The sequence below is a fragment of the Oncorhynchus gorbuscha genome, linkage group LG26 (genome assembly GCF_021184085.1).
Source record: "Oncorhynchus gorbuscha isolate QuinsamMale2020 ecotype Even-year linkage group LG26, OgorEven_v1.0, whole genome shotgun sequence".
Taxonomy (NCBI): Eukaryota; Metazoa; Chordata; class Actinopteri; order Salmoniformes; family Salmonidae; genus Oncorhynchus; species Oncorhynchus gorbuscha.
Genome location: NC_060198.1, coordinates 31,045,387 through 31,113,560, shown reverse-complemented (window position 1 = coordinate 31,113,560; position 68,174 = coordinate 31,045,387). Strand labels below are relative to the sequence as shown.

Sequence of the window (68,174 nt, the reverse complement as noted above, 5' to 3'; positions counted from 1 at the left end):
TATTATCATGTCTTGGTGTCATGTTTGTCATTTATTATCATGTCTTGTCCCTCCCAGTGCTCCCCATGTCTTACCTGTTCCCGATCCTTTCCCCTGATTAGAGTCCCTATTTATTCCCCTCTGCTGGTCTTATTTGGTTCTTTCCCTACCCGGCGACCTCCTTCTATCCCTCTCTCTCGACTTCCCTCCCTCTCTCACTCTCTCGCTCTCTCTAAGGAGAGGGAACGGAGATCACCGAACTCGCCTGTGCCTCTAGCGGAGTTGCTGGACATTTTGTTAATTCATGTCCAGTAAGAGGCCAGAGCCCATCAGTAAGCGGAGGGCTACTGGTGAGCGCTCTCTCTATCGTTGCTCAGCTGCTCCCCTAATCCATTTAGTCTTCCCACAGCTGTTCCTATTCCCCTAATCTGTGATTGCGTTTCGCCCTGTCCTGTCGTGTTTTTTAGTCTTCCCACACCTGTTCCCGATCCTTTCCCCTGATTAGGAGTCCCTATTTATTCCTTTGTGAATTCCGTTCAAGTCCTCGGCAGTCGGTTCCTTGTATTGTATTCACTGGACAGTTCCAGAGCTGTGACCTGTTTGGCCTGTTTCGAGCCTCCAGAACCTAGGGTCCTGTCGTGCCTTTTTGCTGTGATTGTGATGCTTACGTCATTTCACCCTGTCCGAGAATGGGGCACAGCTATCTGTTGATTGCTCTGGGGCTGAGGGTTCCAGAACAGATGCATGGGTTTTGACCGTTCTGTTTCGCACTCTTGCTGCCTCACAGTGGCCTGCGCGTTTTCTGGAGGGACTTTACACAGTGTTGTTAAGGATGGGTCATCCGGGAGGTTCCATCAGATGTGGACTCTTGAGCCATCCTGGAACGATCTTGTCTCCAGTTCAATTTCCCCTTCGCAACCATCTCCCTCCTCTGGCTTTGAGACTGAGCCCATGCAGCTGGGAGGATTCGCATCTCGACTTAGCCGCCTTCCTCCTCACCGGTCGGAGTTTGGACATTTTGTTAATTCATTCCAGTAAGAGGCCAGAGCCCATCAGTAAGCGGAGGGCTACTGGTGAGCGCTACTACTCAGGTCCCTTCATCTAGATCTTGTACTACTAGGATCTATTTGCTGGACCTTGGTGCGGTACCATGCAGTGCCTGATTGACTCTGGGGCTGGGGTTGTTTTTTGGAAGAAGCATGGACGGTATTCCTTTCAGACCTGCGTAGACAGGCTGAATACGCCCATGTTTGCCTTAGATGGTAGTCATCTTCCCAGTATCATTTGAGACACTACCTTTAACTCTCACAGTATCTGGTAAGCCAGTGAGACTATTTCTTTTTTGATTTTCCGTTCACGTTTACACCTGTTGTTTTGGGTCATCCCTGAGGGGGTATGTCATAATCCTTCTATTAATTGGTCTATTAATTCTATCCTATCCTGGAACACCGGGTTCTTGTCATGTGAAGTGTTTAATGTCTGCCATCCCTGTTTTTCTGTCATTACTTAATGAGGAGGAATGCTGAACATTTTTGTTTTTGTCTATCTTGACATATCCTGATTTTTTCTCCGGAGGAATTCATGTTCAGCACGCGCACGTGTTCTTCAGCGCCTTTAGAGAATTGTCTCCGTAAAGGCTGAGAAGTGCTCTTTTCCTCCTCCGTTACTTTTCTCGGTTCGTTATTTGCTGAAGCATTCAGATGGATTCCTAAGGTCCAAGCTGTCAGTGATTGGCCCGTTCCAAGGTTCGAGTTGCAGCGCTTTTTAGGTTTCGCTAATTTCGGTCGAACGTAAGGCTCTCGAGCTCTACTTCTGTCAAGACGTGTTTTAAGTGGTCCGGGTTCCGCCCAGGAATAATTTTCTGTGTCTCTTGGTACCATAGTGCCTTCAGCAGCCATTGTTGAGGATCACCAACTGACAGGTGCTTTACATTGGACCTTCGTAACGCTTACCATCTCGTGCGCATCAGAGAACGAGTGGAAAACGGCGTTTAACAATGCGCCAGCTGGCGAGTTAATGATGTTCAGACCATTTTTGTTTTTGTCTATCTTGATCCGTTACTTTTCTCGGTTCCGTTATTTCCGCTGAAGGAACAGTAATTTCGGTCAAGTTGCTGCCCTCTCACAGCTCTTACTTCGTGGTCCGGTTTTCCAGGAGTTTTTGATCTTCTAAAAGAAGTTTATGGTCCGGGAGTGGGATCTATCCCAGCGCTTCCAGTCTGACGATAAGGTTCACTGGATGATGTGGGTAACCGTGAACTGCTCGCCATCTAGCCCTAGGCGAATGGCGACAGTGGTTGGCTTCTCCCTTTTGTCGTTTGGACAGACCATAAGAACCTTGAGTACATCCGTTCTGCCAAACGATGCCCGTCAAGCTCGTTCGTTGTTTTTTCGTTTCGAGTTTGTGATGGGTAGCAAGAACACCAAGCCTGATGCCTTATCCCGTCTGTTTAGTTCTTCTGTGGCTTCTACTGATCCCGAGGGGATTCTTCCTTATGGGCGTGTTGTCGGTTAACAGTCTGGGGAATTGAAGGACAGGTTAAGCAAGCACTCACGCACACTGCGCCGCCGCGCGCTTGTCCTAGTAACCTCCTTTTCGTTCCTGTTTCCACTCGTCTGGCTGTTCTTCAGTGGGCTCACTCTGCCAAGTTAGCTGGTCATCCCGGTGTTCGAGGCACTCTTGCGTCTATTCGCCAGCGCTTTTGGTGGCCGACTCAGGAGCGTGACACGCGCCGCTTCGTGGCTGCTTGTTCGGACTGCGCGCAGACTAAGTCGGGTAACTCTCCTCCTGCCGGTCGTTCAGACCGCTCCCCATTCCTTCTCGACCATGGTCTCACATCGCCTTAGACTTCATTACCGGTCTGCCTTTGTCTGCGGGGAGGACTGTGAGAGCCGCCAATAAACGCAGGATTAAGAGTCCAAGGTATTGTTGCGGTCAGAGAGTGTGGCTTTCCACTCGCAACCTTCCTCTTACGACAGCTTCTCGTAAGTTGACTCCGCGGTTCATTGGTCCGTTCCGTGTCTCCCAGGTCGTCAGTCCTGTCGCTGTGCGACTGCTTCTTCCGCGACATCTTCGTCGCGTCCATCCTGTCTTCCATGTCTCCTGTGTTAAGCCCTTTCTTCGCACCCCGTTCGTCTTCCCTCCCCCTCCCGTCCTTGTCGAGAGCGCACCTATTTACAAGGTACATAAGATCATGGACATGCGTTCTCGGGACGGGGTCACCAATACCTTGTGGATTGGGAGGGTTACGGTCCTGAGGAGAGGAGTTGGGTTCCGTCTCGGGACGTGCTGGACCGTTCACTCATCGATGATTTCCTCCGTTGCCGCCAGGATTCCTCCTCGAGTGCGCCAGGAGGCGCTCGGTGAGTGGGGGGTACTGTCATGTTTGTCATTTATTATCATGTCTTGTCCCTGTGCTCCCCATGCTATTCGTTTCCCTCTGCTGGTCTTATTTGGTTCTTTCCCTCCTTCTATCCCTCTCTCTCCCCCTCCCTCTCTCACTCTCTCGCTCTCTCTTCTCTCTATCGTTCCGTTCCTGCTCCCAGCTGTTCCTATTCCCCTAATCATCATTTAGTCTTCCCACACCTGTTCCCGATCCTTTCCCCTGATTAGAGTCCCTATTTATTCCTTTGTGTTCCGTTCCTGTCCCGTCGGTTCCTTGTATTGTATTCACCATGCTGTGATTGCGTTTCGCCCTGTCCTGTCGTGTTTTTGCTGTGATTGTGTATCGCCCTGTCCTGTCGTGTTTTTTTGCCTTCATCAGATGCTGCGTGTGAGCAGGTGTCTCTGTCGACTACGGCCTGCGCCTACCCGAAGCGACCTGCAGTCTGTGGCCGCTTCTCCAGTTATTTCCCCTCTACAAGTCTAGAGGATTTCTGTTATTCCCTGTTTGGACTTAATTAAACTCTGTTTCTGTTAAGTCGCTTTTGGGTCCTCTTTCACCTGCATGACAAAGGGCATGTCCGTGATAGGCGTATCTGGCTTACAGTGGTGTAAAGTACTTACGTACTACTTACGTAAAGTACTACGTAAGTCGTTTTTTTGTGGTATCTGTACTATTTATATTTTTGACAACTTTTACTTTTACTCCACTACATTCCTAAAGACAATATGCACTTTTTACTCCATACATTTTCCCCTGACACCCAAAACAACTCATTAAGTTTTGAATGCTTAGCAGGACAGAGTGGGAATTCACGCATATCAATATAACGCTGTGTCATACCTTCTGCGTCAGAGTTATGGTTCAATTCACACATCAATATAACGCTGTGTCATACCTTCTGCCTCAGAGTTATGGTCCAATTCCCGCATATCAATATAACGCTGTGTCATACCTTCTGCCTCAGAGTTATGGTTCAATTCCCGCATATCAATATAACGCTGTGTCATACCTTCTGCCTCAGAGTTATGGTTCAATTCACGCATATCAATATAACGCTGTGTCATACCTTCTGCCTCAGAGTTATGGTTCAATTCACGCATATCAATATAACGCTGTGTCATACATTCTGCCTCAGAGTTATGGTCCAATTCACGCATATCAATAGAACGCTTTGTCATACCTTCTGCCTCACACCTCCAGCCACTTTAATAATGTATCACTAGCCACTTTAAACAATGCCACTTCATATAATGTTTACATACCCTACATTACTCATCTCATATGTATATATTGTACTCTATACCATCTACTGCATCTTGCCTATGCCGTTATATACCATCACTCATTCATATATTTTTTTATGTACATTTTCTTATTCATTCCTTTACACTCTTGTGTATAAGGTAGTTGTTGTGAAATTGTTAGGTTAGATTACTCGTTGGATATTACTGCATTGTCGGAACTAGAAGTACAAGCATTTCGCTACACTCGCATTAACATCTGCTAACCATGTGTATGTGACAAATCAAATTGGATTTGATCTGGCGGACTCATTAAACACAAATACGGCGATTGTACATTTTGTCTGAGTGTTGGAATGTGCCCATGTCTGTCTGGGGGAAAAATAATAGAAAATTGTGCCGTCTGCTTTGCTTAATATGAGGATTGTGAAGTATAGCATTTACTTTTACTTAGTACTTTTACTCAAGTATGACAATGTTGTACTTTTTCCACCACTATACTATTTTTTTAAACTTTTACTCAAGTAGTATTTTACTGGGGGACTTTTACTTTAGTAATCTTTTATTTAAGGTATCTTTAATTTTACTCCAGTATCACAATTGAGTACTTTTTTCACCACTGCTGGATTATATAATTATGTCATAATGCTTCTTGACACTATCATAAAGTGTATTTTATTAGTCCATGTAAAGTGACACAGGATGTTCTATCGATTGTAGTATTGTAGTATGCGTGTGTGTGTGTGTGTGTGTGTGTGTGTGTGTGTGTGTGTGTGTGTGTGTGTGTGTGTGCATGCCATGCATGTTTGAGTGAGAGAAAGAGAGAGAGAGAGAGAGAGACTATAGTGCTTGGTTAGTATGCCACTAGAGGGCAGAGTTGTCTTATATGACTGTGCTATATCCAGGGGTTCATCAAGTTGCATGATAAAGACAAATACATTTACATTTACATTTAAGTCATTTAGCAGACGCTCTTATCCAGAGCGACTTCAAATAGAACTGAAGATGGAGATGAAGCCCATATCCACCCTGCTCAACACTTCTCACTTATCTGTGGCTGCATACAGTACATACTCTTCTGATCTACCTCGGACATATCCATAACCATGTTTACTATATCCCCTGTGTGTGTGTGTGTGTGTGTGTGTGTGTGTGTGTGTGTGTGTGTGTGTGTGTGTGTGTGTGTGTGTGTGTGTGTGTGTGTGTGTGTGTGTGTGTGTGTGTGTGTGTGTGTGTGTGTGTATGCCATGCATGTTTGAGTGAGAGAGAGAGAGAGAGAGACAGAGACAGAGACAGAGACTATAGTGCTTGGTTAGTATGCCACTAGAGGGCAGAGTTGTCTTATATGACTGTGCTATATCCAGGGGTTCATCAAGTTGCGTGAAAAAGACAAATAGAACTGAAGATGGAGATGAAGCCCATATCCACCCTGCTCAACACTTCTCACTTATCTGTGGCTGCATATAGTACATGCTCTTCTGATTTACCTCGGACATAGCCATAACCATGTGTGTGTGTGTGTGTGTGTGTGCGTGTGTGTGCGTGTGTGTGTGTGTGTGTGTGTGTGTGTGTGTGTGTGTGTGTGTGTGTGTGTGTGTGTGTGTGTGTGTGTGTGTGTGTGTGTGTGTGTGTGTGTGTGTGTGTGTGTGTGTGTGTGTGTGTGTGTGTGTGTGTGTGTGTGTGTGTGTGTGTGTGTGTGTGTGTGTGTGTGTGCGCACGTATTGGTGTGTGTGCAGTTGTTGTAGCAGGTCAAATCAATAACTACAGCAGGGGTGCTGCTAGGCAAGGGAGAGGAGGGATGAAAACACATTAAGCTTTCGCTCAGCTTCAGATCGGGCACAACAACTTCGTCACCACGTGCCCTCTTCATTTTATGTATGCTTGCTGTCTAAATTGAACTTGTCTCCAAATCAGCCAATCATTTGCTTCAATGCACACTTGTGTATCTCAGCATACGTGCAAAAATCATACTTCGCCCCTCCTATTACCCAGAACGCAATCTTTCTTTTTCACCTCTCGGTTTTCTGTGAATAATTTAAATTTACAAATGCAATTATGAGTCAGATCCGTTATTCATCTACCTAGCGCCACAGCGTGCATTGCCATACAATTATGCATGAGCCCTATCCAGTCTTAATTACTTTGACATGGCAGCAGCCGTCTCTCACTCCTTGGACTGACTGGTCAGTGTTGGGGAGTCGTGAGCTCCATGTAGTTCAATTTGTAATTTAGGTTTTCAAAGTAACTTCAGTTAAGTCAAATATATTTTTCTTAAGGTTGCTTTAGTGTAGCTTCACGTCTTACAGTGTGAAGTAATTGGTAGCTTGGTAAACTGTATTTTCGGAGTAGTTTCCTAACACTGGCTGTGGAGCATGTGTTTCCCCTTTCTTCAATTTTGCTGTAGAATGTCAGGGTGTATTACTCTGGTCATCTTTAAAAGTCAAGTTATTCTGCCCAAGCATGCTCAAGGGTCTAAGCAAACCTCATCCAAGGAGAAAAAATGCTGTGGATAAAATCAAAGGAAAAAGTCACACCATTTCTGCTTTCTATGACGTCAGTCACATCCAACTCTGATCCCGACTCAACAGACAACAGCTGCGCACACAGTCCCCTGTCAAACTCTTCTCACAGTCTATATTTCCCTGTGTGTGTGTGTGTGTCCAGCACCACACGTGTGCCGGACGGGTCCTGCTCTGCCTCACCCCAGGGGGTGGGTGACCTGGGGTGCTTTTGGTTCCGTTCGTCTGGCCGCCGCTTCTGTATATTAATGAACTTGTCAGTCATCCTTGCGTTATCACTCACCCATCTTCCTGTCTTCGTCCGTTCAGTCCCCTTCCTTGATAGTCACATCCTCAGGTCGTTCTCACAGGGATCTTTATTCTATTTCTAAATCTCATCCAAACATTGTATAGGCAGACATACCGAGCCCCGTTCTAGTATTTTTGAACATTCTGCTTGCTATATGTGGTTCACAAGTGTACACAGAGAGTATCTGCTTTATGTTCTCATGCACAAGCAATTTAACATGCTCTTTCACCAAAAAGAGATGAGGTACACTCTGAAAGGATATGACGTGTTTTGTGTGAAAAGGACAGATCTTTGTATCATGTACCACAACAAGTTTGACATTTTCACGAAAGACCCCCTACAAACAATTATTCAAACAATGCTCTGAGCTGATTTCCCAGGCTGCCTGGATTATCACAGCTGGAAAAACAGTTTGTGGTTTGGGCTCATGCTTTTCCCAGACTACGCCAAGCCGCCATCTCCCGCTGCACAGCTCCGTCCACAAATACAGCCCAGCCTTACCACAGCCACAGGCTGGCCATGGAGCCCTAACAACCACCCAGCCCAGCCTTACCACAGCCACAGGCTGGCCATGGAGACCTAACAACCACCCAGCCCAGCCTTACCACAGCCACAGGCTGGCCATGGAGGCCTTAAAACCACCCAGCCCAGCCTTACCACAGCCACAGGCTGGCCATGGAGACCTAACAACCACCCAGCCCAGCCTTACCACAGCCACAGGCTGGCCATGGAGGCCTTAAAACCACCCAGCCCAGCCTTACCACAGCCACAGGCTGGCCATGGAGGCCTAACAACCACCCAGCCCAGCCTTACCACAGCCACAGGCTGGCCATGGAGACCTAACAACCACCCAGCCCAGCCTTACCACAGCCACAGGCTGGCCATGGAGACCTAACAACCACCCAGCCCAGCCTTACCACAGCCACAGGCTGGCCATGGAGGCCTAACAACCACCCAGCCCAGCCTTACCACAGCCACAGACTGGCCATGGAGGCCTAACAACCACCCAGCCCAGCCTTACCACAGCCACAGGCTGGCCATGGAGGCCTTAAAACCACCCAGCCCAGCCTTACCACAGCCACAGGCTGGCCATGGAGGCCTAACATCCATCCAGCCCAGCCTTACCACAGCCACAGGCTGGCCATGGAGGCCTAACATCCATCCAGCCCAGCCTTACCACAGCCACAGGCTGGCCATGGAGGCCTAACAACCACCCAGCCCAGCCTTACCACAGCCACAGGCTGGCCATGGAGGCCTAACAACCACCCAGCCCAGCCTTACCACAGCCACAGACTGGCCATGGAGGCCTAACAACCACCCAGCCCAGCCTTACCACAGCCACAGGCTGGCCATGGAGGCCTAACAACCACCCAGCCCAGCCTTACCACAGCCACAGGCTGGCCATGGAGGCCTAACAACCACCCAACCCAGCAGCACACTTTCCCATTCACACACAATGTAACTTACTGAACTCTCACTGGCATTACCGTAACAGACCCACAGGGAGGTTGTCTCAGCAACACCCACAGAAACAATAATTAAACCACAGGATCCGACTACAGTACATGCTAGATGCAGGCGTGCCCTGTATCATCCTTGAAACCATTTCTCAATGGGAACCTATTTGCTCTCCGGAATGACACCGAAGTAGTTCTTTGTTTATGGCTTTGAGAATATTAATCCCAAAATGTTGTTTAGGATAGAGGGTGCAATTCACAGTAATGTGAGATAGTAATAAAAAGACAGATCACTTTTAGCCATGTCAGATTTAACCTGATGCATTAACTGTTTATTGCACTTACTCTGGCTGACAAGGATATACACAGAGGCTGTAAACTGGATTTATGTCAGATGATTTGGAGCCTCAATTAACAAGCTTCTAGCACTGTCCAATGGTCTTTTCCATTCCTCTTGTGTTGCTTAGTAGCCAGTATTTAGTTGCCTTGTAATAATTAGGAATCGTTTGTTAATTACTACTCCTTATCGCTCATTTGATAGTGTGTATTGTTGGTATTTATTACAAGGTAAGAAACACATTGATCATGATAGTCTGTCTCCTTCCAACTAGGAACCCAGCTTTTAATGCCCTGTTTCTTTTTTTAGCCAGGCACTCTAAAAGAAAATCAATGTGCTATTGTATTCTTCACCAACGCACATGGGTTAGGCCATAAATGTTACAAAGTGGTGGCACCCAAATGTGCCACTGCCATCCTGTTTGAGTGGCCCCCGCCTGTTGCATAATCCTGAAGCACATAGCCTCAAATTGCCTATGACTAGCAATGGCAGTTACACACTGTGCTTGTGTTTTGTTCGCGCTAAACTACGAATCAAAGTTATTTCTCTACAAAACCCTCACACTCCTCCACTAGTGAACACATATTCCAATGATGAGCTGAACGTTGGTGTCTCAAATCTCGAGGTTACTGATGTGTACATGTTGGTGGAAAGGAAATGCCACGGAAGTAACACCCAGACTATGCTACTGTTGATATCCTGATTGAAATGAGTGTGCTTGTTTTGGGTGGTTCGCGCGTGGGAATTCAGGCGAACATAAAAGGGCTTGTTGGCAGATTTGACAAGATATTTTATGATGCCTATTAAAAAAAAAATACCATGCCTCGTCTGTTGTGGTTTCAGTAAAGTAGACCTATTAGTCAAACGATATCTGACACATGCATTAATCCATCATTTCCCCAGATTCAAATTAGAGATAGTATGAATTACAGTTTGAGTAACCTAGGATCAATTCACAAACACAAACAATGAACCTAACTGCTGGGAACCGCAATTACTGGATCCCATTGTATTTGTTTGTGTTTCTATCGGTTCCTTTAACATTCATGGGAAAGGGATACTTTTCTCAGAATGCACGGTAATGCACAGTAATGATATAATGCACAGTAATGATATAATACACAGTAATGACTGAGGCAATGGTCTTAGTGTTCAATAAGGGTTAACAGGGTCATGGCATAAATGTACAGAGATTGGTGTATTTCCGCAGAATTGTTGTTTTTATAATGAATGAGAACAATAGTTGAGGGGAACAGTCCTTTTGCCGGCTTCCTGTAATTGAGGAGATTTTTCTAGCAAAACAGGAGCAGGTGTGACTCCTTACAGTAGCCTACTGTACATACTCTCAACTGTAACAAGAACTAAAAGATCTGGTCTTTATTCAGCCTTATTTCACAGACAGATTAGCAAGACAGAAAATGATGTTTAAAAGGATGTTTACCCTTACCCTCAGCCCTTACCCAAAATAGTATTTGGTAAATAAACAAGCATTTGGTAAATAAATCTGTCCCTGCTCACTGTAGTTTTAGAATGACTGAAACTGTTGGAGACTGAGAGTAAACACAAGAGATGATAGCAGCGCCTCCATCGTCTTCGCTGAGTAATGTGTTTACATATAATCCCATCTCCTCCTCTCCGAACAACACCTGCCTCCTTGTTTTTGCCTCAAGGCAAACAGGAGTTGACAACTAGGGTCATAATACTGTGGATAACATCTGTCTTTAGAATGTGTATCGGTCTTGACTAGATATATTTAGCGTTCTCCAAATACTGAGGGCACTGGCACACAACTGTCTGTGCATGCTTGAGGAAAATGAGCATTCACGTTTCCTTTGCGATCTACCTTGATTTGAATAATATTTTTTGTTTAAAACATTTCAAATGAATTCTTTAAAAATAGGAGAAAATCAAAGGTAAAGAAGCTTTTTTCGGACGTCTGGGCGCATGCAGCAAGTCACCACCTACAATTTGTTTTCATATGTAGAAAAAATGATTTGTTTAGATTTGTGGAAGGCATATCCTGTCTTTTACTTCCACTTTTTGTAATACACTTAAGGTTGTCGGTACTAAGTCAGCAAAGAGCTTCTCAACAGCTTCCTAAAAATAAAAACATTTATTTTTATTTATTTAAATAAAAGTGGTGTTAGTGGACAATTGCTTGCACAGGCAAACAAAGAAAAGGACATCTACTTACAACACAGTGGCATTGTCAGTACATTAAAAAACGAGCCGACAACAGGTGTGTCTAGCGGTCTTATGGGTTACCCAAACAGTTCTGAGCAGTATACAGTGTTACAATAACCACACTGGGGTCAAGGAGAAGCAAGTCACTGGTCCCTTTGATGTGTCTGTTTTAATTTGTTCCCTCACCGCCATTTCTCTGAGTAGATTGTTGCGGTTTCATGAGCGAAGAGAAGACATTGAAAGAACACCAAACCTGGTATTTTCATCAATTTGCCTTCTCCATTTTCCAAATGTGTATTTAATACCCAGATCTCATTATTAGATACACAGTGTAGATACATGTAGATACACAGTGCATTCTCCACCCGCACTTACATGGGACAAAATGGCAGCCTCATGGTCAGTTTCTAGCTTTCCTCCATGGTATCTCTACCACCTATAAGAAGCTGAATTCTGGAAGCCTTTGAGGGTGTCATAAAGACAATTCCCAGGATCCTGCTGGGTAAACACAGCAGCACATAGCTCTTCCTCCCCCCTGGTCTTCTGTTACATCCTAACCTTGTTGCTGATCCTGCAGCGTTACACCTCCGACACCTCACTCCTCACAGGTATGTGTAAATCTAGGGTGTGGTGGCAGAAGCGGTAGAGCACGGACCAGCTGGCCTTCTGCTTGATGAAGAGTCTTAGCTTGTCCCTGAAGGTCTCCCCCAGGAAGCTGTAGATGATGGGGTTGAGGCAGCTGTTGGAGAAGGCGGCCAGGTTGACGATGTGGCCCGTCAGCGGGTAGTCGTGCCACAGGTGGCCGCTGAAGGTGCTGCGCTGGGCCGGGTCGTCCGTGCCATGCAGCAGCTGGATGCTGATGAAGATGTTCTCAGGCAGCCAGCAGATAAAGAACACCAGCACCACCACCCCGATCATCCTCAGGGCCTTCTGTCTGCGAGGCCACAGGCCCCGGTGCTTCTGCGCCCGCATCAAGATACGCACGATCAGCGAGTAGCACAGGCCGATGACGGAGAAGGGCACCAGGAAGCCGATGGTCACCTCTAACCACTGGATCTCAAAGACGTTGGCGAAGCAGAAGTGCACCTCGCCGCGGTGCTGGGTCTGGACAATGGTGAAGGGGAGCAGCGTAGCCAGGATGGAGGCCATCCAGATGAGGCTGCAGCTGAGCTTGGCGTGCTGCATGGTCCTCAAAGGACTGCTGCTCATGGAGCTGGCCAGAGCTACGTAGCGGTCAAAGCTCATCCATGTCAGGAAAAAGATGCTGCTGTACATGTTGACCTGCAGGAATAAGGACATGAAGGTACACAGAACAGCATACTCATAGTACTTCTCATTGAGGTTGAAGACCTCGATGAGGGAGTCTGCCACCAGGATGAGGTCTGCGACCGCCAGGTTGACAAAGTAGAGGTCCGGGATGGTCATCTTCTCCCTGTGGTTGAGGTTGACCACCAGGATGAGTATATTCCCAATGAAGCCGATGGGAAAGAGGAGGATGGTGTAGAGGCAGGAGAGGAAGAGGCCGATGGTGTAGAACTGATAGGTGTCTGGGTTCTCAGACGCGTCCGTGACGTTGTAGTCGTATGAGGTGTTTAGTTGCTCCGTACCGTTGACATATACCTGAACCAGAGAGGTGGTCTGCACTTCCATACTGCCTGTGTCTTTGCTTCGAAGGTCCTGAATCATAGGTCATATAACCTACATACTTCAATCGTGTCAGTGCCCGATTCTCTGTCTCGAAAGGTTCTCTCATCTATGCTCCATTTGCATGCTGACAGAAGTCAGTTCTTATAAATATATACATCGTTTTAAGGGGTGTCTGACCCCATGTTGATATCAAGGTTTGCCTAGCAATAGATGACAGAGGGCACAGACACAGAGCAGCACCTCCATGTTTTGGTATCACCCCTTCTTATTGGCAGAGGCTGCTAGGGCCTTACATGATCCGTGGGGTCCCACCCGAGGACCAACATGTACTTAGGGACTTTGCTTCTTTCTCTTTTTCTGAGCCGTTTGTTTCTCACACGTTCTGATCCCAGTGCTGGCTTGTCTCATCCAGTCCATGTGCATGTTTATTCACCCAACCTCAGCCTGTGACGCTATTGCTGTGACACCTGAGCTGTGGAGAAGACAGAAAAAGAAAGTCATTACATGAAAGAAGGATTAGGTGCTCAGCAGCCTTTGGTCAATTGGCATATGTCTGATTGTCTGTCTAGTGACTGAGCACATATCAAACTCCAAAGGACCAGAGGTTTCATCTCGGGTAAAATGATTTACTGGTATCGAACTGTAGACGCAGCAATCAATCATATATGATGGTTGAACTCAATAGTTTGTCTCTACTAATTCCGAGATGAGACGAAGTTCGTTGGTGGTTACCAAAGGACATTAAAATGCACATTTTCAGGCTTAAACAGATTCATTGAAAACCTGCTGCTTTGAAATCTTCAGCCAATCCTAGCTCAGTCCATCAGCCTGCTCCAGACTTAATTTTTATTAATTGGTGGGATGGTGGGAAAATGGATTTCGAGCTAATTTACATTGAACAAAACCATTCTAAATCTGATGTTTTGGCTAGAGCGGAGCACATGCTTTGTATCACGTAAGAGACAGCCCTTGTTATATTCATGATAAGCAAATATCATTAATCAGTGAGATAATATGTTTATATTCCTAAACAGTGACGCAGTAAAGACATTTCATAAATCAATGTTCAGTCAATGTTTTATTCACTTAACCTTTTATTTAAGTCAGTTAAGAACAAATTATTATTTACAATGACGGCCTACCAAAAGGCAAAAGGCCTCCTGCGGGGACAGGGTCTGGGATTAAACATAAAAATAAATGTAATAAAAATATAGGACAAAACACACATCACGACAAGAGAGACAACACTACATGAAGAGAGACCTAAGACAACAACATAGCATGGTAGCAACACAACATGACAACAACATGGTAGCAACAAAACATGGCAGCAGCACAACTGGGTACAGTAGCAGCACAAAACAGGGTACAAACATTATTGGGCACAAACAACAGCACAAAAGGCAAGAAGGTAGAGACAACAATACATCACGCAAAGCAGCCACAACTGTCAGTAAGAGTGTCCATGATTGAGTCTTTGAATAAGAGACTGTAAAACTGTAAAACTGTTCAGTTTGAGTGTTTGGTGCAGTTCGTTCCAGTGGCTGCTATTTCTTTGCTTAATTTTATTATTGATAACAGATCATGTACAGTAATTTATTTCGAGTCACAAAGCTATTAGATCAATCTCAAATCAAAATCAAAACCAAATCAAATGTTATTAGTCACATGCGCCAAATACAACCTTACAGTGAAATGCTTATTTACGAGCCCCTAACCAACAATGCAGTTTAATTTATTTTTATTTTTAAAGAAACATTATCAAGTAAGAATAAGAAATAAAAGGAACAAGTAATTAAAGAGCAGCAGTAAAATAACAATAGCGAGACTATATATACAGGGGGGTACAGGTACAGAGTCAATGTACGGGGGAACCGGTTAGTCGAGGTAATTGAGATAATATGTACATGAAGGTAGAGTTCATAAAGTGACTATGCATAGATATTAACAACAGAGAGTAGCAGCGGTGTAAAAGAGGGGGAGGGGCAATGCAATAGTCTGGGTGGCCATTTAATTAAATGGTCAAGAGTCTTATGGCTTGGGGGTAGAAGCTGTTTAGAAGCGTCTTGAACCTAGACTCCGGTACCACTTGCCGTGCGGTAGCAGAGAGCACAGTTTATGACTAGGGTAGCTGGAGTTTTTGACAATATTTAGGGCATTCCTCTGACACCGCCTGTTATAGAGGTCCTGGATGGCAGGAAGCTTTGCCCCAGTGATGTACTGGGCCGTTCGCCCTACCCTCTGTAGTGCCTCTCAGTCGGAGGACGAGCAGTTGCCATACCAGGCAGTGATGCAATCAGTGATGCAGCTGTAGAACCTTTTGAGGATCTGAGGACCCATGCCAAATCTTTTCAGTCTCCTGAGGGGAAATAGGTTTTGTCGTGCCCTCTTCACAACTGTCTTGGTGTGCTTAGACCATGTTAGTTTGTTGGTGATGTGGACACCAAGGAACTTGAAGCTCTCAACTTCCTCCACTACAGCCCTGTCGTTTAGAAATGGGGCGTGCTCAGTCCTCTTTTTCCTGTAGTCCACAATCATCTCCTTTGTCTTGATCACATTGAGGTAGAGGTTGTTGTCCTGGCACCACATGACCAGGTCTCTGACCTCCTCCCTATAGGTTGTCTCGTCGTTGTCGGTGATCAGGCCTACCGCTGTTGTGTCATCGGCAAACTTAATGAGGGTATTGGAGTCGTGCCTGGCCGTGCAGTCATGAGTGAACAGGGAGTACAGGAGGGGACTGAGCACGCACCTCTGAGGGGCCCCTGTGTTGAGGATCAGCATTGTGGATCTAGCCTTTAGCTCAATGGATTGCAGAATGTTGCCTGTAATCCATGGCTTCTGGTTGTGGTATGTACGTACAGTCACTGTGGGGTTCAACATCATCAATGCACTTATTGATGAAACCAATGACTGATGTGGTGTACTCCTCAATGCTATCGGAGGAATCCCGGAACATACTCCAGTCTGTGCTAGCAAAACAGTCCTGTAGCTTGACATCTGCTTCATCACTTTTTTATTGATCGAGTCACTGGTGCTTCCTGCTTTAATTTTTGCTTGTAAGCAGGATTCAGAAGGATAGAGTTATGGTCAGATTTGCCAAATGGAGGGCGAGGGAGAGCATTGTATGTGTCTCTGTGTGTGGAGTAAAGATGGTCCAGAGTATTTTTTCCCTCTGTTGCACTTTTAACATGCTGATAAAAATTTGGTAAGACCTATTTAAGTTTCCCTGCATTAAAGTCCCCGGCCACTAGGAGAGCCGCCTCTGGGTGAGTGTTTTCCTGTTTGCTTATGGCAGAATACAGCTCATTGAGTGTGGTCTTAATGCCAGCCTCAGTCTGTGGTGGTATGTAGACAGCTACGAAAAATACAGATGAAAACTCTCTAGGTAGATAGTGTGGTCTACAATTTATCATGAGATACTCTACCTCCGGCAAGCAAAACCTTGAGACTTCCTTAGATATCGTGCACCAGCTGTTATTTACAAAAATACAATGTTAATCTAACCGTAGCTGTTTTGCACATTATCCCATTTTTAATTTCTCCACATTGGTCTTAGCTAAATAGTAGTCTAAGCTACACTGTAAAGGAAAACTAAGTTATATGGTAATTTTGGGATATTATCAACAGGAAAATACCATGAAACCTTTTACTGCAGCATATTGTAAATTATGGTGCATTGTGAGAAAATGATGTAGGAGGGGAAAGAATTGCTGTATTTCGAATGGTACTGTATTCCATCCCTGTACCGTATTTTTGGGAGGGCCAAAAACATTTGAACCACTACTCGGTGCATGTTATTGTTGTTTCTGGCTCATTAAAATATTTTGAGGCGTGCCTTCTAAGAGGCTATATTTGTTCCACCCATTAATATAGAGTGCTGTACCAATTTAACCGGTATGTGGTGTGTGCAATATGAAATACAGTAACTTACATGTGTCTTTGCTGCCTGTAATTTACTGTTAAATTCACAGTGTAAATAATATCATGACACTTCCCGTTGCCTGTTTTCCGTCAGTGCAGAGGGAACCTTGACCTTTAGCATGCGTTCACACTCAGACCCTCAGTCTTTTCATTTACACCCAGAGGAAAACCTCTGCAATATTAATGCTGCCTCCTCTCCCCTGAGTGCCGGCTTTCACAGCCATATCTCAGCCGTGGAGCATGTATGCACAGGAAGAGAAAAAATGAAACGGTATAAATGAGACATAGGGATCTCATCTCACAGGGAGAATGGCCTCTGAGCCATCTGAGAAACATCCAGGAAGCCTTACTAACCCAACCATGCCGTATATTACCATTATCCTTTGGCAAACAAACTTTGACTGTCTGCTTTGACTTCAAACAGAATGAAAGATTTGACACTTGGAGCAATACATCCTCTAACGTTTCCACAATGCAGCCTCAAACTGCTGTGATGGTTTTGGAACATATTGCCAAAGAAATGACACTGGCAGTCCTAGAAGGCAGATAAGTGTAGAAGGACACGGCAGCCCACTTAGATTACACATGGGTACTTTATTTTGATATGGACCAAGATCAGGAATCAACAGGACCCACATTAGGAAAGCTAAGATTAATATAATTCCCTTATAAAGGCAGTTGTATAATTCAAAAGATAAACATACTGGTACATTTTATTTGACCCTTTGTCATTTAGTACAGTCATACATGAAAACTCCTGTTACCAGGAATCCTTTTATAGCATGAGGCAGAATGATGTGAGCCATTCTATCTGTATTAATTGGTTTGATATGTAATTAGTTTATCCTCCATCTGCACTGTCTATAAGCAAGGCTGGTGACCCCATTTTGCGTTATTATACAGCTTTTGTCATAACACGGCATGTATAAGCCAGCTAAAAAGCTTAAGCACCAGTCAAAAAGCTCCCCCAATGGCCCTATTGACATCAAGCTGGGCATCGATCTCTAGAAACTAAGGAGGGGTTATTTTGTTGTGGACAGAAGAAGAGATGCATGGTGCTCGTGAGACATGAGACTTGACAGCTCCCTGTCTCTCGAGGGAAACAGGATGTCAATCTACCAGTTCAGACATGTAGGTTAGTATGGAAAAATGAAGAGCGGATAACATGAATTATACATCACAAATCACTTTCTCTTCACTGGGCATGAAGGTACAAATGGTCCATCAACCCCAAAAGCAACAGACATCTTATCCACACCAGGCTACACATGTTCCTTTTCTTCAGTAGAATGGAGTCTTTAATGTCCCCATTTTTTACACAATCTTAAATCTGAAAATAACAACTTGAACTGTCTAATTTGTAACACCATTGAAGTGAAATTAAACCTGACAATGAGTAGAGGAAAAACCCCATTAATCTCTGGTCCTGATCTATTGAAACCTCCCATCCAATTCAAGTTTGCACCTTCTCCTAATATCTAAGCCTATCTATTGTCTTCAACTCCGTAATAGTCATCAAACAGCTGCAATATCACACAGGGATGGAGAGCAGAAAAAAAACACTTACTTTTCCGTGGTGGGCTTGTTGTCCATCCAGTGTGAAGCTCCAGTGCAGATGTCAGCGGAGTGTCACCGATTTCTAATCCCCGTGTCCAGCTGAGGCTGCACTCACTGCCTGCGCCACCTGCTGTTCACCCCAACCCAGGGAGAGAGGGAGAGAGAAAGAGGAGCCAGAAGAAGAGGAGGACGGAGCGCTCAAGCAAACGCGGGAGCTGATCACTAGACCTCCTCCCTCATGAAACTTGCTTTGTTTGTGACCATGCTTGTTCCCTCATTCATCTACCCCCTCCTCCTCCACTCCCCTCCCTCAGACCTCTCTCCCTGAACCCACCCTGAATTGCTCAAAGCATTCAGGTTCCGTCACCTAATTATTAACCCAGAGAGGTGTGTGGAGTGGATGCTATGGGATCTTCTAAAGGCTCCGGATGTATCTTGGCCCAGGTATCTATGTACATAGCCCATAGGCTGTAGCCTGAGAAAACAGCCTCATCTGTAGAGTCCATCTACTCTGAGAAAGGAAAAAAGCGCTGTACACATCCCGTCAGAGAATACAGTATATCGTTTGTATAAGGTCATCACTACACTGTATATACAGTACTTTACAGACATATACCTCATTCTTCTTAGTTATGCCTCTCCAAGGAGTTTGCATTGACATCCTGTTTGCAGCAGATCTGTTTCCATTGCATAGTGAACATATTTCACTAGTTTCGAAAAGCACTGAAAGCCATTTGGCATAGGACAGTCTAACTGGGTCCAACTGGAGGTAATCTGGCATGAGTGGCTTTACTGTGGAACTCCAGTAAATACCATTGATGCCACTTTAACCAGCCTGCTTCCAAGGAAAACACAGATGATAAGAAAGCTTACCAGGCAGTACACTGTAAATAGATTTGTTAGTCCCAAAAGGGTGTGTAGAGCTCTCAATCACAAAACGTTTTAGTCACTAACTGTTTTTGTATTGAATACTAGTAGATTAGAAGATAATTATTCATGAACACCCATGACTATAAACGGATCTTTTTTCAAGAGGCCAAATAAGGACAGCCAAGCATGGCTTCCTTATATTTTACAGGTAATAGTTGACCCCGCTATGTATTACAAGCAAAGTGAGTTGTGAGTTTGCCCCATTCTCCTCATAATTACATTTGATGCCCTTTAGAGGCTTCTGGTTTCGTCAACACGGCTTTGTTATCAAGATGAGACAAAAAAGGAGGAGTGAAAAGAGAGAAAGCAAAAAAAAGAGGGAAGATAATTAACCTCCGAGCAGAATACATTTTGACAAGAGAAACGGGGAGAGTGAGAGAAAGAGAGGGATGGACACCACATGACGCTCAGATGAGGCTTATAGTTGAACACTTCCAGTGAGGTTGGTCCTCAGTGTCAGCAAGTGGGAAGGTAAGCAGGCGATATGGCTCTAGGGCTTAGAATAACATCAACATCACTTTGAAGCCAGCCAGTCACAGACTGTAGACCCAATTGAAGACTTTATTAAATATTGTATGACTGTGTCCCTCTTCCTATTGCGGTGGATAGTGTAGTGCCTCAGTGACAGCTGAGCTATCTGACAGTGTACAGAGCCAGTCTGTGTTTAGACATGGCCATCTGGTGGATGGAACGGAACTGCTCATGTAACTACCGTACTAACTGCTCTACGTCGCCGTTCACACCGTGTATCTGAGGCAGGCAGACCGATGCTGCTCATTTTGGCCTTGACACCAAAACAGGAAGCTCTTCTTCACAGGGGGCTTATTTCTTTATGCATTATGTAACTGATCTCAGTACAGATGCACAGGCAAACACACAGAGATCCTATTGGCATAAACAAATTATTTCCTCACTAAATTATACACTGAGTGTACAAAATATGATGAACACCTGCTCTACCTGACGTAGACTTATAGATGTCAGTTGTTCAATTCACTTCAGTCAGTGTAGATGAAGGGGAGGAGACAGGTTAAAGAAGGATGTTTAAGCCTTAAAACCTCTACGGGATCGGTGCCCCCCCGCGCGGGATGGTTAAGCTAACGTAGGCTAATGTGATTAGCATGAGGTTGTAAGTAATATGAACAACAGAAAGCTTAAGTTCTTGTTAATCTAACTGCACTGTCCAATTTACAGTAGCTATTACAGTGAAAGAATATCATGTTATTGTTTGAGGAGAGTGCCCAATTATGAACTTGAAAATGTATTAATAAACCAATTAGGCACATTTGGGCAGTCTTGATACAATATATTAAACATACATGCAAGTTTTCTTCTTTGTATTATCTATTACCAGATCTAATGTGTTATATTCTCCTACATTCATTTCAAATTTCCACAAACTTCAAAGTGTTTCCTTTCAAATGGTATCAAGAATATGCATATCCTTGCTTCAGGTTCTGAGCTACAGGAAGTTAGATTTTAGGCGAAAATTTGAAAAAAAGGAGCGGATCTTTAAGAGGGAGAATAGCAAAGTTCAATCATATAGCTACAACATCGAAACAGCCAGGAGATAATTCACAGATAATGAGAACACTCATCCCAACACCCATTCATAATGCATTCATATCACACAGTCATGTAATGACTTTCAATGGGTTCCAGACAGTATGAATACCCACCCAGTGGGTGAGAGGACCTGGTTCTGTGTTCTGTATGTCTATTGGTGAATTACAGTGGTGCTCCATACAGGGTGCTGTAGAAGCCAGACTACATGACTGCCTGTCAGAGCCCAGTGTATCGCGGGGCCCAGTGGTGAGGGTAACACACTTTAAAGAGGGCCAGCTTCCTGGAAGCACGGCTCACCCATGCACCGTAGAGACTCTCTAGTCAACATACTGTAGCTTTCATGTCCTCTCATAACCCTCTCTGAATGGCTGTGCTGCTAACATGCCCCGTAGAGTGAGTAGGTCATTATGACATTGACTTATTCCAGATCAGGCCTGTCTCCAGGATACAGTGTACTCGGAAAGTATTCAGACCCCATTACTTTTTTTTCTTCCCTGCAGATCCTCGCAAGTTCTGTCAGGCTGGATAGGGAGTGTTGCTGCACAGCTATTTTCAGGTCTCTGCAGAGATGTGCGATCGGGTTCAAGTCCGGGCTCTGGCTGGGCAACTCAAGGACATTCAGAGACTTGTCCCGAAGGCACTCCTGCGTTGTCTGGGCTGTGTGCTTAGGGATGCTGTCCTGTTGGAAGGTGAACCTTCGCCCCAGTCTGAGCTCATGAGCGCTCTGGAGCAGGTTTCATCAAGGATCTCTCTGTACTTTGCTTAGTTCATCTTTGACTCGATCCTGACTAGTTTCCCAGACCCTGCCTCTGAAAAACATCCATCCCCACAGCATGATGCTGCCGCCACCATGTTTCACCGTAGGGATAGTGCCAGGTTTCCTCCATACGTGACGCTTGGCATTCAGGCCAAAGAGTTCAATCTTGGTTTCATCAGACCAGAGAATCTTGTTTCTCATGGTCTGAGAGTCTTTAGGTGCCAAACTCCAAGCAGGCTGTCATGTGTCTTTTACTGAGGAGTGGCTTCCGTCTGGCCACTCTACCATAAAGGCCTGATTGGAGCCATGCACAACGTGATGCCATGCTCAACATAAAAAACAGTTCAGTTCATTATATGATTGTGGACTGCCATGGTAAGCCATGGGAACGAATCCAATGAAATCACAGTTTCTGACTACGTACACTGTATCATATTATTTATGTTGTTGATTTATAAAAATATATAACCTCTTACTGGAAAGATGAACTCCAGCTGTTTGTATTACTTTCCCGTTGAATAACAATATCCCATGTTGAGATGTGGGATATTTTGAGATGATCTTTTGAGATGTGCCTTTCATTAAGTAAATCAGGTGATAAATGCAATGAAAAGGAGACTGGAGTGCGACTTGAAGCCCTGTTTAGGAGTAATTACGGAATCAATTATTTTTTATTCTGCTTTACTGAAAATGTATGTCTGGAGCCCGCCATTGACACCAAGCTAAGGCAGGAGCAAGCAGGATTCTGCACATGACAAGGATGGGATAGATGTATGGTGTCTCCACAGATTCGGAGATTCTATTGTTATCGTTACAATCAGTCCCTTTGATTTGACGGCCTGCGTGACAGTTAGACCCGGTGACGTGTTTCTGTGGATGAGCTTAGCTAGCTAACTTCGCTATGACATCGACTACACACATGATCGGGATTTCTATTGGAGAAGCAGTTTCTGGACCTCTTCATGTATATTCTCTTTGGCAGTACCCTCTCTAAGTGGTTCACTGTACAGTCTGGAGTGAGACAGGTCAGGGGTCACTCATCTCTCCTATCCTTTACTTTATTACCATTGAATGGATCATGACCAAAACCAGATCATACAAATTCAGAGGTATTGACCCTTTTCTCCCAGCTGTAGGATCTCTAAACAACATCCTCTCATTGTGCATTTACACAACTCGTCCCATGTGTATGTCTTAGCAGAGCAGCCTCCAAACAAATATCCACTTGGAACAGAACAGCTATGTCAAATCTGTTCTTTTGTATTGTTTGGAGTGATAACCTGTTGTCAAGAATGACATGAGAAGGGTGGAGTCTTTTAGCAGTGGTTGTCTCAAGAGAATCTGCTGCGTCTTCTGGACGAATAGAATGTACTTCAGCAAGCTGTACAATAAGACCAGTTGCCAAAATGTCACAGCATGACTCTGATGTTTTGACCACATTCTCAGAATGCCCAGATATAGACTCATTATGGACTTATGTCCCAATGGGGATGAAGTGGATTGAAGTATAGAATATGAGATATTTGTCGACCTATGTGGACAACTGTAGCTCAGTTGGTAGAGCATGGCGCTTGTAACGCCAGGGTAGTGGGTTCAATCCCCGGGACCACCCATACATAGAATGTATGCACACATGACTGTAAGTCGCTTTGGATAAAAGCGTCTGCTAAATGGCATATATACAACTCTCTTGCAAGAGGGTCTTGCACACTTTCATCTACTATGACCCATTTGGTCATCCATGCCATGAACTGATTAATTTACTATCAAACTCTACAGTACTCTCTTGTCTAAATTTACAACTTATCAAATCAAATCAAATTTTATTTGTCACATACACATGGTTAGCAGATGTTAATGCGAGTGTAGCGAAATGCTTGTGCTTCTAGTTCCGACAATGCAGTGATAACCAACAAGTAATCTAACTAACAATTCTAAAACTACTGTCTTATACACAGTGGATAAGGGGATAAAGAATATGTACATAAGGATATATGAATGAGTGATGGTACAGGGCAGCATACAGTAGATGGTATCGAGTACAGTATATACACATGAGATGAGTATGTAGACAAAGTAAACAAAGTGGCATAGTTAAAGTGGCTAGTGATACATGTACTACATAAGGATGCAGTCGATGATATAGAGTACAGTATATACGTATGCATATGAGATGAATAATGTAGGGTAAGTAACATTATATAAGGTAGCATTGTTTAAAGTGGCTAGTGATATATTTACATCATTTCCCATCAATTCCCATTATTAAAGTGGCTGGAGTTGGGTCAGTGTCAATGACAGTGTGTTGGCAGCAGCCACTCAATGTTAGTGGTGGCTGTTTAACAGTCTGATGGCCTTGAGATAGAAGCTGTTTTTCAGTCTCTCGGTCCCAGCTTTGATGCACCTGTACTGACCTCGCCTTCTGGATGATAGCAGGGTGAACAGGCAGTGGCTCGGGTGGTTGATGTCCTTGATGATCTTTATGGCCTTCCTGTAACATCGGGTGGTGTAGGTGTCCTGGAGGGCAGGTAGTTTGCCCCCGGTGATGCGTTGTGCAGACCTCACTACCCTCTGGAGAGCCTTAAGGTTGAGGGCGGAGCAGATGCCGTACCAGGCGGTGATACAGCCCGCCAGGATGCTCTCGATTGTGCATTTGTAGAAGTTTGTGAGTGCTTTTGGTGACAAGCCAAATTTCTTCAGCCTCCTGAGGTTGAAGAGGTGCTGCTGCGCCTTCTTCACGACGCTGTGAGTCTGGACCTTATCTGTGCACTCCAACCTTCAACCCTGTACAGCTAAAAAAGGTTCCTTTCGTCTTTTTAACATTTTTCCTTTCCATATTGCTACCGCTTGCTTTTTGGGGGGTTTTAGGCCAGGTTGTTGTGAAGCACACATTGTTGTGGAAAAAAGCTATATAAATAACATGTGTATTATTTGCTTTTGATGTGCTGCACAAAAGCATAATTTGTAAGAGGACTTGCTCTCATTTCAAAATGAGCTTGATTTATTTTGTCTTGACTGTTAGTGCAATCATAAAGGAGAATTGTGAAGTGCTCCAAAATGGAAATGTTATTTTCTGAAATATAATTTGAGGAGTAGTCAACCCCTTTGTTATGACAAGCCTAAATACGTTCAGGACTAAACATTTGCTTAACAAGTCACAAATTAAGTTGCATGGACTCACTCTGTGTGCAATAATAGTGTTTAACATGATTTTTGAATGACTACCTCATCGCTGTAACCCCACACACAGTGGTGCAAAAAGTACCCAATTACCATATTTGAGTAAAAGTAAAGATACCTTAACAGAAAATGACTCAAGTAAAAGTGAAAGTCACAAAGTAAAATACTACTTGAGTAAAAGTCTAAAAGTATTTGGTTTTAAATATACTTAAGTTTCAAAAGTAGATGTACTTAATTTAACATTCCTTATATTTAACAAGAAAATTGTGCTGTCTGGTTTGCTTAAAAATGTATGGATAGCCAGGGGCACACTCCAGCACTCAGACATAATTTACAGATAGCCAGGGGCACACTCCAGCACTCAGACATAATTTACAAACAAACAAAGCGTTTGTGTTTAGTGAGTCTGCCAGATCAGAGGCAGTAGGGATGACCAGGGATGTTCTCTTGACAAGTGCGTGAATTTAACCATTTTCCTGTCCTGCTAAGCATTCGAAAGGTAACAAGTACTTTTGGGTCTCAGGGCACCTATTGGTAGAGGTGCAAAAATAAAAAAGCAGACATTGAAAATACCTTTGAGCATGGTGAAATTATTAATTACACTTTGGATGGTGTATCAATGGTGTCCTTCCTAACTCAGTTGCCGGAGAGGAAGGAAACCGCTAAGGGATTTCACCATGAGGCCAACGGTGACTTTAAAACAGTTACAGAGTTTATTGTCTGTGATAGGAGAAAACTGAGGATAAATCAACAACATTGTAGTTATTCCACTCTTTGCTTATTGGAAATGTTCTTGCCATAATATGGTCTTTTCCCAGATATACAACCCCTACCATGTCACAACATAACTGATTGGCTCAAATGCATTAAGAAGGAAAGAAATTCCACAAAGGCATCTGTTAATTGAAATGCATTCCAGGTGACTATGTTGGCTCTGTATGCCACAGAAATGGTATTCTATTGTGTATGTTGTAAGAAACTGTGATTTATTGGATTTCTTACCATGGCAGTCCACCATTATATAATAATCTGACTTGTTTAGGATGTTTTTCATGGCACCATTGTAATCCTTGACCATCAAAACATGGGGGAAACATCACATTTTCTGTGTTATTATGTTTTGTTCAGGAAATATGACGCAAAATATATTACTTGGTTATGGCGGAATGGAAAATTGTCATTATGGCTGCCAGGAGGTATTTTTGCGATGCCTCCACATATAAAAATGTTCCGGGTCCCAAAATGTACCAAGTTTCATGCTTTTTGTCATGCTGGTAAAAGAGGACCCAAAAGCGACTTAACAGAAGCAGAGTTTAATAATGTTCAAAACGGAATAACTGACATCCTCTAGATTTGTAGAGGGGAAAACAACTGGAGAAGCGGCCACAGACTGCACCAAGTTCGACTGAGACATGCTTCTGATGAAGGCACAAAACACGACAGAACAGGGTGATACACAATCACGGCAAAAAACACGACACGAAACGCAATCACAGCATGGTGAATACAATATAAGGAACCGACGGAACAGGAACGGATTACAAAGGAATAAATAGGGAATCTAATCAGGGAAAGGATCGGGAACAGGTGTGGGAAGACTAAAATGATGATTAGGGGAATAGGAACAGCTCAGAGAGAAGAGGATTGAGGGAGACTTGGTGAAGAGAGGGAGGGGGAGGAAGAGTGGAAAGGGATAGAACCAAACAAGACCAGCAGAGGGAAACGAATAGCATGGGGAGCACAGGGACAAGACATGACAATTGACAAACATATCCTGCACTCGAGGACGGGAAGAACTCCCTGGCGGCAACGGAGGAAATCATTGAGCGAACGGTACGTCTTGTAACCCTCCCAATCCACTAAACATTTTGTCTGTCTGGAGGAACGGTCCCCAGTTCAGGAGAACGCATGTCCATAATTTATTGGATATGTTCCACCAAGCGTTCTTTTTGTAAATTTTAGATTCAAGCACAGTATGCCTGAAAAACAGACGCATTGGCGAGATGTTTAGGGGGTATATACCAAGCCGACAGAGAGTATAGTCTACCTCGAGGAGGAGTGGTCCCCGGAAGGAGTACAATCATACGACCGGTGAGGAGGAAGGGAGTTGGCTCGGGACCGACTGAAGACCGTGCGCAGATCATGAGCACTCCTGTCAAATCGCCAGGTTCCTCCTGAGAAGTAGGGACAGAAGAAAGGAGGATGGCAGACATTAAACACTTCACATGACAAGAAACGTTCCAGCATGAACGGGCTCTAGAGATGTGTGGGGTTGAACACAATGTCACACTGCCCAGGGAGCGGCACTGTATGCGAACCCTCCCCTGGGTTCTCCTTGAGGCTCATGGCCATGACGTCCGAAGACTCTGGAAACTGTCCAGTGGAGGCCATAGAATTCTGAAAACTCTGAGCGGCCAGGTTCTCCACGGCATGGATCCGCCTGTAGAGAACCTAGATGCCGACATTTAATGGGAGCGTCTGAGAGTCGCAGGGGTCCATTCCCTAACCGCTGCGGAGTCCCTCCAGGTTCCTTCTGTTGGTAAATGGACCGTTCACCTTGGCATAAGAGGTAACAGAAGCAAGAGTGCCTCCCAATAATGTCAAATTGGAGCTTCAGATTTCTACTCACATGCAAGGTTATTAACCCTGGGTTAGGCGGCAGGCCAGGGAGTAACAGGTGGTCGAAATGAAATGGAACAGAAAAATTGTCATTACGCCAACAGCTGACTGAGACACGCAGCGTCTGATGAACACAAAATCGACAGTTCATGGTGATACACAATCACGGCAAAAAACACGACAAGGCAATCACAGCATGGTGAATACAATATAAGGAAACGACGGAACAGGAACGGATTACAAAGGAATAAATAGGGAATCTAATCAGGGAAAGGATCGGGAACAGGTGTGGGAAGACTAAATGATGATTAGGGGAATAGGAACAGCTGGGAGCAGGAACGGAACGACAGAGAGAAGAGAGAGCGAGAGAGTGAGAGAGGGAGGGGGAGAGAGAGGGATAGAACCAAACAAGACCAGCAGAGGGAAACGAATAGCATGGGGAGCACAGGGACAAGACATGACAATAAATGACAAACATGACACTTTTATGAAAAAGTGAACATAATTGTCACATATTGCCTAGACTAATATATTGTACATTTAAACATTTTGTCTAGAGAATGTCTGAGCATTAATATACTCAGTATCCGCAAATAAGTTATTGTACAATGTCAAGGGGTGGTATGGGCTTGTACATGGCAGGACTATCTGATACTTTATGTTCCCTCATGTCCAGTTTCATTCAAGCACAGTAAGTCGGGTTATATATATCATTGAAGGTTATATCTGTCATTGTAGCTTCTTCTATCATTGAAACGGAGGCTCACGAGAGAACGCCAAAAACACACCATAGGGTAGTGCCAAAGGACATTTATTCAGCTATTTTGGACCAAAAATGTATTTCAAAAACAAGGACATTTCTAAGTGACCCCAAACTTTGAAAGGCAGTGTATGTTAGCTAGCTAAGTTAGCAATGTTATGAATTCAACTCCCATCTGCTGTCCACATCAGGATAAGATTTGAGAGACATTTACATTTACATTTAAGTCATTTAGCAGACGCTCTTATCCAGAGCGACTTACAAATTGGTGCGTTCACCTTATGACATCCAGTGGAGCAGCCAATTTACAATAGTGCATCTAAATATTTTAAGGGGGTGAGAAGGGGGTGAGAAGGATTACTTTATCCTATCCTAGGTATTCCTTAAAGAGGTGGGGTTTCAGGTGTCTCCGGAAGGTGGTGATTGACTCCGCTGTCCTGGCGTCGTGAGGGAGTTTGTTCCACCATTGGGGGGCCAGAGCAGCGAACAGAGAGCAGTACTTAACTCTACAAGGGGTTATAGCTTTGACTGAATGCTGACAGTGAATTCAGAGCCATTCAGTGGCTAGCTACCCTAAAAACATACTTTTACCAGGTTCCTGTGAAGTAATTGTAATGACAGTCCACCACATCATGCCCACGAGTTTCCTAATTAGCAAGGGGTAGTTAATTTATTTGTGTATTAAAACCACAGTTTGAGATCATTGTGAGGGGATTGAGCATCCAGGGAAAATGTCCGAGGTTGCAACAGTAACCAAGGGGGGAGGAGCTTAGTGAAAGGTCAACTGCACACTTTTCTCTTAAAATAATGTGTAAGTATTCTGTGAACAAAACAAATACTATAAACCAGCACATATATTCCTGCCATGTTTGAAAGGCCAAGTAAATCACGTGATGAACAGGTCACAATGAGGCTGGAGTAGGTCTTTAGCAGTGAATTTTGTATTCACTGATAACATTTGTATTTAAAGTTTTGCAGAAGGTGGTCTAAGATGTGCCAAAAGTGCACTTTTTGGAAGTTGGAATTATTTTGGAGTGGACGAATGTTTGCAAGGTAGCCTACTTTTTTAAGTGATTTGTTTGATAATCAGATGGAAACCTCATTACTTGTGGTAGAATATAAAAAATAGAGACCCCCTGAATGTCAAAGTCTAATTCACACTCTGTAGGTTTCAACACAGATCCAAAAATTGTTTGTAGCAACTGAGAAAAACTGTAGTCAAATACTGGTGCATCATCAATGGATGACCACTGGGAGGCACACTAGTATTAATAATTGATGATTTATGAACTTAACAAAAACAATGCTACAGTATTGGCTTGCCATGTTTCGAGAAATCCTTTTTGTGGATATAGTTGTGTCAAGAGTCTAGAGAGCTTGTATATTGTGAAAAAATAGCAACAAAATGTTTGTTTACTGCAGATGTGATTCGCAGTGGTCATACACTCTTAGAAAAAAGGGTTCCAAAAAGGATCATTGACTGTCCCCATAGAAGCATCCGTTTTGGTTCCAGGTTCCCACCTGGACACAAATAAGGTTCTTCAAAGGTTTCTCCTATGGAAGGGATGGGCAACTGTGATGGGGGAGGGGCCACAGCAAAGTGATAAAAATTGTTTTAAAGTTCATTTCCTGCTATTCTGCACATTTTCCCATGGGGCATAAAGACAATGTTTCCGTTTAAAAGCAATTTTTCTGCAATTCTACACATTTTGCCACGGGGTGGAGAGGAGATTTTTGAAATGTTATAACTAGTTTCAGGCAATTCTACTCATTTTGCCAATAGGGTGGATGTTTGCAGATTTTAATATGATTACTGATGATCAATGCCCCCCCCCCCTGGTTGATTATTCAACCATCTTACTACAAGTTTAGATAGCTGGCTGCTAGACTAATTGACTAATCCAGAAGGAAAATGTAGCTGACATGGGCTAACTGAGTGATGAACAACCAAATTTGTGCTTAGTGTATTCTATTATTCTAACTCAACAGTAGGTTGAGACCCGACTGAGCTTCTTTTATTTTTTTATTAGTCCGTGGGCCTTCAATGGGGACAGCTAAAGAACCCTTTTAGGTTCTAGATAGCACCTTTATTTCTAAGGCTACAGTCGCTAGTATAACAGACTTGTCTGTGCCTCCCTGGCAAAGCTAGTGTACTGTGGCTAAGAAGAGATCATAGTGTACTTCATATCCTCACCTGGCAGAGGTCAGAGGGTACTGACCTGGGATCAGTTGATGTGGCTGTTTTTGTGACACACCCACAGTGAACTGTGCGCTCTGAAAAGCAGGTCCAGCTGCCTCCTTGAACAGTGCACTAGTCTTCTTGGGTGACACCGCACTGGCTCCAACCGATAACCGGTGTGTCGGGGAGAGTAGGAGGAGGTGTGTGTGTGTGTGTGTGTGTGTGTGTGTGTGTGTGTGTGTGTGTGTGTGTGTGTGTGTGTGTGTGTGTGTGTGTGTGTGTGTGTGTGTGTGTGTGTGTGTGTGTGTGTGTGTGTGTGTGTGTGTGTGTGTGTGTGTGTGTGTGTGTGTGTGTGTGCATTGCGTGCCACCCACATTGTTGGTGTTGGAAAGACCAACACTATCTGAAAGAATGACTGATCTGTGTGCCACATTGGACATCCTTGGAGCCATAATGTAAGCATGTTCCTTGTTTATTGATTAAATTAGTCATTGTTGATAGCTGTCTAACAGGCTAATTAGACAGATGATCTGATGTACGTTGATAGTACTCCCTGACGGATTATGATGAACTGCTTAGATTCTCAGTTTGAGTGGGTGTTTGATAATAGGATGAAGAAAGAGGGGTGGGGTGGATGGTTTTGTTGTGATTAATGCAAAAACATGTCAAAGGAGTTATCCTTCCACAACTCATACCCCTTGGTACCAGCAGCACAAAAGAAAGGCTCACCATCAAAGAAAGAACAACAACACATACCGCAGCAAGTTACAGACAAGACAATGTGAACAGCATCCAAATGTTATTAGTGGAGTGCCGTGACAGTTTCCTGTCTGTGGGTTCTGGGGGAAAGGAGGTGGGAGGTCTATTGGGCTTCAATAAACTGGGGAGAAGAAGAAGGAGGGTGTGAAGAAGAACACATTCATCTGCCTTCACTTAACAGCCCTTCCTGCCTGGCATGCTGCTGGCTCTCCGACAGTCTTCCAGACCCACAACCACAGCCTCATGATGGGGCATCCGACACGGACCGGCTCCTCCAGCGGTTCCAGGACCCTGCGTGATATTCTGCTGACGCTTCTCATTGTGATTGAGTTTTTGATTCTCTGGTCCCCATCTGAGGGAGAGGGAGTAGAGATCATAGAGTATGGTTGGCAGGCGAGGGAGGGAGGGTGGATAGTGTTTCAAAAAATCTGCTTTGGTCTGGTTGTCTTCCCAGCGGAGGGGAGAGGATAGGGTGGGACAGGGAGGATGATTTCACTGAGCGTCTCTAAAGTAAACCTCCCCACCCCATATCCATGTTGTGTAGTACAGCTTATCATCGGCCGTCAGAGGAAGTTACAGGGCCAGGACAGCAGTGTAGCCAGAGTCCAACTCCACTCCGATCATGAGGTCATTGCTCTCATCCGTCCTACAGTGCTGTTGTCATAGGAGATAAGCAAATTCCTAGCCAACTGACAAGACTGGAAGTGCATCAGGCTGCAAGCCTTCAGTGTGCTCGACACCCAGAAATGATCTAATAATATTTTTTTAATCACTGATTGTTTTTCTTTTCCCTGAGGTTACAGAATGTAGGCTTGTCTTGGACTTGATTTTGGCACATGTTATTGAAGGAATCACATGAACCAATAGCATTGCCTGAGTTGACCTGACTGGCTGTGTTTTGAAAGATCTTGTGAGGGATCTGGGTGCCAGCCAACCGAACCAGCTAGGTGTAAGTGATAAACCAAATGTGCAAGCTACATAGGTGACCGAGCATGTTCTAAGGCACGTGTAAGCTCCCGTTTAACCTCATCAAACAGCAGGTCACAGTTAATAGCATAGCAGCTCATTATACTATGTTAGTATGTTAACTGAATTAACCCTCTGTTAGCTGGTATAATTGCTATTCGTACCATTTCCACAGCCTGAAACATGTAGCTTAGATATACGTTTTTCTCTTGTTGTTCCTAAGAGAGCCTGTGGCCAAATGCTATGTATATTTAGTAACTCAGCAAATAGACTATAGGATACGAGGATAAAGGGGTCAGTGGCAAACATGGTGACCTCACCAACTGTCTTTTCATTGAGAACATCAGCATTCTCTCCTGGCCAGGCTATAGCAGGTTGTTGTTGTTTGATTGCTGCTCCACAGGTGTATCTCTGACAATGGAGCTGAGGGGAGACAATGAGTTGATTGTGTCCAGGCACAGGGTCATGTCCTGCTGTCTGTCCTCAGGCTAGTTGGCAGCATGTTTCAATGCCCTTCACCTACATAGGACTTGCTGTGTTCTTAGAAGCAGGTTCTCTCTCCCATTTGGTACTTGCAGCTGACACACAGAATATAGTACATTGACAGATGGATATTATCGTACAGACCATAGTTCATTAATGGAAATAACTACAAATGACGACATGCAAAAACAAACTAGTCTATTTATTTCAGCAACTAAAATGGTTAACATGTTATCATAGTGGGGGAAATGTAAACTGATGGTGGTTACTGTGTTGTTTTCTTAATACTGCTTTCTAGTGAGTCTACCTTATGAAACTCCTATTCCAGGGAACTGCTTCATGGCAACCGTTTTCAATTCTCTCCATTATCATATCATTTTCAGATGTACAGTCTGTAGTAATTTAAGCCTCATCTTTTAAACTATGGCAGGACCTATAGCTACGAGGACTCAAAGCACAGCAGTAGGGTGTAATGTACTGCATATGTTGCACGACTGTGCAGACTCGGGACTTCCTAAAGCCTGAACATTTACAGTATCTATGAACAGTAGCTGAAGCAGCAGCAACTGATCATGAAGTTAGTTTTCCCCCCAGCAGGGAATCCCTTTAAAGTAGATTAAAGGGTTGTCCTTTATGCAATGGCGCTTTCATTTGGTTAAGCTCAAATTTCATCCCCTCATAAGTAATTACAAATGTGGACTGAGATGGTTTGAGTTAAGTGCGAGGGGTCTGTTGAGTATAAACCCTGCCAAAGTATCCTAGATCTCATGTCTGTCACCTGTTCCCCATGCTGGAATACGTTAGAACCATGTTTATCCTCCTTCTACTCCTCTCAGTTGGACATTCTAACAAAACAATTCGCTATTTAATCTCCTCACTTTTCTGCTTCAGCTTTCTCGGACTCCTTTATCTCCAGCACGACTCCCACATCAGCTGCTCCACACAGTTATCGTGTGGCAGAACAGTGTTGCTCTTGTTGAGAATTATCAACAACACTGGGCTGTGTAGCCAGGTCCACGGATGTCAAAACAATTTATAGAATGCCTGGATTGTTCCTGTTTTACACAGTGTGGTTAAAGGGACGTGCCACAGCCACAGTTAGTCTAGTGGGTTTACAGTGCAGACAGAGAGTCTATTCTAGGTCTCGGTATATGAAGAGATTAACGTTGGAAATGGTTGTGTCCCGCTGTCATACAGATGATTTTGTTTTAACCTCTATAGCGCACAACGGTAGCTCAACATTAACCCTGGAAATGGACACAGGGGAGGGGATATCAACCCGTAATTACACCATCTCTCGAAAAGGGGGCTTAAATTCATCAGAACATATAAATAGCATTGATTCATTTCAAAATGTGTGGGTGTTTTAAGTAGATCCTGCTGTTGCGAAGGCTGGGTTTCAACCACATGGATGTAAAACATGACAGGTCTGTATTTGGACCAACGCAGGGAAACACCCCCAGGTCCCAGGGTCCCAGGTGGGATTGTCTGAGCCTGTCTCATGTGATTAGTGTGTTGATTTGGGGGGGAAAAAAAGAGACCCAGCTGCCAATGGGAGAACGGGCAAACAAGCTCTTTTTACAGTATAAATGGCTATGGCTTTACCAAGCTCTGCAGATGGGCAACCAAAGCTAAATACGGTATGTTGTTGCAAGATAACCCATAAGTGTGGTTTCTGCTCTCTATAGCTGGCACTATCCCCATGAATTCAAACAGCAATGAACAATACGTTTGGCATTGTTTACTGACACAAGAATAACCTCAGAAACGGACTACAATGCAATCTATTTTGATATTGATTTGTCATGACAATGCACTGTGGATACTGGATACCGTTGACATGAGCATATCAAAGAACACTTTGAACGTCTAGACACAGAGAAACTAAAAGAACAGACATTGTGTTTAATTCCCATGTTAGTTTATTGTGTAAATCAGTCTTTGACTCAACCGACAATAGAGAAGATTACTGAAGCTACAGTATCCAAATATATATTTGAGAAAATAATACTGTATTTGTGAGAGGACATGGTGTTTCTCCATTAAAGCTCTAACATACAATATATACAGATATTTCAATATTATACATATATACTGGTATATACACAGTCACAAAAGCATCACATCTGAAACTGGATTCATCTTGACCTGTGTAGCTAAACCTCATGAAATAAAACACATTCTTATTTCTGCTTATATAGGTGGATTTAAAAGAGTAGCGTTTCCCATAAACATACAGTACTGGTTCTATAAATAAGATATACTAATTGTGGTGGGTTATAACGGCACAACATAAAGGGGAGGTAAAGGGCGATGGAATCGGTCCTTCGAAAACTAAGAATCACATTAAAGTGACGTGCCAAAGGTTTTGCATAATTTCAGCCAGTAGTTTTGAAAGTAGTGCTCGAGCCAAAACTGGTCCCTGAAAGTAGAAAATAATTGTGTACCATGACGTCCATTTCGCATGATATGTTAGGAATTTGTAAGTGCTTAACATCTCTGAATCTTTAACTGAGAATTGACTGTTCCCTATTTCTGTTCCTATTCCCTAACCATTCTTTATTTCCTGGTGTTGTTGGTCGCACCTAAAAGGTCGCATAACATTGCTTACAACTAACTTTACCATGCCTGAGCCAGAATCCTTTTCATTGTATGACATTTTCAGTGAACTCTACCATCATTCAACAACCCTGGAATGAAAATGAGCCAATTTAAGTCTAGATATAAGTCATTTGTTTGTTTCTGATAGTAGCAGGGCAGAACATGTGACATATCTGTCCCTCTGTTGAACTACTGCTCAGAAAGAACATTTCAACTGTAAGAAATTAGGACTTTTGACTTTGAGCTTAAAATAATGATTAACAGGATGTGGACTCATTTTTTAGGATTCCTCAGCATGAAACTCAAAGGGTTTTGCTGATCTTTTAATTAAGTCAATGCTTATCGTCAGGTGGCCTGGATGGATACCCCAGCAGTAGCAACATGTTAAACAACGGGTTATAGCTTATCAATGTATTGTCTCTTTTAAATTGGAGATGACTAAACTGACCTTTTCAATTTAGCAACAAAAAGACTTCAACACTTCATAGCATCATTATCACATGCAATAACCATAACATGACAAGAGCGAAATGTGATTGACGTGTTCATTATTTAGCTCAATTATAAATAGGACATGTTTTATATATAAACAGTCTTCCTCTTTAGTGGGAAGCAAGGTAGCAAAAACAGCTGTGCAGGTCACTTATGTGCCTCTAAGCAGCGTTTAGACATCACATAAACTGAGCCAAGGCAAATGTTCCCCACACAACGACTGGGTGCAGCCGGTTAAGTGAGAGCATTCTAGGAGACAAGAGGTAAGTTGGCCATGCCTGAACCCTGAATAGAAGCTGTGTGGAGAATTCTCTCGGTAGTTCACATGATCCTATGTAATGTCGTAGGTTTGTGAAATTAAAACGAGGTACATGTATAGTGTGTAAACTGCTGAGGGTGACGAGCAAGCAAAGGTTCTCTCTAGGTGCAAGACAGTGGAGGACAGAGGATGTGTCCATAATGGCACCCTATTTCCTATATAGTGCACTACTGTTTAACAGGACACACAGGTCAGCTCTGGTCAAATGTAATGCACCATGTAGGGAATAGGGTGCCATTTGAGACCCCTCCAGAGTTTTGTGGCCGAGGCTGGACAGGAACTCTTTAAATGAGACATGGCCTCAGGCCCCGGGGCACTGGGTGGTCTGAAAGGGTCATAAACAGGTTGCATTCCACTTCCTACCTACTACTAGCTACATGCATTGTAGTAACATGCTGATTGACACATGAGATATAAAAACAATTGTTACTCCAATAGTATCACTCATTGTCAGTTTTGGTGTGCAGCGCAGTATCTCTACAGCCTGTGTTGGTGAATCACCCTGTGTGTATTAGGAGAAGAGACAACGCATTACAACGGCTTTGCGCCCCCAATCTAACAACCAAGTGTCCAAGTGACAAGCTTGCTAATGCACTTAGTGGTTTCTAATTGGTTCGTCCTCTCGCTACAGAACTGGACAAAGAATGTCATGTTCTAGAAAATCACTGAAAATTCCTAAGTTTCATTGAAAGTCAAGACTCCAGCCAGATTGGCAGCAGTGGACCTGTGGCTGACTTCTAAGGCCACGTGTTGTGGGCTCTGTGGGGTCTGTGATAATAAGTGCAGCCTGGGTAAGAGGTTAGGGGTTAGTAAGGCCTGGCCCTGTCTCACGTCGCCACCTGCTGCACTGAGGAGTGTTCCTGAGGGCAGGATGTGTCCCTGCAGTTTAGCCTCTTTAGCAGCCGCTGCAGCTTGTGGGAGAAGTTCTTGTTCATCTGCCTGTACATGAGAGGCATGGCGAAGCTACTGGAGAAGGCCAGCAGCTCCGACAGACACCTCAGGAAGAAGTCAATTGTGAACCGCTGTTTGTTGTTGCTGCCGTAGCTCCCCGGCGCCCCGGCTATAGTGTGTACCAGTAGAGTCATGTAGTACGGGGTCCATAGGACAAACTGCATGCAGACAGAGGCCAGCAGCAGCCGGTGGATAGAAGGGTCCAGCCGGGATGAGTCCTGGTCCAGCGGGGTGGACTCCTTCCTAATGCGCAGGATGAGCACGAAAGCATACAGCACGGCCACGGCCGGAACCACGTAGCCGATGAACATCATGATGGCATCCGCAGCCTCCTTGTTCTGCATCTTGGAGCACTCGATGATCTTGGTGGAGACGTGGTTGCACACGTAGAAGAGCAGCGAGGAGAAGCTGGTGAGCACGGCGCCGCCCCAGATGAAGCCGCACACGTGCTTGGTGTTGTACACGCTGGACATGTAGGTGCGCGGCAGCGCTCGCTCGATGTAGTAGTCCAGGCTGAGCAGCGTGGTGGAGTACATGATGACCAGGGAGGAGACGTTGAAGAGGATGAGCAGGGTGATGTAGATCTCATTGTTGTACTCCCACACAGGCCATCGTGTGAAGCTAGGGCCTAGCAGCGCCACAGGGGCAACCAGGTTGAGGACCAGGCCAGCGATGGCCATGTTGACGAAGTAGACGTCCGGCATGGTCATAGACATCTTATTGGAGAGGTTGACCACCACCAGCAGGGCGTTGTAGCAGAGCCCTATGGGGAAGCACACCATGAGGTAGAACAAGGAGAAGACGGAAAGGACGAGGCCAAAGTCCTGGCAGAGCCGGTGTTCGGGGCTGGAGTCCGTCTCATTGTAAGCCATACAGCTCCACATAGCTAGGGCTCTGAGAGAGGGCTGCACTGGTGCTTTGGCCTGGCTGGAGACAGAGAGAGAGAGGAGAACATTAGTTAAGTTACCTTGTTTTTCATTACATAAACAAGTGCTGATGTGTGGTCAAGTATTAACACTATTAACTGAAGAGAAAATGTCCTCCACCCTCATTTGTCTCCCCCTCTCCTTCCTACTGTTTAAATTAAAATATCTCAAATATGAAGAGATAATGCGATTCCATTCTCTTTTAAACCATCTCATAATCCATCATGAAGAAGATCAGTAGATTGTGAATTCCCACATAGAAAAATATATTTAAAACAAACTAAACTAAACAATAGGCATGGGTTTTTTTCTCATTTCAAGGGTTTCCTTGAGACATGTTCTAGGACTATATCTATGTTGTTGGAGTCAGTCTTGTGGTTCTTTAAAAGTGCTACGCTGTGGAGAGAAGCAAGCAAGACCACTCACACACACACACAGAGACACACGCTATTATGCCTGGGGTAACACCATTAATTCCACTTCATTGCATTTCACTGGCTGAATAAAAACTCCTCACAATATGTTTCACTGGTCAGCTCCAGCCTTAAAACGCATTCTTTCTTTCTGCAGTGTTCAGGGCCTCTCCAGCCAGAGCAAGTGAATCCCTTGTTCTAATGGAAGAATAACATGCAGGGGCCAGGCTGCCTTCGGAGAGATGCCCTTGTTGCCCTCCAGATGAAGACCTCCCTCTTTACCATCGCCTGACTCTGCAGGCCGCTTGGCTTCTACTTCTTCCCATCCATGTCTCTTCCAAAGCATGAGCGCCTTCTGTTCAGGTTACTACACTGGCTTGTGTGTGTGTGTGTGTGCGAGCAAAAGAGAGGAACAGAGACGAGAGAGAGAGAGAGAGAGAGAGAGAGAGACGAGACAGAGACAGAGAGAGAGAGAGAGAGAGAGAGAGAGAGAGAGAGAGAGAGAGAGAGAGAGAGAGCGAAGGAGTTTGTGGGATGTTGCGGGGTGATGGGTAGATTTATAGACTGTGAAATGTGATGCAGCCCCCCTGCGCCTGGCCGGGCGGTCCCAGGGAGGGGTCAGTGTGGAATGGACTGAGCGTGATGTTGGAGTTCAGGGTAAGGTCAGAGAGAACGCCTGGGCACATGGAAGGGGGGGGGGGGGGGGCCTGACTGGGGATCAAGCCTGCTGCTCGGCGCAGTGCGAGGCTCTGCTCATTAAAACAGCAGTTACATAACTCTGTCTGCCGGAGTCTGAACTGGAACAACTCTGATCATATTAGTTCTGCTCAGGAAGAAGTGAAAGCATACGCGAACAAAAGAGCTTATGTCAGGAGGGAATGGAACACGGGGAGAATTCTCAACATTGTATTCAAGCTTGCTTGGACAGTTCATAATGAAAAACATAGAATCAATGACCAGATTCTCCTCAGAGAGACGTGGGGTTTGATGATTCGTAAAAGTTGGAGACAAAATACGTTTGATTTAAAAAAAAAAAGGTTGGATGAATCAACTGGTGCACAAGCAGCTCTCGTGCAAAGTAAGGAAGCATATTTACAAGCTCACGTTACATAGTGTTTACCTGGTGACCAGCCAGACTTCTACAAAATAACATTTCCAGACAATGTTTTGGAAACAGAGCAGACGGATGATTTTGTTTGCAAGAGGCTGAGAAGATACCACAGCCAGTAAAGAGAACATTCCTTCTTTCAATTACATAACCTCAGTTTTGGCCTGAGGACACACACACACACGGTTATTGACGCCCCACACTCACACAGAAACACTTTCACATATACGGCTGCTACTCTGTTTATTATCTATCCTGATTACCGAGACACTTTTACCCCTACCTACATGTACATATTACCTCAATTACCTTGTATCCCCAGACATTGACTCGGTACCGGTACTCCTTGTATAAAGCCTCGTTACTGTCATTTTATTGTGTTACTACACTGCTCAAAAAAATAAAGGGAACACTTAAACAACACAATGTAACTCCAAGTCAATCACACTTCTGTGAAATCAAACTGTCCAATTAGGACAGTTTGATGCTGTTGTGCAAATGGAATAGACAACAGGTGGAAATTATAGGCAATTAGCAAGACACCCCTAATAAAGGAGTGGTTCTGCAGGTGGGGACCACAGACCACTTCTCAGTTCCTATGCTTCCTGGCTGATGTTTTGGTCAATTTTGAATGCTGGCGGTGCTTGCGCACTAGTGGTAGCATGAGACGGAGTCTACAACCCACACAAGTGGCTCAGGTAGTGCAGCTCATCCAGAAGGCACATCAATGCGAGCTGTGGCAAGAAGGTTTGCTGTGTCTGTCAGCGTAGTGTCCAGAGCATGGAGGCGCTACCAGGAGACAGGCCAGTACATCAGGAGACGTGGAGGAGGCCGTAGGAGGGCAACAACCCAGCAGCAGGACCGCTACCTCTGCCTTTGTGCAAGGAGGAGCAGGAGTAGCACTGCCAGAGCCCTGCAAAATGACCTCCAGCAGTCCACAAATGTGTCTGCTCAAACGGTCTGAAACTGACTCCATGAGGGTGGTATGAGGGCCCGACATCCACAGGTGGGGGTTGTGCTTACAGCCCAACACTGTGCAGGACATTTTTCATTTGCCAGAGAAAACCAAGATTGGCAAATTCGCCACTGGCGCCCTGTGCTCTTCACAGATGAAAGCAGGTTCACACTGAGCACATGTGACAGACGTGACAGTCTGGAGACGCCGTGGAGAAAATTCTGCTGCCTGCAACATCCTCCAGCATGACCGGTTTGGCAGTGGTTCAGTCATGGTGTGGGGTGGCATTTATTTGGGGGGCCGCACAGCCCTCTATGTGCTCGCCAGAGGTAGCCTGACTGCCATTAGGTACCGAGATGAGATCCTTAGACCCCTTGTGAGACCATTTGCTGGTGCGATTGGCCCTGGGTTCCTCCTAATGCAAGACAATGCTAGACCTAATGTGGCTGGAGTGTGTCAGCAGTTCCTGCAAGAGGAAGGCATTGATGCTATGGACTGGCCCGCCTGTTCCCCAGATCTGAATCCAATTGAGCACATCTGGGACATCATGCCTCGCTCCATCCACCAACGCCACGTTGCACCACAGACTGTCCAGGAGTTGGCAGATGCTTTAGTCCAGGCCTGGGATGAGATCCCTCAGGAGACCATCAGCCACCTCATCAGAAGCATGCCCAGGCGTTGTAGGGAGGTCATACAGGCACGTGGAGGCCACACACACTACTGAGCCTCATTTTGACTTGTTTTAAGGACATTACATCAAAGTTGGATCAGCCTGTAGTGTGGTTTTCCACTTTAATTTTGAGTGTGACTCCAAATCCACACCTTCCATGGGTTGATAAATTTGATTTCCATTGATAATTTGTGTGATTTTGTTGTCAGCACATTCAACTAAGTAAAGAAAAAAGTATTTAATAAGAATATATCATTCATTCAGATCTAGGATGTGTTATTTTAGTGATCCCTTTATTTTTTTGAGCAGTGTATTTCCATGATTAATATTTTTTTTGCTAATCTTTTCTAACATTTTAACTGTGTTGTTGGGAAAGGGCTTGTAAATAAGAATGTCATTGTAAAATCTACACCTGTTGTAGTCGGCGCATACAAAAAAAACAATTAGATTTGACACACACACACACACACACACACACACACACACACACACACACACACACACACACACACACACACACACACACACACACACACACACACACACACACACACACACACACACACACAGTATTCCTGTGTGCTCCTCCACACCTCTCCAGCTGGCTGTAAGGAGAGTACACTGCATGGAGGGACGTGCAGCAGGGGGGGGGGGTGTACGGTTACCCTTTCAAAAGCTCCCAGATGCTTTCCTTTCCCAGAGACAGGTGAAATGGGGCTGCCACTGCCCCTTGTAAAAACCACTCTAAAGCTACCAGGTGGCTCGTTTTCTGCTCCAGTTTAAAGGGGTGGGGGAGGGCTCACCAAGACTAAAGACAAAGGCATGTGAGTAACCCGTCTTTGGGAATAACACCCTGCCGTACTGAACAGGAAGAACAGGTGTGTATCTTGAGCTCTTAAACCCCTAGTTAGAGTCGGTCTCTCCTCAAAACAAAGTTTATTGGACGTGTACACAGCTGAGCAGATGTTATAGTGGGTCCCTATAGTGGGTGCAGCAAAATGCTTGTGTTACTAGCTCCTAAAATAACATACAGCCTATGAATAAAAATCCAGTATACACTGAGTGTACAAAGCATTAAGCACACCTTCCTAATACTGAGTTGCACTCCAATGATTCCCACAGCTGTATCATGTTGGCTGGATGTCCTTTGGGTAATGGACCATTCTTGATACACACAGGAAACTGTTGAGCATGAAAAACCCAGCAGCGTTGCCGTTCTAGACACACTCAAACAGGTGCCTGGCACCTGCTACTCTACTCCGTTCAAAGGCGCTTAAATATTTTGTCTTGCCCATTCACCCTCTGAATGAATGGCACACACACACACACACACACACACACACACACACACACACACACACACACACACACACACACACACACACACACACACACACACACACACACACACACACACACACACACACACACACACACACACACACACACACACACACACTCCATGTCTCAATTGTCTCAAGGATTAAAACATCCTTATTTTAACCTGTCTCCTCCTTCTACACTGATTGAAGTGGATTTAACAAGTGACATCAATAAGGGATCATAGCTTTCACCTGGATTCACCTGGACAGTCTATGTTAAGGAAAGAGCAGGTCCTAATGTTTTGTACACTCTGTGTATAATTAAGCAATAAGGCCTAAGGGAGTATGGTACATGGCCAATATACAAAGTCAAAGGGCCGTTCTTTCGCACGACGCAACGCAGAGTGCCTGGATACTGCCTGTTCCACCTGTCCCTATGCTTGTCTCCACCCCCTCCAGGTGTAGCTTATTATTCCTGGTGTATTTATCCCCGTGTTTCCTGTCTCTCTGTGCCAGTTCGTCTTGTTTGTCAAGTCAACCAGCATTTTTGTGTCTCAGCTCCTGCTTTTTCCAGTCTCTCTTTTCTCTCCCTCCTGGTTTTGACCCTTGCCTGTCCTGACTCTGAGCCTGCCTGACCACTCTGCCTGCCCCTGACCTCGAGCCTGCCTGTCTTGTACCATTTGGACTCTGACCTGGTTTATGAACTCTCGCCTGTACCCGACCTGCCTTTTGCCTACCCCTTTTGCTATAATAAATATCGGATCTCAACCATCCTGCATTTGAGTCTCGCCTTGTGCCTTTATAGATACAGCCCTTAGCCGTGGTTTATTGGCCATATACAACAAACCCAATGTGCCTTATTGCTATTATAAACTGGCTACCAATGTTTAGTCAAACCTGTGGTATACCACGGCTGTCAGCCAATCAGCATTCAGGGCTCGAACCACCCAGTTTATAACCAACATATAAATATGATTTTTTTCACCTTTTTCACTAGGCAAGTCAGTTAAGAACAAATTCTTATTTTCAATGACTGCCTAGGAACAGTGGGTTAACTGCCTTGTTCAGGGGCAGAACGACAGATTGTAACTCTGTCAACTCCGGGATTTGATCTATCAACCTTCCGGTTACTGGCCCAACGCTCTAACCACTAGGCTACCTGACACCCCTGAATCCAGTATGTAAATACGCAGTGTGTATAAACGGTGTAACAAAACTGCAATGTACAGAAGGACATTGCAGAATGAGCAATGTGAAGAATACAGTATATGAATACACAGTGTGAAAAACATTAAATGTCTATATATTCATGGGACAGCAGTGTTGGCTGTGTGAGTCTTCCCAGAGACCTGGACAGTGAGTTTAATAATGAACACAGCAACCTAATGGGATGTGGAATTGTGTGTGAACAATCAAAAGGCACAGCACACAGTGTGCTTGAGACGTAAATCACCCTTTTATGTCAAACTGTCATCCCCTCTTAATTGTTTTCATTCGATTTATTTCACCTTTATTTAAAACAGGTAGGCTAGTTGAGAACAAGTTCTCATTTACAACTGCCACCTGGCCAAGATAAAGCAAAGCAGTGCGACACAGACAACAACACAGAGTTACACATGGAGTAAACAAACATACAATCGATAGTACAGTAGAAAAAGTCAATATACAATGTGTGCAAATGAGGTAGGACAAGGGAGGTAAAGGCAATAAATAGGCCATAATGGCAAATAATGACAATATAGCAATTAAGTGATAGATGTGCAGAAGATGAGTGTGCAAGTAGAGATACTGGGGTGCAAAGGAGCAAAATAAATAAAAAATATAACAATATGGTGATGAGGTAGTTGGATGGGCTATTTACAGATGAGCTATGTACAGGTGCAGTGAACCGTGAGCTGTGAGGGAAATATGAGTCTCCAGCTTCAGTGATTTTTGCACTTATTTCCAGTCATTGGCAGCAGAGAACTGGAAGGAAAGGCGGCCGAAGGAGAAATTGGCTTTGGGGGTGACCAGTGAATTATACCTGCTGGAGCGCGTGCTATGGGTGCTGCTATGGTGACCAGTGAGCTGAGATAAGGCGGGGCTTTACCTAGCAAAGACTTATAGATGACCTGGAGCCAGTGGGTTTGGCGACGAATATGAAGCGAGGGCCAGCCCTACGAGAGCCTACAGGTCGCAGTGGTGGGTAGTATCAAAACACAACTCATTTCTTTTTGTATCCCAGTACACTCGTCGTGTTGCAATAGACTGCAGTGCTTCTCTGTAAAGCTCTTTTCATTCAGCGGTTTTCCAGAACCCTTTCTCTCTCAAGAGACCATGGCAGAACTTGGACTGGGATGGTAGACACATTCCTAAGGGTGTGAAAATAGTGAGCTACGCCGCTGACGCATCACTGACAGTAACATCAACACAACAGGGCATCCCATAGACGCTTTCTCCACTATAAAAGGGCACCTGGTTGAGATGGGAAAATGTCATTTACAGGACACCTGGTTGAATTGTAAGAAGCCGTCGGTCAACAGTGTGTCACGAAACCCTACCATGACTGTGGTACTACACTAGCCTGGTCCAATATTGTATGCTGTAACCATAGAAGTTAACCACAACACATTTCGTATGGGAACGCCAAGATATTACACCCGACCTGATCCAAGACAATCTGCTCATTTCCCTCATCATCAAGGTTCAACGTGGTTAGTTTAATATGACCAGAAATAGAAAAGGAGAAACTCTGCTTTGGCAAGTCCCCTCCCTCCAGACCGGGTGTTCAGGGATACAGATGGGTTTGATATCTCAGGGATTTTGATGTGAATAGCGTGACACGCTGTGATAGGCTCACACCCCTCACTTCCCCTCTGGAACGTACAGCTATTTCTCAGAATCGCCTGAATGACGTCGCATGAGAGCACATGTATGTCTGTAATCGTGTTTGATAGCTGGAGCAAGAGCAGCCTTCTGGAAGGATCATACTTCACATTTGGAGACTTACTTTCAGATGTTGTTCAAACTAAGAACAGAGCATTCAATCAACTCTGAATCTAACCACAATTAGATTAGGCCAACATTTCATACAAGCTCATATCATACCATACAAGCAATTTCCTCTGCTCAAAAATCGAACTATTCTCCCAAACAGGATAACACTGGCATCGCGTCTGGTTTCACACCGATTGTCCTCGTTGCACTTCGTTTGAGGAGAGGCTAGGAGGGAACACACATTAACATTTCAGAACGATGAGAGAACACGTTACTGTTTCATGAATAATTCCACCTGTGAAAGTCCTTCAGCTCTCATGAATAGCTCCCTTTGATATTCTCACCTGCTTTCGCTTCCCTCAGAGTAGCATAACAAGCGAGGGGAGCGGCGTGTGATTCGTGTTAAGGTGCCCGCTCCGGTGAGCCGCAGGCATAGGGTTTATTATATATACCATAACGCTCCACAGTGTAAAACCTGTTGCATTTTCACTCATTATAATTAATGGCCTAGAGCAACTTTGTTACACAATCACAGCAAAATGATGAGCAAGACTATGCATTCTGATGTTGTATGTCATGTGGCTTCTCTTACTACTTCAGTACAAAAAAAAAATATATATATATATTTACAATATTGGGGTAAATAGTTCTGTTCATTTTGTCTGATGCACTTTATTCTACTGACTTTATTCCACACCATCACCTCTGTGCTTTCTATTGATAGGCTGGCTGAGATTAAGGACCGGCTGGACTGTGTACTATACATGCTAGACAAGAGACTAGAGGAGATAAAGAACAGTGATCAACCTCAGTCTAAAAGGGTGACCTCTGACGTCTTGAATTCCTGTAAACACTATTTCAGTTGTTTGGACGGCACTCGGTGAAGCGATTGAAGGAAGACAACGTTGATGACGATATGGGAAAATGTGATATGTCTCGTACGTAGTAATCCAGTAGAAACATGTCAGCTACACATTTGGAAAAACCCACCCGAGTGCTTCCCCTAGTTCTCATATAGGGGAATGCTGCTACTAAAAAAAGCATGAATTCATAAAATAATAGAGTATTATCAGAATTTCAGCCTATCCAGGTGGGATGGAGTTTTTGGCCCACTGCATATGACATCACAATTGGATCTGATTATTCTGACCAATATTTTATTTGCATATGTATCCTCCTACTTTGAAGGGGTAAGCGGGAAGGCTCTAGTGCAGGGGTATTTAACTCTTACCCTACGAGGTCCAGAGCCTGATGATTTTCTGTTCTACCTGAAAATGTATTACACCCACCTGTTGTCCCAGATCTAAATCGGTGCCTGATTTGAAGGGGAACAATTAAGAAAAAAAGCAGTGGAACTGGCTTCGAGGTCCAGAGTTGAGTTCGAGGGCTCTAGAGTCTAGATCACACGTGCCAAGCTCATTCCAAGGAGGGCCGAGTGTATGGGTGTTTCCGCTCCTCCCTTGTACTTGATTGATGAATTAAGGTTACCGATTAGTCAGGAACTCCTCTCAGCTGGTTGTCTAGGTCTTGATTGAAAGGATACATTTTTTTTTAACCCGCAGACACTCGACCCTCGGTGGAATGAGTTTGACACCCCTGGTCTAGAAGATCCTATCCGCCAATCAGAGCTGTGTATGTAAATAAAGGACTATAAATAAATAATAAATAATAAATAAAGGAAGGACTGCCCATTCCATGATCTCGCCATCACGGTTGACAACTCCATTGTGTCCTCCTCCCAGAGCGCTAAGAACCTTGGCGTGATCCTGGACAACAAACTGTCGTTCTCAACTAACATCAAGGCGGTGGCCCGTTCCTGTAGGTTCATGCTCTACAACATCCGCAGAGTACGACCCTGCCTCACACAGGAAGCGGCGCAGGTCCTAATCCAGGCACTTGTCATCTCCCGTCTGGATTACTGCAACTCGCTGTTGGATGGGCTCCCTGCCTGTGCCATTAAACCCCTACAACTCATCCAGAACGCCGCAGCCCGTCTAGTGTTCAACCTTCCCAAGTTCTCTCACGTCACCCCGCTCCTCCGCTCTCTCCACTGGCTTCCAGTTGAAGCTCGCATCCGCTACAAGACCATGGTGCTTGTCTACGGAGCTGTGAGGGGAACGGCACCTCAGTACCTCCAGGCTCTGATCAGGCCCTACACCCAAATAAGGGCACTGCGTTCATCCACCTCTGGCCTGCTCGCCTCCCTACCACTGAGGAAGTACAGTTCCCGCTCAGCTCAGTCAAAACTGTTCGCTGCTCTGGCTCCCCAATGGTGGAACAAACTCCCTCACGACGCCAGGACAGCGGAGTCAATCACCACCTTCCGGAGACACCTGAAACCCCACCTCTTTAAGGAATACCTAGGATAGGATAAAGTAATCCTTCTCACCCCCCCCCCCTTAAAATATTTAGATGCACTATTGTAAAGTGGTTGTTCCACTGGATGTCATAAGGTGAATGCACCAATTTGTAAGTCGCTCTGGATAAGAGCGTCTGCTAAATGACTTAATTGTAATTGTAATTGTAATTGTAAATATATTTACATTTGTATCAACACGACCACACGATCAGACTGAGCATTTCAATGGAAAAAGGAGGCTTAGGGAAATCAAATTTAAATTTAAATGTTAAAATAAAAACACGCACAGTGATCTATTAGACATACAGTAATGATTTAAGAATACAATTAAAAAGACTGCATGGGGGCAGTTTTAATGTAGAATAGGGGGAAAATAATCATAGGAATCTGTGAATATTTTCCAAAATATATGTTTTAACACTGTAATTACCACCACTGAGACTTTTAACGAGTAGCAAGTGTATCTATAGCATAAACACAATTTAATGCATTAGTTACCAATTAAGTAACAACAACATGATGGTATCAGTATATTGAGTAATATGGAAGTTACATATCAGTAGGCTACTATATCAAGGTATGCCAAAGCACAGCCAAAATTCCCTTCCCAAATGACTTGTAAATACACCCTGAAAAAACATGGAAAGTTGCAATGCAAGTACTTTTCGAAAACCAGTCATCTGTGAGAGCATGGCCTGTCAGTCTTCTGGAACATCGCCTATAGTTTCCCACGACTTACTTGTAAAATGGCTCATGTGAAGTTCATAGGAGCATATCAAATTAGGTTACAAACAAAAGCTAACAGTCTATGTTCTCAGGAAATGAATGCATGGATACATTTTTCAACCATTTTCCATCTTAAAAAATAGGCATAAGAAATTACTTTGATTTCAGGTCAAACAGAATGAAAAGAGGTCAGAAAACATTACCAGAAAAAGTCTTAAAAGGAATACATCAAAACACGATAATGTTTAAGTAAATACCTCTGACAACTAATATCAATATTTAGTTTTGTAGAAATTGTTTGACTTCTGTAAGTTTAAGAAACATTGCCTTGCGTCTTTTAACTTTTACCAAAAACCCACATATAGTGGGGCAAAAAAAGTATTTAGTCAGCCACCAATTGTGCATGTTCTCCCACTTAGAAATATGAGAGAGGCCTGTAATTTTCATCGTAGGTACACTTCAACTATGACAGACAAAATTAGAAAAAAATAATTCTCCAGAAAATCACATTGTAGGATTTTTAATGAAATGATTTGCAAAATATGGTGGAAAATAAGTATTTGGTCACCTACAAACAAGCAAGATTTCTGGCTCACACAGACCTGTAATGTCTTCTTTAAGAGGCTCCTCTGTCCTCCACTCGTTACATGTATTAATGGCACCTGTTTGAAATTGTTATCAATATAAAAAGACAGCTGTCCACAACCTCAAAGTCACACTCCAAACTCCACTATGGCCAAGACCAAAGAGCTGTCAAAGGACACCAGAAACAAAATTGTAGACCTGCACCAGGCTGGGAAGACTGACTCTGCAATAGTTAAGCAGCTTGGTTTGAAGAAATCAACTGTGGGAGCAATTATTGGGAAATGGAAGACATACAAGACCACTGATAATCTCCCTCGATCTGGGGCTCCACGCAAGATCTCACCCCGTGGGGTCAAAATGATCATAAGAACAGTGAGCAAAAATCCTAGAACCACACAGGGGGACCTAGTGAATGACATGCAGAGAGCTGGGACCAAAGTAACAAAGCCTACCATCAGTAACACACTACGCCGCCAGGGACTCAAATCCTGCAGTGCCAGACGTGTCCCCCTGCTTAAGCCAGTACATGTCCAGGCCCGTCTGAAGTTTGCTAGAGAGCATTTGAGTGATCCAGAAGAAGATTGGGAGAATTGCATCTGACCATATGACACCAAAATATAACTTTTTGGTAAAACTCAACTCGTCGTGTTTGGAGGACAAAGAATGCTGAGTTGCATCCAAAGAACACCATACCTACTGTGAAGCATGGGGGTGGAAACATCATGCTTTGGGGTTGTTTTTCTGCAAAGGGACCAGGACGACTGATCCGTGTAAAGGAAAGAATGAATGGGGCCATGTATCGTGAGATTTTGAGTGAAAACCTCCTTCCATCAGCAAGGGCATTGAAGATGAAACGTGTCTGGGTCTTTCAGCATGACAATGATCCCAAACACACCGCCCGGGCAACGAAGGAGTGGCTTCGTAAGAAGCATTTCAAGGTCCTGGAGTGGCCTAGCCAGTCTCCAGATCTCAACCCCATAGAAAATCTTTGGAGGGAGTTGAAAGTCTGTGTTGCCCAGCAACAGCCCCAAAACATCACTGCTCTAGAGGAAATCTGCCAAAATACCAGCAACAGTGTGTGAAAACCTTGTGAAGACTTACAGAAAACGTTTGACCTCTGTCATTGCCAACAAAGGGTATATAACAAAGTATTGAGATAAACTTTTGTTATTGAACAAATACTTATTTTCCACCATAATTTGCAAATAAATTCATTAAAAATCCTACAATGTGATTTTCTGGATTTTTCCCCTTCTCATTTTGTCTGCCATAGTTGAAGTGTAGCTATGATGAAAATTACAGGCCTCTCATCTTTTTAAGTGGGAGAACTTGCACAATTGGTGGCTGACTAAATACTTTTTTGCCCCACTGTATCTTAAAGATATATTTTTATTTATCACCCTCATGAGGATGAAGGATAATGAAAGTTACCACATGTAACAAGTAAAGGTAGACCTACCAATTAATGTTTTTAACTGATATACATTTTTATTTATTAAAACTTTGAATTCTATCACCAAATCAAAAACAGAATTGGGAAAAATCAGTAACAGAATTACTGTAATTGAATTGGCTACAATGGGAAATCATAGTAGGCACAAATCAGAATTGGGTCATCTGCTACTGTCCACCCTTCCACTGGCATACTGTTATGTTCAGCTCATTCTTTCTCTTTCTGTTGTCTGGTAGTCAAAGCGATAGTGTGAAAACAGTCTGGACAACCCCTCCAGCTCTCTGCCTCTCTCTTCTCGCTCTTGCCAGTTAATGTTACTTCTCCCGGCTCTTACTGACACCTACCCATGAGCCCCCTCTCTTTCCATGTACTGTAACCAGCATCCGCGCTGGCCGTCGCTGGATTCTAATGAACTCTACCCCCAAACAAGACCAAATTTGGTCCAGACCAAATCTGAACTAATCATAAACGTCTATGTTTCAACTTTGGACAGCACAGTACAGTAAGAGTACCAATGTCCAATGTCTGTAGGAGCAACTGGCCACATCATGGCCACACACACCACAATCTGGAGCCCTATATGTGTGAATTCAGGATTCTAACAGTTAAAGGCATTGGTACCTCTGTACTCTACTGTGCTGTACTGTGAAACATATACATCTAGGATTGGTTGAAATTTGGTCCGGTCCAGAACAACACAATTTGTTCTTGTTTGGGTGCAGAGTTTATGAGAATAATAGCTAATGTGTAGAATAATACCCCAAAATAAAAAAAGGAGGATATATCATATTTCTACCTTTGTGTACCTATTCAGGATACATCACCATAAAGACAATGATATATCCATAATTATGCCTTTATATGTAGTATAGATCAGGGACCCATGATGTAATTACGTTACTGTAATTCTGTTACAGGGTGCAAATTCACATCACTTACTGTAGTTCAATAACCAAAACATATTTTTTCAAACTCAAAGTGTCATATTATAACTGACACCCCATTATTGCTGCATCTTTGAATCCTAATTCAGAGCAGATATTTAACAGAGTTTTGGGAAACGTGGTCGCATTAAAAACTGAGGGAGATTTTACTGTTACCAAACTTTGCACCTGCACCATTCTTCCAGTAGATGTGTTTTTGTTCAATTTTCTGTGTACATTTTTCAAAGTAGTCCTGGTGCATATACATATGCAAATAAATTCATTAAAAATCCTACAATGTGATTTTCTGGATTTTTTTTCTCATTTTGTCTGTCATAGTTGAAGTGTACCTATGATGAAAATTACAGGCCTCTCATCTTTTTAAGTGGGATAACTTGCACAATTGATGGCTGACTAAATACATTTTTGCCCCACTGTAGTTGTATGGTTATACTTTGAAATCAGTGGCTTTTGTTTGGCAAGTGAAAAAATCTGAGTCTGAACATCATTCTGTTATGTGGAATTTCCCTTGAAGTAATAGATCCATAATTACACTTTATTACCATGCTAAGTCACAGGTGGACTTTAACAACATGATCTGAGTGCATCTCGTATTATTCTGTACAGAAATCTGAGACACTCCATTTGGTATGATACGTTACGTTTCGTATGGTATGTATAAATTTGTGGATGTCATCATCCATTTCGTGTGCTATATTACAAATCACAATTCGTATGATATGTTACGAATTGCAATTCATACAATATGTAAGGAATTTTGCAAAATGTACATGTTACAAACTAACAAAACGTATGATATGTGACGAATTCCAATTTGTTGTGGCTAACGATGGCTAGGTGGCTAATGCTAACGTTAGCTAGCACTAGGGGTTAGGAGTTAGGTGGAAGGGTTAGCAAAAATATGTAAGTTTAGGGGACGGGTTAGCTAAGATGCTAAGTACTTGCAAAGTAGCTAAAAAGTAGTACGTAGTTACAAAGTTGCTAATTAGCTCAAATGCTAAAGTATTCAGTCATGAGATTCGGACACGGAACCTTTGGGTTGCTAGACATTCACGTTATACACCTACCCATCCACTCTGACCAACCAACCTCTACATTTTTTGCCTTAAGTAATCTTCTATCTTATGTAACCATACTCTAACCATATATACAAAATTATGTGGACACCCCTTCAAATTACTGGATTCGGCTATTTCAGCCACACCCATTGCCGATAGGTGTATAAAATTGAGCACACAGCCATGCAGTCTCCATTGACAGAGGAACGGCCTTACTGAAGACCTTAGTGACTTTTAAAGTGGTACAGTCATAGGGTGTCACCTTTCCAAGAAGTTACATTTCTGCCCTGCTAGAGCTGCGCCCGTCAACTGTAAGTGATGTTATTGTGAAGTGGAAACATCTAGCAACAATGGCTCAGCCACGAAGTGGTAAACCACACAAGCTCACAGAATGGGATCGTGGAGGGCTGTAGAGTGCACCACGCAAAATTCATCTGTCCTCGGTTGCAATACTCACTACAGAGTTCCAAACTGCCTCTGAAAGCAACGTCAGCACAATAACTGTTTGAGCTTCATGAAATGGGTTTCCATGGCCGAGCAGCCACACACAAGCCTAATATCACCATGACCAATGCCAAGCGTCAGCTGGAGTGGTGCAAAGCACCCCGCCATTGGACTCTCAAGCAGTGTGAACGTGTTCTCTGGAGTGACGAATTACGCTTCACCATCTGGCAGTCCGACAGACAAATCTGGGTTTGGCGAAGGAGAACGCTACCTACCCCAATGTATAGCGCCACCTGTAAAGTTTGGTGGTGGAGGAATAATGGTCTGGGGCTGTTTTTCATGGTTCGGGCTAGGCCCCTTCGTTCCAGTAAAGGGAAATCTTAACGCTACAGCATACAATGACATTCTAAGCGAATTCTGTACTTCCCACTTTGTGGCAACAGATTGGGGAAGGCCCTTTCCTGTGTCAACATGATAATTCCCGCATGCACAAAGTGAGGTCCATACAGAAATGGTTTGTTGAGATCAGTGTGAAAGAACTTGACTGGTCTGCACAGAGCCCTGACCTCAACCCCACCGAACACCTTTGGTATGAATTGGAACACCAACTGCGAGCCAGGCCTAATCACCCAACATCAGTGCCCGACCTCACTAATGCTCTTGTGGCTGAATAGAAGAAGCAAGTCCCTGTAGCAATGTTCCAACATCTAGTGGAAAGTCTTCCCAGAAGAGTGGAGACTGTTTTAGCAGCAAAGGGGGGAGCAACTCCCTACTAATGTCCATGATTTTGGAATGAGATGTTCAACGAGCAGGTGTTCACATACTTTTGGTCATGCAGTTTATCGTACTAATTTGAGTGTCCCGGATTTACATTTACTATGTCTAGTCTACGTTCATGTAAAATGTTCATATGTTTGTAAGTTACATCATCCTTCAAATCAATGTTGTTGATGATAGACACAGTATGATCTACCTATGTATGAATTAGATTGCTGGTAATAAGGTATTTAGTGATTACGAAACCTATTTGTGCAAGTGTTTCCAGAAACATTAAAGCACATCAATTCTTCTGAGTTCTGAGTTCTGTGATCACTGCAAATCATACATGTGTTCAAATGTTGTATGAACACATGTATGCATGTATGCATGTATGCATGTATGTATGTATGTGTTAGTGTTAATTTAGACAAAGTATTTAAAAGTCAGCTGTGTGTTTCTGTTTCATAAAGCTGTTAAACGATTACTTTTTCGTAACTTGTTGAACTGTCTAATGCCATACATCCTGCTAAACTAAAAGCAATGTATCATTATATCGGTTACAGAATCTAGACTCGCGGATAAATTGCATCCATTTACTTGTAACCTATTCCGCGCCGGTTTGCTATGGGTGCTACGGACCATTGGGAGCTAAGCGAGGAGAACTGTCATCTATAGTTGATAAAACTATAGATGACATAACACCTGCGAGGCTATTGTTGACCACTACATTCAAACACACGCTATATTCTATCATAGCCTACCTATTTATTCTACAGCCAAATTAAACAGTAAAGTCAATGCTTTCGTCCGAACATAGATAGGAAATGTGTTTGCGTGGAAGTCAATATGCAATCTGCTGAAAAAAATGATACAAACATTTTAGGAAAACTCACCAGAAAAGTACAGATTTGGCACGGCGACAAGTCTACGGAGGCATCGGGTTTTGCTGTACTTCCACTGACATTTCTCTGTAATTACATGTGGTGTTGACTTGTAACAAACGTCGTATCCTCTTCTATTCGGAAGAAGAAGAAAAAAATACAGAAACGGTATAGTTAGATCTATTACTTTTTGCGTAGTTACTTAGGCTACTGCCACCGTTTCTAGTCGGACGAGGTTTGTTCTCGAAAGGGGAGGACGTTGACAACTTACTACGAATTGAGTGGTACTGAACCCTACAGTGTATACACACGTGACCCTCCCCCACAGTCTCCTTCGTTTCGTCGATGAGGCCGGACTCGCCCTCGACGCACTCATTGGACGAAGCAGATCAGAGGGGGGAGTTAGAGGGACTCTCAACAACATACCCCGCTTTTACGTGCGCAAAGCACCCGGTCATAGCGAGGGAGCCTGACAGCAGTTTTAGGCCAGTAAATGTATGCCGTTAAATGCAGAAAGAGTTGTTTGGAAAATCAGTTTTACTTTGAGTTTGCGGTTATCAGTGTTCTGTTTCTTTGTTTTTCTCAGTCAATAATAGCCCACTATTCACTGTACTTGTGAAAATTGGCTGTCATCAAAGTGCATGTATGCAATGTATATCACAATCACCTGCTTCTAATTTAAATCGGACAACTCCAAACGGATGCAGCTCTAATTCTGGAAGTAGAAATGTAGCTAGTAATAAGCAGAAATTGTGATTATGCATGATGTAACAGGATTATATCTGGATATGGAATGCCTGTATCAGATAACTGGAGTGAAGGCTATTTTTATCCTCTAATCTTTCACACCTCATCTCTGTGTTTTCATTTGGCAGTGTTTACATAAATAGATTTACCAAATCTGCATGAAATGCTAATAATATTGGTGGGATGAACTGCCCTGTGGTCTGTTTGTCAACTGTCTGGTATGAAGTGATTGGTGTTTGACAGGAGAGGGTTGTGGGTTTGGGGTAAGTTTGTGCGTTGTCCCTGTCATGTCCCAGAGAGGCAGGTCTAACTTAACCCTAAGTGGAGAAATCCCGGAATCAGACAAATCTACCCTGATCTACCACTGGTCTGGACTGGTGGACTGGGCAGGCAGAGGTCTAACAGACGTCTCTGCTTACTTTAACTGAGAGGGGTAAATTGTACGTAATACAAACAGGTACTGATGAACAGCATTTTCTTAATAAGCATATACTCAAACGAACAAGAAGGATGTTCTGTTAGTTATAACAACATGTATTACGCGATAAGGCACACTGTTTGTGGTTGGAATGAGACTACTGGAGTTTGCTCAGAAGATTAAGGATTACAGAAGTAGTGGCCAACTGTAAATACTTCACCACTGTTTACGACCCACATACTCTATCTATGTGCTGACCCACACAGCGAGAGGGTTTGTAATGAACTTTGTGTGTGTTCTAATTGGACAACAGCAAGGTTGAAGCTCATATACAAATGACAGAGTGAAACATACCATTGATCATGCTGTTCCATCTTAAATCAGATTGTCTATAAACACTAATCTGTTCATTAATTAAGCAATACGGTCCGAGAGGTGTGGTATATGGCCAATATACCACGGCTAAGGGCTGTTCTTACGCACGATGCAACACGGCAATATACCACAAACCCTGAGGTGCCTTATTGCTATTATGAACTGGTTACCAATGTAAATAGAGCAGTACAAAGAAATGTTTTGTCATACCCGTGGTAAGGCTTTCAGCCAATCAGCATTCAGGGCTCGAACCACCCAGTTTATAATCATGATTATGACAGTGTTGTATTGTCTAGAGATGGATTTCTGACCCAGATATGCCAGCATGATCATTTGTTTGGAAACCTACTTATTATATACTACAAGCTTGTGTTTTAGATGGGTATAGTTCATCTTGTTAAGAGAGAAATCACTGATTGCTCTTCTCACCATTGTGGAGTAGTTTTTAAGTAGATAATACATCAGTTTTATTTTGGTATTTTGGATATGCAGTTTGATCGTGAAATCGGTGTTGTTTTTTTGGTTGGTCTTTGTTAGAACATATCACACCGAGAAGTCATCCATTATCACCATCATGTTACATTTCATTAGTCTGTGTGTCCTGCTAAAACTCCCCTCTCTCCAACGGCTCCTTGAGATTTCTCTGAAGAGATTTCACCAGCGGCTTCTGATGACATGATGACATAAGGTCTTTATTAGTGCTGGGCTCCTATGAACACAGAGGCATACTTTCATTTCCTGCTCTGCACCTGAGGGGCAGAAGAGATACGGCAATAAAACAGCCTGAGCCGAACCCTCTGGGTCGTCAGTGGTGTGAGGCATGTGATGGCCTTGCTGCTGCTGTTGTTTCATTTGATACTTCCTGGTATACGCCCTATCTATCACTCACTCCCTCTACTCAAACAGTGAACTACACTCGAGCAGGTCTATTGCCGCTTTTGTAAACAGCAAAATGGTTCGCCCCAAGAGGATCCATGCCGCCGATTCCCTGGTGTAAGTGTTTTGCTTGAACCGTTCAATGTGTTACTGTAAGACCATACAGAGGCACTAGGGGAGTATATGAATACCATAGTAGTAAGGATATGTGTGCCAGACCACAATGTTCTCCTCCGGGAAAGGTTATGGTATTGATCTCCACCTTTTAGAAAGGGAAATAGAGCAGAGTTTACGTCACCCTATTGATTGATGTGCTTGAGTGATGTGGGCTCAGTCACATGGGCTCATATTTACAATACATATCCCCAATGAATATGGATGAACATATAAACATTTTAAATCAAATCAATTCAATATTTATTAATAAAGCACATTTCAGACATGGAATGCAACACAGTGTGCTTTCCAGGAAAAAAACCCGAATAATGGTCTCTTTTTGCTTGTGCTGTGGGGGAAATGATTGGGATTCGTCTGTGTTTGCCATTCATAGAGATTCAAGTGTACCTTTGTCTTTGGCACTGTGGGATTTATGTAACAAAAACACATGAACACATTATAATGTCGAACTTCCTGAAATCCAGGATGTTCTAACACGTAATTACAGGGTACAATGTACAGTGCCTTGCGAAAGTATTCGGCCCCCTTGAACTTTGCGACCTTTTGCCACATTTCAGGCTTCAAACATAAAGATATAAAACTGTATTTTTTTGTGAAGAATCAACAACAAGTGGGACACAATCATGAAGTGGAACAACATTTATTGGATATTTCAAACTTTTTTAACAAATCAAAAACTGAAAAATTGGGCGTACAAAATTATTCAGCCCCTTTACTTTCAGTGCAGCAAACTCTCTCCAGAAGTTCAGTGAGGATCTCTGAATGATCCAATGTTGACCTAAATGACTAATGATGATAAATACAATCCACCTGTGTGTAATCAAGTCTCCGTATAAATGCACCTGCACTGTGATAGTCTCAGAGGTCCGTTAAATGCGCAGAGAGCATCATGAAGAACAAGGAACACACCAGGCAGGTCCGAGATACTGTTGTGAAGAAGTTTAAAGCCGGATTTGGATACAAAAAGATTTCCCAAGCTTTAAACATCCCAAGGAGCACTGTGCAAGCGATAATATTGAAATGGAAGGAGTATCAGACCACTGCAAATCTACCAAGACCTGGCCGTCCCTCTAAACCTTCAGCTCATACAAGGAGAAGACTGATCAGAGATGCAGCCAAGAGGCCCATGATCACTCTGGATGAACTGCAGAGATCTACAGCTGAGGTGGGAGACTCTGTCCATAGGACAACAATCAGTCGCATATTGCACAAATCTGGCCTTTATGGAAGAGTGGCAAGAAGAAAGCCATTTCTTAAAGGTATCCATAAAAAGTGTTGTTTAAAGTTTGCCACACGCCACCTGGGAGACACACCAAACATGTGGAAGAAGGTGCTCTGGTCAGATGAAACCAAAATTGAACTTTTTGTCAACAATGCAAAATGTTATGTTTGGCGTAAAAGCAACACAGCTCATCACCCTGAACACACCCATCCCCACTGTCAAACATGGTGGTGGCAGCATCATGGTTTGGGCCTGCTTTTCTTCAGCAGGGACAGGGAAGATGGTTAAAATTGATGGGAAGATGGATGGAGCCAAATACAGGACCATTCTGGAAGAAAACATGATGGAGTCTGCAAAAGACCTGAGACTGGGACGGAGATTTGTCTTCCAACAAGACAATGATCCAAAACATAAAGCAAAATCTACAATGGAATGGTTCAAAAATAAACATATCCAGGTGTTAGAATGGCCAAGTCAAAGTCCAGACCTGAATACAATCGAGAATCTGTGGAAAGAACTGAAAACTGCTGTTCACAAATGCTCTCCATCCAACCTCACTGAGCTCGAGCTGTTTTGCAAGGAGGAATGGGAAAAAATGTCAGTCTCTCGATGTGCAAAACTGATAGAGACATACCCCAAGCGACTCACAGCTGTAATCGCAGCAAAAGGTGGCGCTTCAAAGTATTAACTTAAGGGGGCTGAATAATTTTGCACGCCCAATTTTTCAGTTTTTGATTTGTTAAAAAAGTTTGAAATATCCAATAAATGTCGTTCCACTTCATGATTGTGTCCCACTTGTTCTTGATTCTTCACAAAAAATACAGTTTTATATCTTTATGTTTGAAGCCTGAAATGTGGAAAAAGGTCGCAAAGTTCAAGGGAGCCGAATACTTTCGCAAGGCACTGTATGGTTGTGGCTGGACAGGTTCAAGACTCGAACCAAAAATAGGTTATTTTCAGTTCCTCCAGTTCTCCAGGTCCATCATAAAGCTGCTTAAATGGCCTCTCTTTTTGAGTTGACTTGTGCTTAAAGTCCCTGGGACAGCCAGGCCTAGCGTGCTCCTTGCCAGAGACTCGTGTCTCGTGCTGTCAGACCCAGTTCCTGACTATGGAACACAGTCTCTCCCAGGTGTCTTCTGAGAAGTTCACAACTCCTAACGATTACACTGTTGTGGTATTACTATTTCTTCTGCTGATTTGTTTATGCATTTGTAGTAGTAACCGTACGTCAGGGAAGGAGTAAGGAAATGGAGGACGTCTGTATCCAGAGCATGAGACGATTGGCAATTGTCTCCAATTTAGAGTGGATTTGTGAGCTGTCCAGTTTATCTGGGGGAGTGAGGTGCTGGATAGGTAATGCTGGAATTTAAACCTCACGTGTGTCTGTTAGCTTTCACTGTCAGGCAGTGGTGGGAAAAGTACTCAATTGTCATTGTTAAGTAAAGATACCATAACAGAAAAGGACTCGAGTAAAAGTGAAAGTCACAGAGTAAAATACTACTTGAGTAAAAGTCTAAAAGTATCAAAAGTACATGAATTTGCTAAAATTCCTTATATTAAGCAAACTAAACGGCACCATTTTGATTGACGGATAACCAGGGGCACACTCCAACACACATAATTTACAAACGAAGCATTTGTGTTTAGTGAGTCCGCCAGATCAGAGGCAGTAGGGATGACCAGGGATGTTCTCTTGATAAGAGTGTGAATGGGATCATTTTCGTGTCAAAATGTAACAACTACTTTTGGGTGTCAGGGAAAATGTATGGAGTAAAAAGTATGTTATTTTCTTTAGGAATGTAGTGAAATAAAAGTGAAAGTTGTCAAAAATATAAATAGTAAAGTACAGATACCCCAAAAAAACTACTTAAGTGGTACTTGAAAGTATTTTTTACTTAAGTACTTTGCACCGCTGGTGTCAGGGTTAGGATCACAGCACAGATGCACATTTGAATTCACTGGGCCAATACTGACTGAAAATGTGATCTTGTTGTTCTGACATTGATTGCAATTGCCTTTGTACGCTGAAGAAGGGATCACACACGAAGCGTTCATGCGGCAATAAAAATATGTACATTTAAGTTGATTCACCGGAGTGCTGTCCTATTTAAGTTCTTTACATGTTTATTATCTCCCAGGTAAACGAAGAAGGAAGTCAAAAGGGTGCCATCTGACAAGATTATAGAGGTGTCACACCCTGAACATAGTTTGCTTTGTACGTTTCTATGTTTTGGTTGGTCAGGGTGTGATCTGAGTGGGCATTCTATGTTGGATGTCTTGTTTGTCTATTTCTATGTCTGGCCTGATATGGTTCTCAATCAGAGGCAGGTGTTAGTCATTGTCTCTGATTGGGAACCATATTTAGGTAGCCTGGGTTTCACTGTGTGTTTGTGGGTGATTGTTCTTGTCTCTGTGTTTTGCACCAGATAGGGCTGGTTTTTGTTTTCCACGTTTATTGTTTTTGTTAGTTTATTCATGTCTAGTGTTTTTATTAAAGAACATGAATAACCACCACGCTGCGTTTTGGTCCGCCTCTACTTCACCTAAAGGAAACTGTTACAAGAGGCCATGTTGCATTTCCCCCAAACACCTTCTGATCTTGACCTTGCACAAGCATAGACTTTCCCCTCCCAATCTCATGCAGATATTTTACAGTATCATTAACTCCATGATAATGGCATTATAAGAGTCTTATCACAACCTATCATTGAGATGGTGATTAAAAGAGGTACTATTGTTTGTTTAATCTGACATAAATACATGTTTCGCTCCAGCAGGAGCAGCTGTGACTCAGAGGTGAGAAATAATTCATGGGTGTATCCGTGAATTAAAGGCAGGGGAAACAAACACTACATGACGGGCAGACCCTTTAAAAGGGCAGACACGGGCTGGAAATGAGCAGCCCCATATGATCGTCAAAGTCCCAGAATAGAAGTTAGAGATTTGATAGATCCCATATCCCTTAGGTACTTAGCATTTTTCATTGGACAGATGTAAGATCCTAATTTGATCATCCTGTGGCAGGAGAACTCATGCAATACGGGACATTTAAAACTTGTCGTGTATTTGAGGTTTAGAAAGGCTTCTGAAGTTTGTAATTTCCACTTTGACATTTCAGACTTGATTTTATCTTATGAAAAATGCATCAACCCCTACACAGATGTCCATTAATTATAATCTATATAATAATTACATGTTCCTCTTGCTGCAGGATTATTTTCCTGCTGTAGTAAACTGGCTCAAGATCCTACATCTGTACAATACTCAACTGTCAAGTCTAATCAAGAACTCTGCATGCTGTATGATATGGTGATACTGTATATAGGGATCTGCCCAGTGCATTTTGGGAAGTTGTACTGTGGACTGGTTTTACAAACATACTGTCAATTTGGTTGTTTAGGGCATTTTTTAAACTGTTATTGAGTTACAGTGTTTGCTACTTCAGACGCTTTAGTCTTGAACGTTCACTCAACCATCTCCCTGTTAAATCTCCTTTCTGTCAGCTCAGTTCCCTTCCAAAGAACCTGTTCCATGAGACAAACTTGGCCATGTCAGAGGTATTCCATTGACAGGAAACAGAATGTATTTCAGATAAGCAGCGTTATTCTGCCCCCTTATATGGCCATTATGATTTTATCCAAGATGTGAGTCATATTGAGTATTAATGGGACATCTTATCATCACTGGTGGAATGAGGGCTGTACAGTGAGCATGCAGGCTGCTGTGAATGAGGATGCATTCAGCGCTGAACGTTCTGCTCTGAAAGCCGTCCTGATATCGACCATGACCAAACACCGACAGGGATGAAGCAAAGACGGCCTAGCTCTCCTTAACTTCACACTATGTACTACACTGGTGCAGCATGACCTCTGGAGGAGTTGCTGTGATGAATTGGAGGACTAACTTTTTTTATATAGAGGATTGAAAGCCTTTTTGTAGTGCTCATATAGGTAATACAATTTATGATAAGAAGGAGAAATCCAACTTAAGTGGGCGCAGACTTGTTCCGTGTTGTACGTTTCTGTCTGTGTCTGTTCGAAGGATTTGTCGCATAGCTATGCATGTCCTTTGCATTGAGGAGGGAGAGTGAGTGAGTGGGGGAGAGAGAGAGAGGGAAAAGGATTGAACCACCTGAAGAGTGAATCACTGTTTATCCCCAATCAAGCTCTAAAATCTGTCCTATTCCTGGATGCTCCTACAGCACTGTAAGGCCATGGCCTGCATTCACCTTCCTTTTAACATTAAAACTGCTGGGCCTCGAGGGACCCCCTTTCAAGCTAATAAGCAGTCATTTTGACTGCAACATTCGAACTAATTAATACATGTTATATATATTATCGCAAAAAAATAATCATTTGGTTGTGTTTACACAGTGCTAAGGTAACATTAGAATTTTGATTTATATTTCATTTCAAATAACACAATAGCATTTTCCGGCCCTACTGTAGGGAGAAGCAGGGGCACCGGGTAAATCCATAAAGACAATGACATGCCCTCATAAAACTGGTTATGACTCCAGTTCTGTATGTGATATTAAGATTCTAACATCGGCAATGTGTTATATAGACTTCTTTAGGAAAAGTCAAGGACAGAGGGTGGCACGACTTTAAAAATGGCAGAGTAATAATTGTTTTAAATTCATGAGCAGTCCAGATGACTGTTTACAAATGAAAGTCCGCCAGTACTCTCAGCATCAGCCCCACTCACAGATCACGGGTCTGTGTCAACTGTTTGCTCAGTCACTCTCACACCAGATGGCCAGGGACACGTAATACTGAATGTGTGGGTGATACTGAACATGTGGTTGATAATGAATAGAAGCAAGGTGATGCTGGAAACATTGAAATGCTCATTGCTTGGATTCTAAAGAAATTGAGTAAAGTCCTTCCTGGTAAATGGGAGGGTTGTTGAAAAACCATGTATTTCCTGAACAGGAAGCCTAGCTCTTCCCTTTGATGCTCTCTGCTGCTCTCCTGTCGTTGGGGCAAAGGCCTTCCCAGCAAGAACCTTCCCTTCTATGTAGACTTGTATGTTGGGGACTCATCACATAACTCTAACTGTGTTGTCAGGCATGTCCTGAGCTAGCTGTAGGAACATCTGATGTTTAGAAAGTTGCACTTCTTTTTACTGGAGGACATAAACAAAGTCATTTTCAAAGATTGTAGAACAAACACACACACACATGCGAGCGCACACACACACACACACACACACACACACACACACACACACACACACACACACACACACACACACACACACACACACACACACACACACACACACACACACACACACACACACACACACACACACACGCACACACGCACGCACGCACGCACGCACGCACGCACGCACGCACGCACACACGCACGCACACTCACAGAGGCCTGTAAACCCAGATAGATCCCTGATGGTAGTGCACATTAAACCCATTAAGTCTGGTGGAGATTATGTCCTATAGCAGCCAGCCCAGCCAGCCCAGGAATGGGCAGGCGGATGGACAGCGTCTGTGACCCCCAGGGAAGAGGCAGAGAGAGAGAGTACCCCCCCCCCCCTTTAGTATCACTTCAAGATGTGACCACAGATCCTATTCAGACAACTGGCATACAGTCATGTCGTATTAATGCCCTATAACACAACACTGAGCACAGCCAGTTACAATAGCTTAGATATTTTCTCATCTTGTTCTGTGGATCTTGTGTAAGTGCTATGTAAAGCTCAGAGATAGTGATTCATTGGAAATGCACATACACAAAATACACTGTACACATTTACTGTCTGTTTAGTAAAAGGTTAAGACTTCCATGTGTCAAATGTATTTTTTATAATATTGTATTACTGTAAAACAAGGCACGTCAACAGGTTGCATGGCAACAGGCCTGATGCCTGGTAACCTGCAAGGTTACCTAATGTTATTTTTCCTGGGAGGAATCGCAGATGGAGAGGGAACAATCAAGTTGTTTATCAGATCCGGGCTCCTGCAGGGAGGACATTGGTTTTATGATACAAACATCACTGTGACCCGTCCTCTTGCTTGTGTTTTATGCTGGTGATAGAGATGTGACGACTGTGACTGCACCACGCTGAGGTTGTCATCCTGTCAAATAGGTTCATGGAAAAAGGCCTCTGGGACCGGGACCCCATGGAGCTGCTGATGTTTGTAGGACTAGGACCAGAAGCACAGGCTGTGTGTGTTTTGTGTGTGTGCATGTGTTGACACTTGATTCTGTGTGTTTTTGCATATGTGCATGGATGTGCATCTGTGTGTATAGGGGCAGATGAATGTATACATTTCCAGGCGCTGAGAGGGAATAGAATGGCATTGGTCCTGGATTAAGTTAAGGCTGTGTAAGTCAGTTTCCTAAACCGTGTGTGTGTGGTGCCTGTGTTTGTGTGTTTGTCTGCCGGAACAAATTATGCTTTGGAAAGATTTTTTGATAATACAATTTCATTTTGATATCCCCTCCCCATCTGCTATAGTACTCATATTATTTTCCCCGTGGCGCATTAACCTTTTGTGCTTTGCAAGGCAAATGATATCATGGGCAGTGGTTTTACCTGGCCCTGCCATGCAGGCAGGACTCTCTCCTTTGTTTATACTCAAATGAGTGGTGGACCTTAGCGGCAGGGGGCTGATAACATCTCTGCTGAGAGGCAGCATCTTGCTAGAGCCTCCCTCTACTGACGGGTTAATCTCCCTGGATGAAGCCAAGGGGAGCCTGCTCCAATATTGGGCTCCACTTTGTTTCCTACCCGCAGACAACACGCTTCAAGGGGGCTGCTGTAGGGCAGAGTTACTTTCGAGTCAGATGAAAATCAAGCAAGGAGGTTTAAAGAGTAATTGCAGAGTTACTCTGGCGGAAAAACACTAGCAACCCAGCCAAAACACTGAGGCTGTAATTCCCAGAGAACCTATCCCAAATGTGCAGGACTGCACGCAGATGTGCGTACAAATACACACGGTCAAGAAAACACCCACTCACACACAGATGGGAGGTTTCCGTACACACGTCATACATCTTGGCTGGAGAGAGGCCTGCATTGCGGAGAGACATTCCTGTAGTAAGTGAACTGGGCAGATAGTGTTTTGGCACGCCTGTCCACAGCGATGGCACGAGGTTGAAGTGTCTTTGGCCCAGAGTAGTCAGTTAGTCAGGCAGCAGCATCACATAACACCTCCAAGCAGACCCATGGTGTCTTACGCCTCAATCATACCTAGCGTACATAGCGTCATTGAGCAAAATGGTACGCAGCGTTATCTGGATATGTGTGCAACAAAAGTTAAACGTTCACCTTCCGCTACCATTTCTGTTACTCCGTCTACGCATACAGTTTGACACATAGGTTCAATAAATCCAACGTTACGCACCACACAGAACACACCTTAACTGCCTCTACAACGCCATGCTGCAAGGCAAACGCAGCGGTCCATTGGAAATGACTGTACTTCTGTTGTACCAAAATGCAATGACGTTGTCGGTGTGATCGAGGCGTTAGTGAGTGAGGCATAGATTCCTGAGTGTAAGACAAGAGAGCGGCTCCTGAGACACTCCAGGCGGCTCCTGTTATCAGAACAAATTGACCTTAAACTGAGATTAACCCCTAATCCTAATTCCAATCCTAACCCTTGCCAACCACACCGGCCTATGTGGTCAGCCAGGCCAGACAGACACCACACCTTCAGCCTGGCGGTGGTCACATCTAGGTTAAGTCATATAAAAACACCCCAGGACCTGACAGCAGGTCAGCATCCACAGCTTTTATTAATACCGCCTGGTCAGGAAAGTCCATGGTAATCCTCTTGCACCTAATCCAGTTAGGAATTTATAGGGTTTTAGACCTTTTTATTGTCAGAGAGAGCCTTGTTGGTTTTAATGCTGATCGTTGATGTCCATGCTACAATAGGCACACACTGAGGAGTCAGTCATTGCATTCACTTGCAGTTGCACATGCACATAGAAAGACTGTGCAATTGTAGAATTACTACATGGACTGAAACATTGGCACTAAAGTATGTGGAGAATATCCAGGGTAAATGGAGAGGACAAGAACTAGAAGAACAAATAGTACAAATTAACTAATTAATCATATCAAGAGATTTGTGAGTGTGTGTGTGTGTGTAGTGTGTGTGTTGTCTGCCTGCTTGTGTTTGTGTGATATTTGAATGACACACAATGCACTTTCCTGGTAACGGTAATCTGGGGTCTGCTATAGAAATATATTGGAACATTATTGTTATTTCCCAGAAATGCTCTGTGATGGAGAACAGCTGGAACGTGACAAAGCCTTCTTACATACAGTATGAGCGCTTAACCCTGGGGTTCAAAAGATGTAATAAAGTATTTCCACAGTTTCAGTCTATTGGAACATCAGCAAAGTGATGAAGTATAATCAGGAAATGTGATTTTTAGCCCCTGTATTTGTAAGTTACAGTCCAGTTGTTACCTCTTATACAGGAGATCTTCTTAGAACTTCCTGTCTGTGATAGCCACTAACTCTGTGGCTTTCCATAGCTAACCAACCAGGTTCAATGTTAGCTAGCTAACATTAGCTATAACTAACCAAGCAAATGGCTCTGAGATACGAATAATGAGATCATACACTTCACTTTAGCTAGCGAGCCAGCTAATGTTGAAACTTGAAATGAAAACGACTTTTACTTGAAAGATTCATGCAGGATAGCGACGTCATGAGTTGGGATTACGGTTCATTGTTTAGCTAGCTAACTAGCTACATGTCTTAACAAAAGACTCCACTATGTATGTGTCCATTTTAATATAATGTCACTGCAACAACTGTTATCCAGAGCAACTTACAGGACCAATTAGTGTAAGTACCTTGCTCAAGGGCACATTGACAAATTTGATTCACCTTGTCAACGAGGGGATTCAAACCAGCGACCTTTTGGTTACTGTCCCAACGCTCTAACCGCTAGACTACCTGCTGCAAACTCTTTACACTCACTACAGCTGTCTGGAATGTTACAGATGAGATGTGTGTGTGTGTGTGTGTGCGTGCGTGCGTGCATCGGGGAGTGTGAAGCGGATGCTACCCCAGGATGTTTGATTTCCTCCCCCGTGTGTACAGGATCAGTCTCCCTCTGGGTGTAAAGAGACATAGAGAAGAACAGAGCTGAGACCCGGGGCCACCAGCCAGGCCTCCAGCCCACGTCTCTGGACCTGGGCCACCTGACCCATTCTTCTCTGGGCATAAGCCAAGGTTATTGAGCTGTTTAGTTCACCAGATGCTGCAGCGCCACTGGATGAGTTCCGTCTGGCCTGTATGGGCACATATATAAGGGGGATTAGAGTGTTGCTGGGGCCGAGCAGCGGGTGCCGGCAGGAGGCCGTCCACACACAGCTGTGTGTCTCTGTGTTTCATAATGCCCCAGCCCCACCCCCACCGCCCCCTCTGAAATATAACTTTTGTGACTGACCGCCTTGATTCCGTCTTATGTATCAAAATTTGAAGTGGTGTTTTTTACATTGGATAAAAGCAGAGACACAGAGCTAAAAAAATGTATATCAAACACAGCATTTGAGGAAGAATGGGAAAGTGATTCTGCTTTGAAAGTTGATAAACTTGTAACCTCACTTTTGAGAAAATGGCCTTTGAATGTTTTGGTACCTACTGGAGAGCCCTTCTTTGTCTACATCCATTCAGCATCGTTCACACCCTCTTAAGCTTTAACTAGACCAA

The 68,174-nt window shown here is 43.7% G+C and overlaps 2 protein-coding genes across 3 annotated transcripts; both read right to left on the bottom strand.

Annotated features, from left to right (window-relative positions):
* Positions 1 to 11,541: 11,541 nt before the first annotated feature.
* Positions 11,542 to 18,751, bottom strand: gper1 (G protein-coupled estrogen receptor 1). The gene is made up of 2 exons (XM_046331686.1): positions 18,527 to 18,751; positions 11,542 to 13,510 (listed from the first exon to the last, which is right to left on the bottom strand). Exon 2 carries the CDS (start codon positions 13,075 to 13,077, stop codon positions 11,971 to 11,973), a length of 1,107 nt encoding a protein of 368 aa, XP_046187642.1. The 5' UTR covers positions 13,078 to 13,510; positions 18,527 to 18,751; the 3' UTR covers positions 11,542 to 11,970.
* A 15,868-nt stretch (positions 18,752 to 34,619) lies between these two features.
* On the bottom strand, positions 34,620 to 54,971 carry LOC124016188 (probable G-protein coupled receptor 146). 2 transcript variants are annotated; one of them, XM_046331726.1, is made up of 2 exons: positions 54,670 to 54,971; positions 34,620 to 38,005 (listed from the first exon to the last, which is right to left on the bottom strand). In XM_046331726.1, exon 2 carries the CDS (start codon positions 37,960 to 37,962, stop codon positions 36,955 to 36,957), a length of 1,008 nt encoding a protein of 335 aa, XP_046187682.1. In that variant the 5' UTR covers positions 37,963 to 38,005; positions 54,670 to 54,971; the 3' UTR covers positions 34,620 to 36,954. The 2 variants fall into 2 exon arrangements, with proteins under 2 accessions (XP_046187682.1, XP_046187683.1); XM_046331727.1 differs by lacking the exon at positions 54,670 to 54,971 and adding an exon at positions 38,522 to 38,815.
* Between the last annotated feature and the right edge of the window lie 13,203 nt (positions 54,972 to 68,174).

Coding starts and splice junctions, on each gene's coding strand:
- gper1 (XM_046331686.1), bottom strand. CDS start 13,077: ATGATTCAGGACCTTCGAAGCAAAGACACAGGCAGTATGGAAGTGCAG.
- LOC124016188 (XM_046331726.1), bottom strand. CDS start 37,962: ATGTGGAGCTGTATGGCTTACAATGAGACGGACTCCAGCCCCGAACAC.